Raw genomic sequence first — 72,089 nt, forward strand, 5'->3', positions numbered from 1 at the left:
GGATCACCCACCGGCCGGGTCCTTACCCCCGACATTGAAATATGAGATATTAAAAGTGGCAAGCTAGCAGATATCACAAGTGGATACATAGATGAACACAATATTTATAACAAACAATAATAATAGTTCCACTTAACCAACATGACAACAAAGACTTAAGCCACACACATGAATACCAAACTTCACCAACACTAAGCAATAAAAATTAGTACGATTACTAGAGGACGCTTCGGCCTAAAGGTGGCAACATTTGAGCTGAAGCGATGCCGCTTGAGGCCCTGTTTGGAGGAAGCGACGACCAAGGGCGGATCCAGAAAAAAAATAATACTGGGAGCTAAACAAACTAAGCCAGCATAGATCGAAACATGTTACAGGCTGCTGTTGCATCACAGAAACCCACATATGCCGCCTTGCCCTTGCGGCCGCCCTTACTGGCCATAGGCCACTGCGCCGCTGGCCGCCTGCGGGCTGCGGCCTGCCCGCCTTGTGCCCTTGGTGAAGTCGGGGCTCGTGGCTCGCCGCCTCCCTGACGGCTCAGCGGCGCTGGATAGCCGCCTCGCGACCTGGCCTACCTCGGCGCCTCCCGTCCCGGCCCTGCCCTCCCACTTGTGCTGTGCGGCTCGTGGCCTCGCCGGACGCCACCGCGCTGCCTGCTTGCCACACGCGGCACGCGGCACGCCAGTGTCGCCGCCGGCCGCCGACCGCCTCCCGTCGCTCGTCAGCCGCTGCCCACCCACGCCAGCCGCCCGCCGCCTAGGGTTAGGGATTTAGGATTGGGGAATGAAATCAAATCGGAGAATGGGGAATTGGGGATACCGGTTGGAGTAGTGGCCGAGTGGGCCAGCTTGGGCCAAAATTGCTTGGAGTGGGCTGGGCCAAAATGAAAAGAGTGAGCTCCCCACCTCCCCCTGTGTGGTGGTCGACCTCGTGGGCTGCTCTTTCCTCTGCATTTCTAGCCCAAATCGTGAAATAGTCTTCTTGAACCTCCAGTATTCCTTCTCCAACCGATCTAACAGACCTCCAGCCCCCACATCCCTTGGAAATTTTTAGTGGGGGCTTAGGGGGGATCTTCACTGTCTCGGGGGTGGTAGTGGGGTCTGAAGACACACCCTGTCCCCATAATAAATTGTAACGGACTCAAAATTTCAGGGAAAAATTTTTGCGAATTATTTTTAAGTCATGCTCGTCTCGATTCTTGCATTGGAGTGATATTGCTTTTAATCTTTTCTTTTATTTTGGACTTAAACTTTAATTGCAAAGTTAATCACTCTTTTAAATTTTATAAAACCTTTCCATTTATTTTTTGTAATCTCTAACTTTGGCTCTAAATTATATTTCCTTTGAATCCATTCCCGAACACCTCCAACAAATACCCTTTCAATTCCCGTTCAACCATCTCTAGAGCACATGAAATATCAATCTCTCTAGAGTTAATGCCTTTTTATTTTAGAGTTTACCACACTACCACCAATTCCGTTCTTATAAAAATTCCTATACATATATACTTCCAAATCCAATTTATCCTCCCACAAATATTTCCCCTTTGAAATCCTGTTCCTTCAAATTATCCATTCAAGATTCCAAAGTCTACTATTTAGTTGGGCCAATATTTCCCCGATTGACCCGACTCTCTGTTATATCCCATTAACCATTTTTATCTTTGGGACTAAACCAGTATAACTCCCTTCTTGTTGGAATTTATTTTGGATCACACCTCTATCTAAACCTATCCCCAAAAACCTTTATTTCCTCTCCATCGATCCAAAATATTCTAGGGTCAAGTTCCTATTTTGATCGAGCCGCCTGTTTGATTCCTATGGCTTGATTTCCTCCTCGGCACAAGAACTATACTATCACAAATAATTGAGTGATTGCTCTTGTGCTAAGAAACTTATTTCCAATCCCTTCTATTCAAAGTCCAACTTCCTTTAGCCACAAATATTTCATCAAGAATCCATACCACATATTTTGGAGGCTAAAATCTTAGTTATTTACCTCCATCTATTTTTGACGTCATCCCAAAATTTATCCAAAGTTAGAAGATCAATTATTTGTGTTCCTTTTCCTCCCATTTGATTATTTCAATCTTACATTTTAAATATTAAAGAAAATCTTTTGTGACAATTTTTATTTGGTTCTTATTGAATTCTATAAAATTGGAGCATTTTGATCCTTATTGAATTCTTTTAAAATTGGAGCATCTTTATTTTTATCCTTTTAAAATTTATATCTCTAATTAATTAGGTTACATTTCTATTTCAAAAACTTTCAAATCCTTTTCGTAATCTAAAAGCTTTATTTTAAATTTCTTTCTCAAGTTCAAAAAGTCCTCAAATTTTATCTCCTCAAGTTTCATCTCCTTGAATCCTATTTCAAATCTATTTATAAATTGCAAAAGGCTCCTATTTATTTTGGGCCGAAAACCTTTCATTCGGCCCAATCGGCACAAGTCTATTTTGCCTCCCTCCCCTTTACTGTGGGCGCCGCCGCCGCCTTGCCGAAATCGGCGCGCCGCTGCCCAGCCAATCGCCGCCGCCACTGCGCCCGACCAATCCGCCGCCGCCACTTCACCCAACCAATCCGCCGCCGCCACTTCACCGCGCCAATCCGCCACCGCCACGCGTCGTCGAAAGCCGTCGCCGAACAATGAAACCGCCATCGTCGGCCAATCCGACGAGGCCACCCGGCGCCGCTTCTCTGCATTTAAATCGAAGCACGCCGTGCCGTCGTCGGTTTCTCTTCTATCCACCGCCTCTCGCCGCCTATAAAAGGACGACGAGGTTCCCTCTTCCTCCCCACACAAACCGAGCTCCTCAAGCTCTCTCTTTCTCTCTCCATGTCCGGCCATCATTGCCATCGGCCGATCTCCCTCACCGGAGCTTCGCAAGCCAAACCCTCGCCACCAGCTCCGCCTCGTCGAGGTGATTCCATTTTTTCTATTTCCCTTCTCCTTTAGCCACTGCCACAAGCACTACCGGCACCACCATAGCCGGCCGGAGCTGAGCTCTTGCTGCCGCCGTTCCGGCCATTCTATTTACTCCTTATGCCTTCCACCGACGTCCCCGGATGCGTAGCGAGCGGGAACACGCTTGTTCGCCGCCGTCGAGGCCGTTCAACCACCGAAGCACCGGCGCCCTGTCCCTCTTCCTCTCTGTTGTTGCTCGGGAGAAGAAACAGAAGGAAGGAGAGAAGAACGGGAGGAAGAAGAAGAGACATATTACAAGTGGGCCCCGCTGCACAGTAAACTTCCTCTTTTATTTTATTTCAATCTTTAGACAACCATACCTTTCCAACCACAAATCCAATTCCAGTGAACCTTTGATCTAAATTCATCTAATTTCAAGCCCTCCCTTTTGATACCAAATTTCCTATTTAAAATTTTGTTTAAATACCCTTTTAATTTAAACCTATTTGATTTATCTTAAATCCCTTTAAATTGAAATTTCTTGTTTTATTTAAAAAACTTTTTTAAATTAAATTATATTTTAATTTCTTTTCTTATTTATTTAATTACTAAATATCATTTTTTTATTTATTTAATTACCTTTTCTTTATTTCTTTAAAATACCATTTTAAATTTTATTTCTTTAATCTATTTTTAAAAACTCTATTTGAATTCAAATTTCTTTAAACCATTCTTTTACAATCCTTAGCCACCAAAAAGCCGCCGTGAAAACTTTACACCTTCTATGGAGACGTTCGCGTGGTCTCAAACTCCGACGTCAAACCGTTGGTCGTAAAACCCGGCATAACCTAATCCCAAGGTTAAAGTGTTGCTCTTCGCACCCCACGCCACGACATGTGCAGTGCTCGAAGCCTCAGTACTCTCACGACCTCCACAACACACCGCACACTAGTTCTTGAGCTATGTGCGACCCTAGCCGCTCTACTGTCACTCACGGCTGTAGAGTAACACTGTTCCGCTCAACACAAATCTCCTAACTCACAAGCCGTTGTGCTACTTAACTGTAGCATCGACTAGACGAGCCGATATTTAGCCGTTATGCTGCCCATCTTTAGCATCGGCTAACCAATTCAAATATCTATCCGTCGTGCTACTTTACTCTAGCACCGACTACAAAACCAAATCCACCAAATAAACCCCACCTATCCAAAGTTATCCTTCCTTTGATTTTATTCGATTTCCAACCTTTAGAAACCAAAACCTCTCTTTTATTTTCCAAACTAAAATCTATTTTGAACTATTCCTTTTTCCTCTCGCTTCGCTCCAATTTTATTATTCCTTGGTTTTATCGTTTCTTTGTAGCATTTATCTTATAGGTTTTATTTGCTATCTTTTTCGTATTCGTACGTTAGACTGTACAGTAAGTTTTATCAGCATCCAAGGAACTGACGTGGACTCAGATGGCTACGCTGAAGCCGCGGGAAATCTCGAGGCGCAAGGCAAGACATAACTAAAATTTTGATCATATAGAAAACTTGATATAATCTTCATATTTAAATTTGATGCATAATATCTTACTCTTTTAACATCTCATGGGTAGATGTTAAATGCTTTTAAGCATGATTACATGATATTATTGAAAGATACATTTGAGATCATTTTATGTGGTTTATTATTCAAACATCTTTACAAACTTAGGAATCCGGTTAAAATGGGTATTTTTGAATGTTATATATAATGAAGTTTGTTGGTGTGGAGAGTTTGGAAAGTTTTGGGTGGTTTAACCAGATTATAATTACCCCCTTATACCATGGGAAATGACATAGTTGCGTCCATCCACACGACCAAGTAATTGGACTTAGCCTAGTACATTGCCCCACTATATGAAAGACTGTTGGGTGGCTCTATGAGTGGTTGGGGTGAACTTGCGTTAGGAGTTAGGGGGCAGTGTTTCACAACAGTGGGATTCATGAAAGTGTGACGATATAGATACTGTCACGCCCAGAATTTCTATCCAAAATTCCAAACGCTTACATGTGTGTGAACCCTCGTCCAGGAATCAGCCGAGGCACACAATAACAAATTGTTAATAGAGTACAATTATTACTCTAATTAATAAGCGGATAAAATGTCATTACAGAGGTAGATAGTCCCTCTCAATCAATAAAGATCTAAGCAGCGGAAAAAAAATAAACGGCGCAGACGACTCCACTCCACAGGCAGCTTGACCAGGGCTACACCTAATCCTCCACACCATCAGCATCACTGTAGAATTCCTCCTCTGATGAATGATTGCAAGGTGAGTATATGACATACTCAGCAAGCCACGCAGCAAATATGCAAGTGCACAGGATAACAAAGGATGGCATAGGAGGGTTTCATTTGCATAAACAGCATTTAATAAACATTTCAGAATTTAATAAAATAGTTAAGTAATAATTAAACAGTATTAATCCAACGCTATACAACATACCCTGTTGCATAGGCCCAACCATTCTGAACAACCAATCCCAGCTGCACAGTTCTATCTCCAAACCAGGAATATACCATTCCAAACCAGGAGCTAATCAAATTATTACCAGTCATAGTATCTTTTATTATGGTGAGAAGTGTGAAACTAATCACGAAAGACATTGTTAGACCCGCCCATAACCGCGGGCACGGCTATTCGAATAGTTTTACTCTGGCCAGAGGTGTACCACTGTACCCACAAGACACAGCCCCACGACATGTCACCATGCGCCTCAATACCACCACGGTACCTCGGAAAGGAGCTGTGACAGTACCCCTCGCACAACACAATCCACCACAGCGCACCGTTCCTGGATCATAATCACCCCCTTATAAACAAGGCATGGACTCCCCAGCGACCCCCGTGGGCTTATCTCCGCCACTTCTCAGTCTGGTGCCCCGCAATGAACCATGCTATACAAAAGGTAAAGCCGTTGCCCACGCTGGCTTGTGGTTGGCACGGTTAATGTTTCACAACCGAAACTCGTGAACCGGTCCTTAATTGTCATGAGCACGACTATCAAAACCATGTGCTCACAACCCACCATTATCAGGTTTTAGTTGGCAAATTAATTAACCAATCATGATTAACCATCATGAGTTATCATTAAGCCATCATTAAATAATAGTGAATCATAAGTTATCCCAATAGTGTGCTAAAGTTTCTAAGCATGGCTAAGCAATCACATCTAATATTTAGCTGAACCAATATATAAAGCTCAACTAGTCAATTTATAATAACCCAAGGTATCAAGGAATAAAGTAATCAAGAACAAAAGGGCTATAACAAACAATAGGTTAATTCCACCCAATGACATTCGAAAATAATTGCAATAGTTGAATAGAAACAATAGCTTTAAACGGGATTAACATGCTCAAAGGGTTGTTTGGAATCTGTGTGACTTGCCTTGCTGGCCTTGGAACTCTTCAAATTCTTCTCCTGCGAAAACGGACTCTCCGGAAACGTCGGAATCTAAACAGAAAAGAGCAAAACACCAAAACAGCACATAAACAAGCATGAACAGTACATGTGGATATTTTTAACATGTAGATCTCAATTTTAGAAAAAATTAGAGACTTGAACCAACTAAATCCGAGCTAAGATGAATTAGTTATGAATTTTTAAAGATTAAATCGGATTAAAACACTTATATGGATTTTAATTGAATTATGACGCAATAATGAATTATTTTTGAAAAGGAAAAGAAGATTTATTGCGTCAGCGGCTAGGGTTAGCGGTGGACCGGGTGCACGGCGACGGTTCACGGAAACGAACGGCCGAGATCGATCCATCCAAAACGGACGGCCAAGATCCCTCGGTCCACGACCAGACCACGGCGGACGGCATCGAGGACGTCGGCGATGATGTCACCACCGGCGGCGACCGAACCGCGCGAGCTCGCCGGCGAACCACGGCACGACAGCGCGAACGGAAAGCCTCTACGGGTTGCGGGCGGCACGGCGAACTCACCGGCGACCAAAGCGATGGCAGACGATGACCGGACGACGTCGGCGACGAGGAAGAAGCGGCGGCAACCTTTGGCTTGACGACGGCGACGGAGTTCCGGCGGTCGACAGCGACGACGGAGGGGCGGACGAGGACGGCGACGCGACGGCGACCACGACGGCGGCCTTCCCGAGTGACGGCGACGTCCGGAGCGTCGGCGACGCACGGCTGGAGCGACGGCGGCGACGGCGGCTCTGAGCTACACGGTGCTAGGGCTCTACCGGCGACGAGAGGCGAAGGCGAGGGTGGCGACGGGTAGCGGAGACACCGAGGGTCCTTTTATAGGGGCAAGAACACGGCGACGAAGGCCCACGGCGGCCGGCGACGAGAAGGAAAGTCTAGGGTTCAGAGGAGAGAGACCGATCCGATTCGAGATCGAATCCACGGATTTCCAAAGCGATTTAGACGATGATTCCAAAAGGGAAAAGGTAGAGTGGATCACGGGGATCCTTTCCCCTCAATCAAATTCACCGGAACGGAAAGGGGCGGCCGGATTTGTAATGGCGGTGGCGGCGCGGCGCAGCTAGGGTTTTGTCGGGAGGAAGACGACGACCCTGACAGGCGGACCCCACCTGTCAGCGAGCGGGAGCGCGCGCGAGCGGCGGCTGTGGACTGGGCCGGCTTGGGCCGAGGAGGAGAGAGAGGGTTTTGGGCCGACTTTCGGCCCAAAGCCAAAAGAGACTTTTAAAAACCTTTTTCCAATTTAAATTATTCATGAAATGCAATTCCATTTATTAAAAATACTTCCTTAGCTCAAATAAATCCCAGAAAAAATCTAGGAATTATAGAATCAAGCAAAGTATTTAATGAAATTTTATCTGGCCCCATTTTGTATTGGAATTTATTATTTAAAATTAGATCTTCTCTTCTAGGCTTTTAAAATCATTTCTAATAATTCCAATTAAACAACAATTTATATATTTAGGATTTTTAGGGTGTGACAGATACCTTGTCTTAGGCCTGGCAAGAGTTCGACCACTATGATGAACCAAGACCCCACTGTGCAGTAACTAGTAGTAAGTGGGACCTTCGAATGGCTTTGTTGTTCTCAGCCCAGCTAGCTATGGGCATCGTGCGGGTAAAGCTGGACAGTCTCTGCAGAGGTGAATTAAATCATTCGAATGTGCCGTACTCCCTGTTCTGGAGTTGTGTCATCAGGGTGATTCCTACTCCTGAAGTATAAGTAGTTTTAAAATTTAAATGTTGAGGATAATGATGATTTATGGTTTTTATTATTCCTTTACTTTATTACTGTTTATTTATTCATATCAATTCACCTTTAATTATTTATAATATGTCTTGCTGAGTACATAAGTACTCACCCTTGCATAATTTGACATATAGAGGAAATGTGCTAACAAGGAGATCAGAAGGAAGCGAGATCTACGACAACGACGAGTTTTTCTAGGCTAGTCTACACTCGAGCTTTTGCCTATGGAGTTCTTCGAAATTCTTTGGAATTTATTAATTGTAGTTCTAGTAGTTGAAGAAGTTTAGGAGTTTAGTACTTTGGATTTTCTTGTATTTCAAATAAGGATATTTTAGTTTGGATCTTTTCACCCTTTAACAGTTGTATAATTAGTTTGTATGAACAAACCTGTGTAAATAATCGAAAGCTGTTCTGTATATCAATATGTGCGTGATCGAAATCCTGGACGATCACGAGTGGATTTTTGGGGCACCAAGCCTAAATTGGGTGTCCCCACATAAATCCGCCTCTGGCTCTGCTAGAGCGCGGAACCCCGGTGTGGATGGGGTGGTGCCTCGTGGAGGACGGGAGCGCATGGAACGCAGGGAGCTCAAGGTCTCGAGCATGTGGTGATGTGTCTAGGTGGCGGTGGATGTCTCACTAGTTGCATGCAGTGGTCGTGGCATTGCGAACTGTGACGGCGGCCTGCAGGGGCATTGGTGGTTGATGAGGAACTAGGGTTATTTGAATGCTGCAATCGCAACACCACATCTCCTCTGACTATCAACCATGCTGAAACCCGATTGACCTCGCCGAAAAGGCTAATCCCTGCATGCGAATCGAAGAACACAAGCAAGAACTAGGTAGATTGCAACTCAATTTGCAGATGAATGATTAAGATCTCAAAGTTGGGGTTTCACAAACTAAACTAGTGGCGAAACTGCAATAGCAGAAATATTCTAAACAAAACTCGACTCTAAATTGTGACAGACACTAAATAAATATGATTGTGGACGTCCTAGGGTTAGCCCTAGGCCACACACCCCTTGGCCTAGCCCATAACACAATTACAAGGCCCAAAACCCAAATCAGAGTTAGACTAGATGAAGTACGTGACTTGTTTTGCAGATTCCTGATAGATTGGTAGGAATTTTGATGTGGGACCAAAACCATGTGAAAGTAGACTCCATAAGCTTTTCAACAAGTACTCATGGGCCTTAAGATTTCTTCTAGATTAGCAGCTAGGTCCGTTTGAAGTTTATGATGTCAAGAGGTCTGAATCTGAATCTAAAATAAGTTCAAATCCAAATCTAAAACATGTAAAAGTTCATCTCTTGTCTTCTATGGATCAAAAAGTAACATGGTGATGTAGGAGTAGACTTCGGGAAGGTCTTAGTTTGGACCCCAATCAACTTCTTTGATAATCGAAGAACTTCGTGAGCCCGTCTCCTTTCTTTCACCCATGCAAGTATTTCTGCAAACGAGAAGATACAGAACTCATGGTTCAATAACGTTTGTTCAAACATATAATGAGTAAACATAATATAGAACATATGCAACTTTAGCTTGTTGATGTGTAACATAAGCATGATTATATCCGAGTTAGTGATATCCTCATCAGTGGCGATCCCTATAGGCGCATCGGCTAGCACCCTAGCAACACGGCCCAGTGGCCACCAACAAATCTAAGAGAGAGAGAGGGAGAGCCTGAGAGGGGAGAAGTGGATAAGTTGACCACTTGACCTAGGGTTTCAAGGATGCTTATATATCGACATGCGAGTTGGGCCTCTAAATGGGCTATTTCTTTCTACATTAAAGAGAATATGTATGTGCATACATAAATACATTTGCTTGGAGCTCCATGGGGATTCAGGGCCGGGGGAGCTGTAGGATGGCCCCACCCCGGTCCACATGACTGAGCTGTTTTTGGCCGTTTATGGCCCCATGGGGGATGATTTTACTCCATTAGCAGACCCTAATGGAGGAATTCCCCGTCGTAGAATGGGGACCAGGGCCCCATTGTCATCCCTAGGTATATCAAATCTTTAACCCATTTTGTATAAAATTATTTGAATATAGATCGAATATGAATCGGGCATATAAACTTTCGACATAAAGTTGAAGTGTATACGGTTTTGGTTATAAAGTTTGCCTAAAGTTTATACCTTTGTACGTATGTATAAATTTGAAAAAAAAAAGAAACCTGTACATGTGGTCCTTTTGGCTGCTTAAAAAAGGATAAAAAAGAAAAAGAGAAATTTGGATTTGGGCTTCTCACATTTAGTAAAAGCCCAAAACAAAAGGAGGCCCACATGTCATACTAAAAATGAAAAGATAGAACGAAATTGCTAGACATCCAGTGTAAGAGTTTTTTTTTTTCTTTTAGAGATCTTGCAAATTCTTTGACCATTGGATTTTTGTTGGGTTTCGTGCTAGGGACCTCCCAAGAAAAATTCAAGCAAGTGCGTGAGGAGGCAGTAACCTCACAATCTCAACGTAGCACTGCAGCTTTGTTGACGGCTGTTAAGTACCAAATTAATGCCGTCAATACCTGTATAAAACCATAAATGTAAAACATCCAACATAGTGGTAGGGTTTATTTATAACAATTTCCATGAGTGTTGGTATACATTTGTATGCAGGTGACAAACTACCTAAGTTGAGAAGAAATATACATGAAGGAGGAGAATCAAACCCGTATCCGAACTTATGGAGATTTGGACCCAGAAACCCAATTAAACACCTCCAAATGGGCCTTCCATCCATACCAATAGAATGAGGGGCGCAACATGAGTGTCCAGGTCGAAAATCGGGGCCAACGGATCAGGGTTCTGACAGAGGCCGCTGGCCTAGGCCCAAGTTCAGTTCGGTGGATAACGATCTCCCAATGACGGTTGTGAGCGTTATACCTAAAGAAACCGTCATGGACCCTTGTCAAGAGGAGAGAAGAGATATTCTTTGGATGCTTAAGCATCAACATATTCCCAAGACACCTCTAGGACTATAAATACCCCTCTCCCCTCCCTCATTCACACACACTCCAAGCTTGAGTTGAATTATAAGATGCTCTATTGTACTTTATTGTATACTAAATTAGGGAGAGGGTAGAGTAGAAGAAGTCGGAGGAGTTTCGGTGTTGTCGGTAATTCTCTTCTTTTTTCCTTTACTTTGTTTATTGCTCTAGTTATAATAGAAATATCATTTGAGTAATTTAGTTTTGCTCGATGAGAATTATTTATTGGTTAGTTTCTAATCAGCATACGGGATCATCGTTCGCTATAATCAACTAAAATATAGTGATTTACTTTAGTGTGTAGCTAACATTAAAGTAAGTAATTAATATTCTTAGACATGGTGTTTAGGTAGTTAATTTCCGGTGTTTGCTCCATATTCCACAGTTGGTGTGAGATGGGTGTAGAGGTGGTGACAGCCCTCACTATCACTGAAGTACTCCTCGTCCAGGTGCGCAGTAAAGCGATATCTGGGAGCAGCGAGCTGGCCAGTGCCCGAAGTATTGTGTTAGGATCAAAATTAAGCTTTCTGTAGACACTGTTTCTCACCGGTGAATCCTCTCTATCTTTTGCCTATCTTTAACTTCGTGTCGTTGGATGAACCTGACCAGGAGTTGACACACACGTTCCTTGCAGAAATCGATACATGAGAATACTCTCGGGTGAAGTGCTATGTTGGCGGGTGTTAAATGTCGATTCTATACCGCCAACATCTGCATAAAGATCAGATAATAAAACATCCAACATAGTGATAGGTGCTTAACCTCACATATTCCACAAGTGTTGGTGTATATTTGTATGCAGATGATAAACCCCGGTGTTGGGAGGAAAATCAGACTAAAGTGAGGAGAATTATGCATCCATACAAGGAGGGGTTGTGAACTTCATCGAAACATCAGCGAATCAACCCAAAACTCCGAGAAATAGATAGAGGAGAGCCCAGGGAGTCCACCGACTGAAGGCCAGGCCAGGAGGGCCCAGCCCAGGTTCGGCCGAACCGCCTGGTTCGGCCGAACCCCCCTGATCACCGTTGATCCTGGGGTTTGGCGTGGACGCTCCAGATGCTCTCCCAATGACGGTTGCAGGGCAGCTCGGATATTTCCCCTTCGCCAACCGTCATACCTACCCCTATATAAGAACATCATCTCACTCACTTCAACACACACTTCCAAGCTTGAGCTGAATTATAAGAGGCTCTATTGTACTATATTGTATACTAGAATAGGAAGAGAGTAGAGTAGAAGGAGTCGGAAGAATTCCGGAGTTGTCGGTAATCTTCTCTTATTTCTTTTATTCTGTTTATTACTCTAAATTCAATATAATATTCTTCTTGAGTAATTTAGATTTATTTTGTGAGAATTATCTCTTGGTTAGTTCCTAATTAGCATACGGGATTATTGTTCACTATAATCAACTAAAATATAGTGATTACTTTGGTGAGTTATAAACACTAAAGTAGATATTAATTGCTTAGACGTGGTGTTTAGGTAATTATTATCCAGTAATTGCTACGTATCCCACAGTACGTTGAGGTGGGTGTAGAGGTGGTGACAGCTCTCGAGATCACTGAAGTCCTCCCTGTCCGGGTACGTAGTAGAGCGACATCTGGGAACAGCGGGTTGCCAGTGCCTGAAGTATTGTGTTAGGATTAAAATTAAGCTTTTCCTAGACACTGTTTCTCACTAGGAAATCTTCTCTATCCTAGCCTATCATTAGCCTGGTGTCCTTGGATGAACCGGAGGAAGCTCTGATCACACACGTTCCCTTGGATTCGATACCCTTAGAATACTCCGTAGGGGAAGTGCTACATCGGTATATCCGTGCGCTTGCGGATTTTATCTATAACTGTATCAAATACCAACAAGCATTTCTGGCGTCGTTGCCGGGGAACGGTTGCTGATCATTTCCGAACCTAGTTCATCCTGATATCCTTTTTCATTTTTTTTATTCTACCTTCACCCCTGCTATCCTAGAGAAGTATTCCTGTCAACTCTACTCGACCATGGAGCAACCTCTGTTTGAGCTGTCTGCTCCTCGGGGCGAATTCTATGAGCCACCTCCTTCATCGGAGCCCATTTATACAACTGGCTATGAAATTCGTCCCGAACTAATTAGTATGGTTAGGGAAAATCCTTTTTCTGGCTTTGATCTAGAAAATCCCTACCATCATCTGCGAGACTTTGAACAAGTCTGCTCATGCCTTAAGATTCATGGCATGAGACAAGAAACCGTGCGGTGGAAATTGTCTCCGTTCTCTCTTCAAGAGATAGCAAAGCAATGGTACGCCTCGACCGTTGGATGTGTAAACGGTAGCTGGGAAAAGCTGCGAGACCGATTATGTCTTGCCTTCTTCCCAGTTACTCGTATTACTGCCCTTCGAGTAGAAATTCTCAGTTTTAAGCAGATCGAAAACGAATCAATCGGTGCAGCGTGGTCCAGATTCACTAATTTAGTGCAGTCCGGACCAACTCTGTCCTTACCTGAGTATGTGCTTCTCCAACATTTCCATACGGGTTTGGATAAGGAGTCTGCATTCTATCTGGACATAACCGCTGGAGGATCGTTCATGCATTAAACGTCATCAGAAGGAAAAATGATTTTGGATCAAATTCTAGAAAACACTTCCTTCATGACGCAGCCCAATGAACCCCAGCCGGAGGCATCCGTGTCCAAGATAGAGGAACCTCTAACGATCGAGCCACTTGCTGAACCATCTACTTCTGCTAGCTCGATTGATGAGAAGGTTCCTGAGCAGCCGTCCATCGAGAACGAAGAAATTCAGACTACGGATTGTGCCACAATTATGTTCAGGGAAGGTTTTGATGAAGACTACGGCAATACCCTGAACTATTTTAGCAAGAGGAAACCACCCGTTCCTTTGTCACCTCCCGATCCTATGGAACTTGGGTTCCTGCGAGAAACTGTCCGGGAGCTGACATCCATAATGAGCGACGAATGGCTAAAGGAGGTAGAGCTTTCATCCGAAGTAATTCGGATAAATACCGCTCCCCGAATCATTCCTTGCCATCTAGAAGGGAACGATGTCGGTATTCTCTACAGTCCAACTGTCGGGGCCAACCTCGTCTCTGAGTCTTTTGCATTCGCTTATTTGAGTGATAAGGCAGTGACCCCGACAAACAAATTCTTCAAGCATCCGAACGGAAATATCATCGAAGGATTTGGGATTGTACAAGGCGTGCCTGTCTGTTTTGCAGACAGGGAGGCGATCTTGGATTTCCACGTCTGTGGAATCCAAGACTTTGATATCCTAATCGGGCTGCCCATTGAGCAACTTCTCATCAACACACCCCGATTAGGTTGCCTCAAAATAACATTGGGAGAGAATGAATTCTCAATACCATTCTCGCGGGCAAGGATCACCTTGACCGACCCTCTCCCAGAAATTGAGTCAGCGAAAGAGGTTACCGCAGTTCCTCCTCATGAGTCTCCCGAGGCCCTTCTGGAAGATGAGGTCCCCAACTTCATCAAGGAAGAAGCAGCTCCCAGTGAGACTCTCGACCTGCCAATCATGGAACCACCACCTCGACCTCCGCTTGAGCTTAAACCTCTACCTCCAGGCCTACGATATGCCTTCCTACACAATGACAGAGAAACCCCTATCATAATCAGTGACAAGCTCTCTGAAGACGAGACTCAACGTCTTCTCACCGTGTTAGAGAAGCATTGTTCTGTTCTTGGCTACTCGCTTCAGGACCTTAGGGGGATTAATCCCGTGCTTTGCACTCATCGTATTCCTATTGACCCCGAGAGTACCCCTCTAGGGAACCTCAACAACGGCTCAATAATGCAATGTGAGAGGTTGTAAAGAAAGAGGTCTTGAAACTCTTGCATGCTGGGATTATCTATCCCGTACCATACAGCGAGTGGGTTAGCTCAGTCCAGGTTGTGCCGAAGAAGGGAGGAATAACGGTCGTTGCAAATGCTCAGAATGAACTAATTCTGCAACGAACCGTAACCGAATGGAGGATGTGTATCGATTACAGGAAACTCAACAAGGCTACAAAAAAAAGGATCATTTCCCGCTGCCCTTCATTGATGAAATGTTGGAACAGCTGGAAAATCATTCCTTCTTCTGTTTCCTTGATGGGTACTCCGGATATCATCAAATTCTCATCCATCTGGAGGACCAGAGTAAGACTACGTTCACATGTCCATATGGCACCTATGCGTATCGTAGGATGTCCTTTGGACTATGCAATGCTCCTGCATATTTCAGAAGGTGTATGATGTCTATTTTCTCGGACATGATCGAGGATATCATGGAAGTCTTCATGGATGACTTCTCGGTCTATGGAAAGACTTTCAATCATTGTCTGCAGAATTTAGACAAAGTCTTACAACGATGCCAAGAAAAGGACCTGGTGCTTAACTGGGAAAAGTGCAATTTCATGGTCCGTGAAGGGATAGTTCTTGGGAATCGAGTGTCCGAACGAGGAATCAAAGTTGATCATGCTAAAATTGATGTGATAGATCAGCTTCCTCCTCCCTTGAACATCAAAGGAATCCGCAGCTTCTTGGGTCACGCCGGCTTTTATAGAAGGTTCATCAAGGACTTCTCTACAATCGCCAGACCTCTGACCAATTTGCTAGCCAAGGATGCGCTCTTTGAGTTCGATAACATGTGCCTAAAATCTTTTGAAATTCTCAAAAAGGCACTCGTTTCTGCTCCAATCACTCAACCTCCTGATTGGACTCTACCCTTCGAGATTATGTGTGATGCAAGCGATTTCGCTGTTGGTGTGGTCTTGGGCCAAACCAAGGATAAAAAGCATCATGCAATCTGTTACGCTAGTAAAACTCTAACCGGAGCCCAGTTGAATTATGCAACTACTGAAAAAGAGCTGCTCGCGGTTGTTTTTGCTATCGATAAGTTTAGATCTTACTTAGTAGGAGCCAAAGTGATAATTTATAATGATCATGCTGCTTTGAAATACCTGCTCACTAAGAAAGATGCTAAACTTCGTCTCTTAAGATGGATTTTGCTACTCCAAGAATTTGACTTAGAGATTAAAAATAAAAAGGAAGTAGAAAATTCTGTAGCAGATCATTTGTCCAGGCTGCAGATCACTAACATGCTGGAACAGCCGATCAATGATTTCTTAAGAGATGACATGCTGATGACGGTTAGCGACTCCAACCTATGGTATGCCAACATAGTGAACTACATGGTATCCAAGTACGTACCACTAGGGGAAAATCAACGAAAACTGAAGTATGAAAGTCGCCGTCACATGTGGGATGAGCCATACCTATATCGGGTCTGCTCCGATGGCCTACTACGAAGATGTGTGCCAACTGAAGAAGGACTAAAGATCATAGAACGATGTCATGCCTCACCCTATGGTGGCAATTACGGTGCATTCCGCACCCAGGCCAAGATTTGGCAAAGTGGTTTCTTCTGGCCAACAATGTGCGAAGACTCAAGAAAATTCGTCAGAAGATACACCAGCTGCCAGAGGCAAGGAGGAATCACTGCTCGCGATGCAATGCCCCACACATACAATTATCTCTTGATTAGTTCCTAATTAGCATACGGGATTATTGTTCACTATAATCAACTAAAATATAGTGATTACTTTGGTGATTTATAAACACTAAAGTAGATATTAATTGCTTAGACATGGTATTTAGGTAATTATTATCCAGTAATTGCTGCGTATCCCACAGTACGTTGAGGTGGGTGTAGAGGTGGTGACAGCCCTCGAGATCACTTAAGTCCTCACTGTCCGGGTACGTAGTAGAGCGACATCTGGAAACAGCGGGTTGCCACTGAAGTATTGCGTTAGGATTAAAATTAAGCTTTCCCTAGACACTATTTCTCACTAGTAAATCCTCTCTATCCTGGCCTATCATTAACATGGTGTCCTTGGATGAACCGGAGCAAGCTCTGATTACACACGTTCCCTTGGATTCGATACCCTTGGAATACTCCGTAGAGGAAGTGCTACATCGGTATATTCGTGCGCTTACGGATTTATCTGTAACTGTATCAAATACCAACATGCTACATCGTTATTTTTTGTGCGCTTGCGAATTTTATCTGTGATGTTAAGAAATACCAACAAGCCACACCACTTGACCAAGTATATGTTGCGAATTTTAAAGCCAACGACATATTTACACTACTGTTACCACTGGTGGAGAAACCCACAATAGTTCCGGTTGGCAACCCCTTTAATTCCGAGTTACAAAGTGTAACCCTGAATTCGGGACTAAAGATTGACAACTTTAGTCCAGTTGAAATAACCAGGACTAAACACTAGAAATATTTTTAGTCTCGGTTTCTTAAGCAACCGGAACTATTGTGAATTTTAGCCAACCTATGAAAGATCAGTTCTCCAGTAGTGTACATTACAATTACACTATAGTTATACCGCAGTTACATTAAAATTACGTCACAGTTGCACTGCATTACACCATAATTACAATGCAATTTTTAGTGGATATAGGTGTAAATTTTGTTATTTTGATATATATACGTTAATCTGAATCGTATGTGGCTAGCTTGGAAGACTTTAAAATCTAAAAGATTTTCTATGAAAATGTGTTGAATGATCTGTAGATAATCCTAAGATAGAAATGATCGTGGGCCAAAAACGACATATGTTCGCGAATTAGTTGATCCAATGCATGGGAATAATTAACATTTTGCTACTCCAAAGGGGCGAGTGGCCAAATATTTGCTACTTTGTGAGAAAAAGTGTAATGAGCAAAAAGACGCTGTGAAGAGTGGAAAGAAGTATAGGAAATACCCTTCCCTTGCATTGCCGTATACTTCGGGCAATCGTCATAGAGCAGTAGAAGCGGACCTCCCGGTCCTGGATGTGTATTGTCTTCAATCAACCCCATCATCAAGCATATCAAGTTGTCCTGAGTTCAAATCTTCGTAGAAGCGAATTTCATATTAGATTGTTTGAGGAGCTAAATTTTTAATTTAAAATATTGTATATATTCGGTTGGATTTAGAGGCCGGTCAAAAAAAAATACCCTTCTCTGAAAGAAAATCATCAAGCGTGGGGTACTTTGATGTGACGTTTTATAGTAGAACAGGTCTATATTCAGATTCATTTGTATTAGAAAATATCACATCTCGTCTTAGATACGTTTATTTTAAGATGAAATAGGACATCATCTTTTCGCTTATGCTTACGCATATCAACCAAAATTTAAATTTTCAACCTTAAATTTGAAGCTGATTTTGAGGTTTTTTCGTCAAAGTTTTTTTTTCAACATGTGCTTTTAGATTGCTAAAAACACGTATATAAAAATTTTATTCACATATCATTTTCCATTTGCAAATATGCCATACATCTTCGATCGCCTTTTGAAACAGTACTACGTAAAAACCAGGCGTCGACTCGATCCTCCCCATCAAGTCTAGGTCTTTGGTTTCCATTCAATCAATCGATCGAAACCAATTAATGGATTACAGGGATGGCGTGCCTAACTGAACAGAGACATTGTAACCAAGCCGCGTCCAATATCCACGACTGTCTCCGCGGTCGGGGTCACATACATACAAACCAGCGAATTGAATTACGTACTAGCTCAGCGAGAAAAAAATCCAGTACATTTTGAACCAAAGGAGACATATTAAATCTTGCACAATCTATCAATTTTCTTCCGTTAATTATTCTGCTAGATTATCAGTCATTGTGTAATTAATGAGTATGTTGCACTTGTGGCTGCAAAAGAAAGTAATCTGCTGGGGTTTGTTGAATTGTGGATGATATCATTGCGAAACTTTTCTATTGCCGCATGGATGGGTAAATGTAATTATGGCCTGCCCACGGTCATCTTGACGCTTGACGCCACTGGTATTTGGAGCTGAAAATTACTTTTACAGTCAATTTCCTTTACACTATAAGTTACTTACATTTACACTAATAATTTTAAGCCTTATAGTACCATATAAATATTACAAAAAAATTAAAAAAAATCAAAACTTACAATATAATTATTCTAGACAAGATTATCTCTAGTTGGTGATGTGGCCTCACCATAAGGTTAGTTTTGTAATCAATAATATAGGAGAAGAGAATGATTTGAAGAGTTTTCTTAAACGACATTATCTCAGTGTATGTGAATTGTATATGCACATAGAACTAGCTAATCGATTGACTGATATGGACGTGGAAAGATTACATAGACAGCATCTGTCTGAACCATTTTACATGCCCTTAATTAATTAGCCTGCTAGATTCTTAGGGAGTCCTATGTTTTGAGAACAATGCCGAGCTCGACTAGCACGGAGCTGCCAGGAGCATCTAAACGAGAAAATTGCATATCTACCATCATATAAAAATGGCTTTGCTAAAATGCCATTACTCAAATAGGCTTTGCTGGAATACCATCCTCAGCTGAGTGTGGTATGACACTTTCCCATTTTCATCCTTTTTGGCTAAAAATGATTTTGCTATGTTTTAATTTTTTTTTTTTGCTGAAACTGCCCTTGGATTTTTTTTTTCATCTCTGTCCAAACCATACCACTCTTTTGTTCGCAAGTTTTTTCACTCGCTCGCCCCCTAAAGCGCCACCGGGGAATAGGGAGAGGCAGCGCGGCAGCGGCGATGTCTGTGAGGGGAGCGGCAGTGTTCGGGGGGGGGGGGGGGGGGGGGTGGCGGGGAGAGAGGCGGCGCAGCTGGCAGCACGGTGGGGGAAAGAGGAGAGGCGACGCGGCGGTGGTTGGCTCGGCAGCTAGCTAGCGGTGGCGGCAGTGGTGGGTGGCACTCGCGTCACCGCTTCACCTCTTTTCCTCACGCCTCTGTCCTCCTCAAGCAACCAAGTCTCGAAGCAGCCAGAGGTGCAGAGATTCAACATGTTGACCTAGGGGCATAGACGTCCGAGAAAAAGTGTAATTGAGGAAAACTAATTTTAAAATGCAAAAAACCACGAAAATGTCATTGTAGTGAATACCCACAACTTAGGAATGGTATTCCAGCGAAACCCATTTGAGTGATGATATTCTAGCGAAGCCACTTTTATGCGATGGTATAAATACAATTTTCTCCATGCAAACACGTTGGCCTAAGTTCGAATAGCTCTTCCAACTCATGTTTTCTCACTATTTTATTATCAATAATAGATGCTAAGTTTTTTTCCCTAATTTCCTATTGACTCGAGGTGTTGGTCTTCTTTAGTACTCCCAGTTCATATCTTTCCCATTTTCCATTGACTCCGTGTGTGTTGCATTAAATCATACGTAGACCTATCGCTTTTGCGGCGACTTGACCTGTAGTCTCGCGGCCGTACGTGTCAATTGCTGGAAAAGCAACATCACTCTATAGCCTCGCAAGCGTGTCATTTGGGCATAATTGTCTCTATATATGAGATCTAGGAAGCAGCAGCCTGCAGGCTCTACCGCTCTCTTCAGTGATACTACATCCCTGGGGAAATCAGCAAGAAACCTGGAGAGCATGTGGTCAAGCAGCCTGCTATCTTACTTGTTCACGCTTGTCACTGGTCTACTGCCTCTACTTGTGTACTCACAGACAGCTTCATTAGGTGCGTCCAATGTTTTCATCTAATCTATACTTCCTTTCACACAGGTGCGTCCAATGTTTTCATCTAATTTATACTTCCTCTATTTCACACCATAAGACGTTTTGGTTTTTTAATTTGATTGGTGCATGGATCTAAGTATGCATTTCATATGTTCTGAACTCATATAAATGTTAGTGAATCTAGATAAGGGACAAAGAGGCTAAAACTATTCGTAATAGAGAAAATTCCCTACATACCCCTGAAAAGTTTCACAATCTCTTTTATTCCCCCTAAATTTTACCTCATCCCCTACATGCCCTTGAGTTTTTATTTTAATCTCCTCTGTCCATATTCCGTTAGTTGACCGTGAGTTGACTGCTATTATTTTTCTAAAATGACCATATCGCCCATTTCCCATTCTTACAGTTACATGCTATCTACTCTACTTCATAATTCACAATGTGAAAAATTATAACTCATGATAAAATCAAATGGGACATAATTATTTATTGAAAAGAAAATTTAAATTGTTGAACAATTTTTTTTGGACAAAATCCATATAAGAGTTTTAGCTAGAAATTGTGAACCAAAAACATTTATTTGTTGGGTTCAAATTTTGATGAAAACAATGTACAAATATCATAAAATTTAACTTAAAATTTATTTAAAAATTTTTGATTTATTTTTACAATTTGTTGTCAAATAATTATATGCCCTTTGTTTATTTACAAATAGATCTTTTTTCATATAAGAATTGTGTTTTTACCATTAAATTAGCACATAAGTATAAGAGAGGGGTAATATAGTCCATTTCAAAAACATTTAACGGTCAACTCACGATCAACTAATGGAATGGGCATAGAAGAGATCAAAACGAAAACTCAGGGGTGTATAAGGGATGAGGCAAAATTCAGGGGTAAATAAGGGATTGGATGAATTCTCAAGGGTACATAGTTGATTTTCTCTTTGTAATAAGGGGTATATAGGAGTAGCTTCAGAGATGAATTTTAAGCCTTTCAGGGGTATGTGCACTGATTTCTTACATACAGTATAAATAGAAAAATAGTTAAAAAAAGTTTTTGTAGAAGTTAGGAAACATCAAACATGGATTGTTCGGTTAGATATCCCCATATAAATATTTTTTCTATTTACTCATGGAACAAAACTAATAAATACAGCTACAAATGTAACGGCACTTTTCGCAGATTTAGTTGTTATTTTAGCTTTTTTCATGTGTAGATTGAATGACCTTTTGCAATAGAGGCACATATATGACATAACAATAGAAATGTTTGTAACCATTTAAACCATATGCGAGAGAGGGAATGTGTCCTCGAGGACTTAAAATCGTCTTCCATACTCTTTTCGTTTTTATACATCCACCATGTCATACACCATATTTTGTCATGTAATATTAATACCCTAAACATATAAGATAGCTGATAAAATTTACCTTTGTAGTTTCTGCTATACCCATGATCCCTTCACAAAACATTGACGATATACCCAAGCATGATAGTATGATACCTTCACGAAACCTCTGACATAAATACCAAATCACCACAAAACTTTAGTGATACCACCAAGAAACATCGGTGCCATCTTCATGATACCCTCAAGGTATCATAATACTTCGAGGCATCATACCTCTGTGATACTGCTGAGACATCATACCAGCAGCAGTGTATTGTGTCGTGGTTTCTCCCAAATATACTTCCCAGGAAATACTTTTAAATTTTCCTCCTTTAAATTTGAGACTTCAGTACAAGGCCATAAATTGCATCCATATTTATGCAGTAAGATCAGTACCATCTCCTTTAGAGTAAGATCTGCTATAAATTCCTCCATATTTACGCAAAAAAAAAAAAGAAATCCATACTGTAAGCCCCTTGCAAAGCACAGAATTATTCTAATTACAATATACATCTCATAGCATGGAACCATTTTCAGATTCAGACAAACTTACCGTATCATTTCCATTTTGCCAAGTTAAACACCCGATAAATTTTTCATATTTTAGGTGCCAAAACGTTTTATGGGAAGGATTATTCTTTCATGACTATAATTATAATTCTATTGGCTAACCTCCTAATTAACATGTGGAGTGCAAATGGCTCAGCTGACTCCCTCCCCTTGTAGATGAAGGATTTATAAGCATCGATTGTGGACTTTCCAGTGGCTCCAGGTACCTGGATGAGAAAACAGGTCTCAATTATACATCAGATGATGGGTATATATACACAGGAGAGAACAACAACATCTCTACAGAATACAATGGACAGGAATTGTTCAAGACAGGCCTGAATCTCAGAAGTTTCTCCACTGGAGGTCGAAACTGCTACACCTTATCTCCTGCAACAACTGGCCAGAAGTATCTTGTAAGAGCAACATTTATGCATGGGAACTACGATGGCAAGGGGAATGATCTTGTCAGCTCGCCACTGACTTTTGATGTCTATCTGGGGCTTCATTTCTGGGACCGGGTCAGTATTAATAATACAGCAAAAACTTACATCGCTGAGGTGATCGTTGTTGCCGAGGTAAACTCGATATCAGTTTGCTTGATGGACATTGGCAATGGGACTTCGTTCATATCATCACTGGAGATGAGGCAGATGAAGAGTTCATTGTATCCAGTAGCCATGACAAACCAATCCATTGCACTGCAGGAACGATATAGCATGGGGGTAAGCAATCTATTAAGGTAAAAATCAAGTTCAGACCCTAGAGAGACCCCCCCCCTCTCGATATTTGTGTTACATAATACTGTGCTAATTTGAACCTAATCTTACAGAAGAAAAATTGAAAGTTTTTCTCCAGTGTAATTTTTTTAGAAATTTTCCTTGTGTAAAATCTTCTCGAATATTTAATTGATTTTTAATATGATCCGACAATAGCTTTTGTATTCCTTTTCTAATATTCTATAAGTATTTTCTCTTTTCTAATTCTGTTTTGAATTCCCTAACTGTCAACCAGTATTGACTAATTAAAGAAGAATAGTATTATTGAAAAAGGACACTAACAAAGTAGTGACATATGTGAAAAATTGCCAACAACAAAAAAAGTAATGGCATACATGGGAATTCAACATTCATTAGTGGCAAATACAAAATTTGCTGATGCATCCTACATTTATTACATCTGGGTAGAAAATTGATATCAATTACGACTACAATAGACCAAAAGTATATATTCCTACAAAAAAAGAGCATGACAGTTATATATGCATTTGGAAAATGAAAAAAAATTGAATTATCACCTTTCAAGGTATCCGGATGATCCCTATGATCGATTGTGGTGGCCATGGCAAGGTAGCTCTGGATTGCTCAATATATCCACAAATGAGACAATCAAACGCTACCCAGGTGAAACATTTGAGGTGCCAGCGAGAGTCCTCCAAACCGCTGTTACCTCACCTGCCACCTCCATCCCTCTCAACTTCTCATGGACTGCTCCTACCAGCTGGCCGGCTGAAGTAGCAGTTCCTGCGTACTTCCTCAACCTGCACTACACTGATTTTCAGCAGAAGCTGCGCGAGTTTAATTTATACTATAATGGCTTCTTGTGGAAGGGAAACATCACACCGGCCCATCTGTTAGCAGACTATCAATCTGCAACTGCTCAATACACCGCAGACAATGGTTTCTACAACGTCTGCCTTGTTGCTACAAAGGCTTCTGTGCTTCCTCCCATCCTCGGCGCCTTTGAGATATATTACCTCGTTCAACATGATGGCACTGTGACTCCTTCAGAAGATGGTATGCCCATTCATATCACTAATCTCCTCTGGTTTCCAAGTACCACATAGTGCTACATCTATTTTTGTTACTTGACGCCTTTCAATTTTGCACTCCTTGAGATGAGACTTTGAGCAATATATTTAATAAGATGGCATCAAGATTTCGATGACATTACTTTAGTGAAAGCATTGCTAGTGACAAATCTAGTAATGTAATTCTCATAAAACAAATCTTCATAGTGCCGAATGTATCAGTGGTCAAACTTTAGAAAGACTGATAACGCAGATTCTAGGGCATCAAGTAAGACACAACAGTGGTAGTAGGTGGCTTGTGAAGACCAAAATATTTTTTGCAGAGAAACAAACAATAATCCCAAAGACAGAAAGCAGAAAAAAAATCCATCCCTGATAAAACAAATCATATATGACTCCTTAGATAAAGGTAACTTTCACTACCTGTTGCCTTGATCACATAATTTCTTTAATCAGCTCCGTCCTTTTGAGTGGTTGAAGTTTGTTATAATCCCTCAAACAGAAAGCCGAATTGCAACCGCACTTTGCTGCAAGAACTTTTCTTAAAGAAATGATTTAACATGATTGTATCTATCGTTCTACTGCAGTATTTAACTAAACAAATGTAACACACACATATGATCATTTTATTGTCCTTTCTAGAGCTGACTGCTCGTATCGAACATATATGTACTTCAAACCTGTGACTTACACACTGACAATCATGCTGAAATACAAATATAGAAATCTATATGTACTGCTTTTGATGATACTTTTCTAAAATGTTTTGTCCATTTAGGCTATCTTTTCCTCTTCTCCTTATATACTTTGTAATGCCTAAGCTTGTCTTTAGTGGATATAAGATTTGAAAGGGTGACAAAGCTCATAGACACCGAATCTAACAGTTCTGCGAATTTAAGATGACGCTGGAGCTTCCCTCTACAACTTCTTCGCATTCAGCTTTAGTCAAAGTTATATTATCTGAGAAAAACTACATACTGACCCAAAATGCTATAACTAACATAACATGTGTATCAAGATCAAGTTACAAAATTCATGACTACACTGGATACTAAAGGCTATCAAATTAACTTTTTTTTTACGTTTACTCGGGTGATGTTTTATTCTATTTCATTTTATGTTCTTTAGTTAATGCTATGATGACTATCAAATCTGAGTATCAAGTTAAGAAGAACTGGATGGGTGACCCATGTGTACCAGAAACCTATGCATGGATTGGTTTGACATGTCAGAGTGACGGAGTCATATCAAGAGTAGTATCTATGTAAGTATGCAGATAATATTTGATTATATTTTGGATTTTGCAGGATAGGTAAACAAGCCATGTTGGAGATAGCTCTTAATCTCCAGTAGTATTTTTATTTTGTTCAGGCATTGCAAAATTAACGAAATGCAACTTGTTTTCCCAGAGACTTGTCCCACAGTGATTTACATGGTGCAATATCTGATGATTTTTCTATGCTGAAATCACTCCAACACTTGTAAGTATAACTGTACCAATATGTGTTAGGTCAGTTCTTCACATTCACACAGTCCACGTAACAGTACCTGGAAGTGCTAAGTTTGACTATATTTATTTCAGGAATCTGTCATACAATGATTTAAATGGATCAGTGCCTGATTCTTTAATAAACTTATCGGCCCTCCGTGTTCTGTAAGTATTACCATCTAGAAGTTTAGGAACAACGCAGTTATTCAAATTAATGAAAACGATTTGCCTCCAATGCATTTGCAGAGATTTAACAGGGAATCATGATATCAGTACTATTCCAGAAGCTCTATGCACAAAAGACTCACTTATTTTGAGGTTTGGATCTCTTCAGCTATTTAATTTTGCTCCACAACTCATATTAAAAAAATGTACCAAAGAGTATCAACACAGCTCTAGTTTTTTTTTTTTTTTTGTGTGTGTGTGTGTGTAGTTCTGCATTGTACAGCATCTAAGGACTTTGGTTGGTGAAACATAAAAAATGTATTACTAGTTAAGTTCTATTGTTTGGAGCTGTGATAGCAGCAATGGCGCATCCACATAGGCCCTGTTTGTTTCAGCTTAGGATTATTAGTAATAATATGAAACAAATGGATAGATTATTACGAGATTATTATAATCTATAAGCCAAATTAGTATAATCTGGTAATCTCCTCTAAACGTGTTTTTTCAGATTATTGGGTGGCTGACCCACTACCCTTAAAAATTTTATGCAAATTACCCACCACTGTCATCGAACCCAACAGATCGAGCACATCCGCTTCGTCTCTCCCTAGCCACGCGTGCATCCGCTTCCTCTCTCTTTAGTCGCATGTGAATCCTTCCCCAAGCCCCCACCCTATGCTTGAATCCTGCCCCAAGCCCCAACCCAATGGGCAAATCCTTCTCCAAGCCCCCACCCTGCGCCCCAGCTCCTTCTCCAAGCCGCGCGGCCGCCGTCTCATCCTCCTCCCACTCCGCAATAGCTGAGGGCATCCAAAATAACTGAGGGCATTATAGACATTAGCTTTTCAAACCCAACAATCCATGCCTCCAATAATCGAGAGAAACAAACAACTCATAGCAGCTTATAATCCAGCTTATAATAATCTGACACAATAATCTGGTTTACAATAATCTTAACTTCGAAACAAACAGGGCCATAGTTGATATTATTGTCCAATTCACTTTCAGCATATATTTTCCCTTGTTTTAGGTATGACACCACCAATGGAGATCCATGTAACAGAAAATCGCCAAAGAAGAGAAACATGGTTGTACTGGTTCTTGCCGTAGTGATCCCTGTGCTGATGGTGGTGCTTCTAGTACATACTTTGCTGGTGTTTTATTTCTGCAGAAAGCAAAGTAGGTTTCTTGTGTTGATTCTTCCATTTAAATTTGGTTTATTAATTACACATATAATGATTGTTAAGATGGTGGACTGGGAGATTTCGTGGGTGAAGATCACAAAGTCCCTTCTCTCATCCAACTAATTGGAAGCTCTCCTAGGAGCCCCGATGTTGATCCTGGATGGTAAAAGTCTACAAATTACTGCATTAATACAAAAAAAGAAAATATTCTAGAAACTCCAACAAACTAATCAGGTAAAAGAAAACATATAAACCATATATTTGTGTCTCTGAATTGTGAACAATCCAGCGATTGTGATTCTCTATAGGTTTTACCATGGCTTCAATATGCCTTATACATCTGCACACAAATATAAAACTACGACAGTTTTCAACAAAGGTAAACGACTATGTCCTAGTATCCAACATACAATCACAAAAGGGGTCACCAGAGATGGTTCATAACCATCATTAAAGATGATTTATTGGACCATCTTGATTTATGTCTATGATAGTAAGGGTTAAGATGGATAATGTTAGAATCATCTGTGAGAACCACTACCTATGACAAAGGAGTACCAAATATGGCTCTCGTTATGAACTGCATAAGACATTCTAAACTAGAACCACCTCCAGTAGTATGTTATATATGTCAAAACCACTTTAAGATGGGTACGCATCCTAAAAACCATTTTCTGAGACTGTCTTTTGCTGTAGGACCTGTAGGTTGATTTGGTTGCATAAGTTTTAGGGCAGATAGTTCCTAGAAAACATGACTGCATATACGCACCCTCTACGAAAGGACAAAGCAAATGTTGCAGCATATTTTGTTTGACCAAACATTTTTATTGTCAATGTACAGCTCCAGTTAGGCTGCTTGGATGTGTTGATGTTCCACATATTACAAGTAAAGAAGATTGTAACGACCATATAAATATATCTGATGGTCGTGAATTCACATACAAGGAGCTGATGGAAATAACAAATGATTTCTCTGTGTGCATTGGAGAAGGAGGGTTCGGACCTGTTTTTCACGGACGGATAAAAGATGGTACTCAGGTTGCTGTGAAGATCCATTCTCCAACATCAGAAATAGAAAAGGGAATGAGAGAGTTCCTAGCAGAGGTATTTTTCTGTACAATATAGTGTACATTAACTTAGCAAAATTGAAAACAGGCTCCAATTCACATACCATTTAAATTCCAATCCCTCTCCAAATTTGTCACATGCATAGACGCTATTTCTTGTGGTTTTGATTATATTTGGTAGTATTTCAATTATCATTTTTTAAGAAAATGGATTAAAACCTGGCCTCTACATCCAAACAGGATGTGCACAGCCAAGTATTTAGATCATCTGAGTACTTGTTTAATAAATTCATTAGCTTGAATGATTCTGGTAGTTGTAATAAATTTGGATCAAATTTGATAAGTACTTAAATCTAGTAGTACGAGTTAAGAGTACTCATAATTATAATGAATACTAACTTGACTTAAAAATAATTTAAGTCATTGGATTTTGAATACTTTAAAGATGTATAAAACAAAATAGAAAACATTAACATTCGCCATCTAGGGATATTTGCATGGTCAAGCTAAACATTAAAAGTTTTTAACACTAGTAATTTACGTCGGTTATAGATTATTAGATAAACTAAAACCGTGCTCTATAAAGCAATTATCGGGCCTTGCAAGTTTGTAACTGGGAGCATATGCTCTAGAAAGCCAAGTATTCCTAAGTGGTTATTATTATTGTGGAAATGGTACCGGTATGGTCGGGAAATTTCTGTACCGTTTTCACCCCTATCCATGACATAGGCCCTGTTTAAATCCCACCCAAAAAATTTTCACCCTGTCACATCAAACATTTGAGGCAAAATTTGTTACAGGGCACCCAAAATTTGTGTAATTTGCTGATAGACATCGTGAAAACGTGTTACGGCTGAAAGACACTAAAAAAATGGTAATTTGCTGGAGGACACTTTCAGCTCAATCGGAGAGAGAATTTTTCAAAAAGACAAGAATGACCCTAGGGTCAAAAGCTTTTTGAGCCGAGACTAAAGTGAAAATAAAATATGGTGTATACTAGTGATGTACTTTGGGCTATGGCAAATTTAGAGTTACATAATTTCCAAATTTTTACTCTAACACCATGTTTGAAGCATGTGGCTAGAGGGGCATTCTCGTCTTTTTTAGGAATCCATCTCTTCAATTGAGCCGAAAGTGTCCTCTAGCAAATTACCAGTTTTTTAGAATGTCTTTCAGCCATGACACGTTTTTTCGATGTCTATCAGCAAATTACACAAATTTTGAGTGTCCTGTAGCAAAATTTGCCAACGTTTGAACACATGCATGAAGTATTAAATATAGGCTAAAAAAATAACTAATTGCACATATTGCGACTAATTTGCGAGACGAATCTTTTAAGCCTAATTGCTCCATGATTTGACAATGTGGTGCTACAGTAAACATTTGCTAATGATAGATTAATTAGGCTTAATAAATTTGTCTCGCAGTTTACAGGCGGATTCTGTAATTTGTTTTGTTATTAGACTACCGTATATCCGATGTGACACGCCAAAACTTTACACCCCTGGATTTAAACACCCCCATACTCATATATGGTGCTAGAGCTAGCTACCTACAGTATAATTCTTGTTGGCCTTAGTTGTTCAGTAAATAAAGTTGGATTAACTGCTCATAAATAAAGATGTGTTACATGGCAAATTGGCAATATTGAATATTGTGTTGGGCTTGTATTGGCACATAAAAGTATCCATGTTTGTTCTGTACATGTTCTCTAACAAGGCCACTTTCCACATAAGATCTAGTACAAGTTGAGGTGGGCACACCACACCGCACTGCTTACCACTTTTTAAAACTTTGACTATAACAAGCGTTTTCAATAACTACTTGCCGAGTGTTAGAAACTAAGAAGGTCTAGAGACAGTGATTCCATCACATCCTCAACAAGATATCAGAACTGAACAAAGCACTATGACACATCCCCTTATTCTGAATATGTTTGATTCTATTTTATAGGTTGAAAGCTTGACAACCGTGCACCATAGGCATCTTGTGTTTCTGGTTGGCTACTGCACCGACAAGAATCATTTAGCTCTTATTTATGAGTACATGCCAAATGGAAGCCTTTACGATCATATACGAGGTTTGTTACATAAACTTCAGGTTGACTTTCTTATGCTATGTCCTTCCTGTACTCTCTCTCTCTCTCTCTCTCTCTCTCTCTCTGTGTGTGTGTGTGTGTGTGTGTGTGTGTGTGTGTGTGTGTGTGCGTGTGTACGTTATTTAGCAATGTTGCAACATTTCATGGATTTATGAAGCGTATGACCATTTTTTTCAGAAATTTAGAGATCCTAATCTTGAACCAGTATATACTTCTTGTTTCACAATGTTTGGCCATTTTTCCATAAATTTAGTAACCCTATAATCTATGTGTATGGTGGAAATGAGTTATTTTCCATAAATTTAGTAACAGCCTCTGCCATTTAGTATATTTACAAGCCTACACAAAGAAATTAAAATAATTGAGCTCACAGCAACTTGCAATTGCATTCTGAATTTGTGATATACATCTACTAATTTCTTTAGTGACCATGCAGGCAAGAAAGCAGTTATCCAGACATTGAGATGGTGTGATCGAGTAAGAATTACACTTGAAGCCGCACAAGGTTAATTTGAGAAAAACACCTGCCTCCCTGCATTTCATCATTTTTCCCCAGTACTATGTAACATACCAAGCTACACTCGACATGCAATTTTTACGTAGGTTTGGACTACTTGCACACGGGATGTGTACTACCAATAATTCACAGAGACCTGAAGTCACACAACATTCTTCTAGGACATGACATGGTTGCCAAGATCTCAGATTTCGGACTGTCCAAGTCTTATTTCAGTGTTGCACAAAGTCACATATCTGTCTCAGCTGCTGGAACTATAGGCTACATTGATCCAGAGTTTGTTCCTATACCCATTTTATTCCAAAACTAACTTGAATTTATTAAAAAGTTAAAGGATTTTTTTATAAAAAGATATCTTGCTGCATTTTGTACTTAGTTACAAAACAGATTAGCAGCTCTGATGAAACCAGCTAACTGGGAACATTGATTCAACTGTTTCAATCCAGGTATTGCCTTAGTGGCAGACTCACCACAAGTAGTGACGTCTTCAGCTTTGGAGTAGTATTGCTAGAGATTGTAACAGGCGAACCTCCAATTGTGCCAACCACCGTGCACATTTTGCAGCGTGTAAAGGAGAAGGTTACTACAGGAAATATTGACGCAATTGTTGACCCACGACTTGATGGTGACTATGATGTAAGTTCAATCTGGAAGGTTGTGGATATAGCGCTGCTGTGCACAAAGGAAGCATCTGATGAAAGGCCAACAATGAGTACAGTGGTTGCACAACTAAAGGATGCCTTGGCATTGGAAGAAGCCCGTAATGTGAGTATCAGCGATATTAGCCAAAAGGGTGCCAATCTTGGCTTGTCGTTCAACTCGATGCCATCAGCAAGATGAAAGAGCATGCTCAACAGCTCAAGTGGTTAAGTATGTCACAGAGTTAAACTTTCTTATTGAGTGTATTAACTATTGTAATAAGCATGGAGTTGTGTGTCTGCCCTCTAGAGTTACAATTACATTGCTACTTGATGAGTTGAGGAATGTATCAATGACTCGATGAGTTCCTATCCTGTGCTAATATATGACATTCTGGACCAGATCCAATCAAAGTTCTGAAATGTTGACTATCAACAAATTTTAAATATTTAATTTGATACATAAAGATGGTATGTGCAGATTTTTCTTGAAGTAATTTCATAATCTCAGACTAGATTTTACAAACTTATCTTAGTAAAATATAGTTATAGCCAAAGTCGTCGCACATCGAAGATCATAAACTATATACCGAGACCGAGTACCAAGGTTTTGCTTTGTTGGGTGATGTGTTAAGAGAACAATTTAGAATTAAATCAGCAAGCAAAGTAGTATCTCATTACCATGATTCCAGCTTCTGAAATGAGGAACTAACATCCCGCGAGTTCTTGCGTGACAACAGATCTGCACAAACTGGCAAGCAGATCCAACGCCAGGAACAAACAACCTGGAAGGAATTAGCCAGGATGAATAATCCTGCGTTCCAAGGAACAAGTACACGCCCACAAAGAACATTCATTACCCAAACATTTACCTCAAGAACGCTTGACCGTCGTGCGGATCGTATTACGGCGGTGGCTGCTCAAATCTCAAAGGGCGGCGCCGGCGATGGCGCGGTAGGAGCTCGTACGTGAGCGTGGCCGATCCAGGAAGTGGGTAGCATTCGGGGGGAGCAGTGCCGAAGGTGGAACTCGACCGAAGTCGCACACGCGTTGGCGGCAGCGGCGGCGGCGGCGGCGGCGGCAGGATAAGAGGTTGCGGCCGTCGAGCTCGTCGGACTTAAGCTGGGCCGACACTGTGTTGCAACTTGATATGTGGGCCAACATATAATGTTTGGGCCCTTTGGACAAATGCGTTGTCTAATGCAATGTAAATCATATTTGCTAGGAGCGGTTTCATAGAATTTTTTTCATTTTTAGATTTTTTTTAAAAAATATTTACAGAAATAATCTATTGGCCAAAAAAAATTACAAAAATAGACCCTGCCGCCCAGCTCTGGGGCGGCAAGCTGACGTGGCAAACGGGGGAGGGACGGGCGGTGATAGAGGGAGGGTGCCCCAATGCAAAAAAAAGCCAGTCGGGGCCGGCCATTTTGCAGGCGGCCCCTTGCCGCCCTCTGGCCGGGCGGCAGGCCTCACTGCCTATAAAAGGCCAGCCGCCCAGCCCCCAGCCCTCATTCCTCCCCCCTCAAATCCAGTGAAAAAAAAAAGAAAAAAGGGAGGAGAAGAGAAGAAGGGGCGAAGCCCTGCCAGATTCAGACGCCGATTTCAGGTAATATTCATAGATCTTATATGTGACTATTGAGTTAAATAGTGTGTATTTTTTAAAACTTTGTTTGAATAAATGCATTATATTTTTAGGGCTTTAGTTGTACTAATCTAGAAGTGCGTATTGTAGATATCGTTAACTACGTAGATCTGCTAGTTTGGAATCAATACTTTACCGTTGCATTGGCATACACAAGAAGATATTACGTTGTAGATGTTTATTGCATGAAAGAGTAATATGATCTAGTTATTTCATTGACAGATATGTCGAACAAACAAATATTCCAAGTTTACCATGGCCTAGGAAACGTCCGTTACAGGCCAACTAGGGTAGATCTGTCAGATTTTATTGTATTAGAAAGGGGAATTGATAGACCGGCTGAGAGGAGTGTACCTTCTATAAAAGGATGGTTAATGAGTGGCTTGAGAGTTGATCCACAGACAAGTGACATAACAATCAATGTTATAGTAAGTCGGGCAACTGAGGGTTTTTATTGGGAACTAATGCCAGTTCAAAACTCTTAAGTGTGGAGATGGTATGTGGAAAATGCATTGCAACGCAGGTGGCCTCAAGTTATGGTTCCGTTTGTTCACCCGAAGGATCCAGGTGTGCAGATGAACATGGATGATGGTGAGGGACCAATTGCTGAAGTAAATGAGACTTCTGTGGAGGAGGTCAACGCACGAGAGGACGGGGGCGTAGTAGCTCCAGTGGGCATTCAACCAGGTGGAGTGGCCGACGAGGGGGAGACTGTCGGTGCCATTGTGGATGAAATGGAGAGGGAGGATTCTAACAACGAGCGTGTAGAGGAAGGTGATTCGTCAGATGATGAGACGGATATTAATCCAACAGAATGGGCTAGTGAGGATTTTTCTGGGCTGGTCGTCTCTGAAGAGGATAGTGTGAGATGGGAGTATAAAGAAAATGAGGTTATTCAGGGAGCGATTTATAGTAGAGCAGAAGATATGAAGGAGGCGGTAAAACATTTTGCAGTGTCACTTCATAGAGAATTTTGGGTTGCCAAGTCTAACCGGTCGCAATATGAAGTTCGGTGTGTTAAGGAAAAAGATGGTTGTCCTTGGAGAGTGCACGCGTATAAGGGGAAATGGAAGGATTATTGGACAGTATCAATCATTACCAAGCATACATGTTTTCTACCTGGTGTTCAGAAATACCACAGGAACATTACATGTGCATTTGTTGCATCTGAGATGTATGCGCATGTCATCGATAATCTCACATATGAACCAAGGTCAATAATCCGACACATCGAAGAGACATACAAGTATACTATTAGCTATGCCAAGGCCTGGAGGGCCAAACAGAAAATAATAGAGATGAGATTTGGAACTTACGAAGCCTCGTATGACAATTTGCCACACCTGCTTGGTGTTATCGAGGAAAGAAATCCTGGGAGCTCTTACGCAGTGAAGAAATTCCCCTCAATTGAACATCCTGGCAAGAGTGTGCAGCAAAGGGTGTTCTTATCTCTACATACATGCAAGATGGCATTCGTGAACTGTCGTCCTGTTCTCTGCATTGATGGGACATTCTTGACAGGAAAGTATCGGGGCCAGATACTAACAGCAATAGGGGTAGATGGGAACAATCAGGTATTGCCCTTGGCATTTGCTTTTGTTGAGAGTGAGAATATCGACAGCTGGTATTGGTTCTTGAAATTGGTTAAAACAAAAGTTGTTGGTATGAGGCCAAATGTGTGCCTGATACATGATAGGCACGCTGGCATTCTGCGAGCGATAGAAGAGTTGAAGTTTGGGAGTATGGAACGAGGATACCCTGGTGAGTGGGAAGATGTACAGAGTAGGTGGTGCATGCGTCATATGGGAGCTAATTTCTTCAAGTAATTCAAGAACAAGGAGCTCATGAACATGTTTAAGAGGCTATGCAATCAGAACCAGGAGAAAAAATTCAATGAGCTTTGGAAGAGATTAGATGAGTTGACAGCCAAATGCAGTGATCAGCGTGCAGCGGCTCCATCGACCGCCGTTGCTGACCCTCCTCAAGCTCTTGGACCTCTCCCAACGGATAGTCCAACATTGGTTAGAAGAACTGGATTGGAGATTCGGAAATTTTCTCAGTGGATTCTGCATGAACCAAAAGATAAATGGGCCAAGGCGTATGACACAGGTGGTGCTAGATATGGAATAATGACAACAAATTTGGCAGAAGTTTACAACTGGGTGATGCGCGGTGTCCGTGGACTACCACTAGTTGGCATAGTGGAGTTCATTTTACATGGGACATGCAGGTATTTTAGGGATCGGTTCCAGGCAGTTCTTCCCTCTATGCCGAACAACAGCATTTTGTTTGGAACTTTCATGCAGAAAAAGCTAGAGGAGTTGCGTAAAAAGGCCATGAAACATCGAGCTCTAGTGCAAGGTACCCAATAGCACAGGTTTGAGATGCTATGTCAAGATGAGGCAGGCAGGGGTATCTACCGCAAGAGAGTGAAGCAGGAGTGTGTTCTCAAAGCCGACGGCACATGTCATTGCTCTTGTGCAAAGCCGAAGCTGCTCCACAGGCCATGCACCCATGTCATTGCTGCCGCAGCGGAGTGTGGCATACCAGATGCAGTATATGTGTCACAGTACTTCAGTAAGCTAGCAATATATTATACATGGAGCGGCGAGATTTATGGGTTCGGCATAGCTGGGGAGTTCACAGAGACTAACGATGAAGTACTCAATATTCCTGACCCATCGAAGCTCCGAGGCAAGGCTGGAAGGAGGAAGACTCATCGCATCTGCAACGATATGGACGAGTCGGAGGCTGGCAGGGTGAAGCGTTGCAGCAAATGCGATGAACGTGGGCACACCTACAAGCATTGTCCTAAAGACAAGGAGAAACCAAGTGCGGCGGAGGCAGGACTATCAGGATCAGTAGCAGATGGAGCTCGCCCTACGGGTGAAGGCACTACCTCCACTCGACCACGTCCTAGGCGTCATCGTGCCACGTCTGGCTACGTGGTGTAGTTATTGTGTTCTATGTTGGCATGTGGCTTTGCTTGTAATTTGTTTCGAACTTATCGATGTGTTTATGTTTCATCGTGTAATGTCAGACTTCGGCATGTCATGTCTTTAGGTCTCGTGATGTAATGTCAGACTAAGGCACCTAGTGTCTTTAGGTATGCTGATGTAATGTCGGACTTCGACACGTAATGTTATGTTATGTTATCGAACTCTACATATATGGTAAATTGCACGTCATTGTTATGTACCCTTAGTAACGTTTGCTATATTTAAATAGCCTGTACTCTTGTTGTACATAATTATTCTTATGATTTTATTACTATTTCATAATTTTACAAGTTATCTTTTGTTTTACATTACTACTTTTTGAATTTTTCTAACACGAAACACTATATTTTTCAGAGATGGCACGTCAGGATACACCTCAGTTGTTGGACCCGGCGATAGATCACCGACACCGGCCTCACCTTACTGCGGTGCAGGGGGCTCAGCTTGGGACGTTCTGGGCACGGATGTGCGGTGAGCTACTTACGGTTCACGACTCCTTTGTCGAGAGGTACGAACAGTGTTGTATTTTACATGGAACCTGTCGTGCAGACGACGTTGCTCGGGCAGACGCAGCTGTACAGCGGCCACCCGTACCGACTGGTCCCCGTCCAGCTGCGCACGTTCCTAGGCCGATTCCCCCTCCGCACGGAGGTAAGTATTTTTAATGATTTTTCTGTACATGCCTCGCACATATATGTGAGCCGTTTCACTTGCCGATTGCTTCAGTGTTTCGTGCACCGTTCAGCACCCCGCCTTCCTCGGCTAGGCCTTCTGTTGTGCCCCCCACAGGTACTTAAAAAAACAACATTACTTCGACAATCAATTTACATGCATTTTATGTCTTAGCTTACAAGGGTCCCATTGTCGATGTGTAGGTTTCGCCCAGTTCGCTATGACGCAGGCTGCCCACTTCTCCCAGGCTGCAGGGTCAGCGTCTCAGGCAGCTGCGTCGACCTCGCACTCAGCGCAGTTCTGGCAGTACACCGGGACTTCGTCACAAGCAGCCGGCACGTCGAGTCAGGGTCCACCACTGGACCATGCTGGGACCTCGCCAGACCACTTGGTGCCTTCCACCTTGCTCTTCGACATCACTGACTTCGACTTCGCTTCAGGCTCGACAGAGGACATCATCGACCCCTCACAGCTGGGAGGCGCACCGCCGGTGTAGACGCAGGACCAGGCGCAGGCCACTCCGCCGCCAGACACTCGTGCTACCCGTGCTGTGCCACCGGATCGTTTCACCTACTCCCAGGACCACGTGCGAGCATAGGCCCGGAGGACCAAGCGTGGTCGCGGTGCGGGGCAGGGCCAGTAGAGCAGTCTTCTCTTTGTTTATTTGCTTTACTTTCCAGTACTGTATGCTTGTGTAATGAATACGTTGTTGTTATATGTGCACGATACCTTTCGACGCATGCACGACTACTTTCTGCTGCACCAAGGAAGCCTCCTTTATTCGCGTGCGATACGAGTATTTGCCCGCCATTTGCCGCATACGACCAATGTAACTTTCGGCGCTGATCAGGCATGTAACTTTCGGTGCCAATCAGGCGTACCCACCATGCCCCGCCACGTTCACATGTCAAGGATATCACTCGATTTTTTGCGCCTATATAAGTCGCCTTAACGAGTGAGGCCTCACAATCTTTCAGAACTCAGTCACATTCAGTACTCTCTTCCCCACTTGCTTCATTACAAATCCTACCGGCTTTCGTCAATAGCTAGACGCAGGGGTGTTGAGGATCCGAACTGGCGTAGCGATCCTTGTGTATACCTACTACCACCTTGGTGCCAGCGTCCTCTCTGCCTATGCGGTGATCGATGCCAACTAATGGCTTCTAGGAATCCTGATATTCGAGGAAGGCGCTTTTTTAGGTGCCCTAACTATGACCGTGAGGTATTTTATTATCTGCATATGCTTATTCATTCCGTATGGGCAATCGTTTTATTCTTCGTAACACTACTCTATTCGGCAGACCCGCACTACGGCTTGCGCATACATCGAGTGGGTCGATACAGAAAATCCCGTTCTCGACCTAACCACTTGTTTACAAGAAGGTCGCTGGTATTTCGCATCCGAAAGTACTGAGCAATACTTACAGAGAAAAGCGGCTTATGAACGACAATGTCGTGAACAACAGAGCGACTAGCGGGTGCTAACTACGGCACTCCCTCCATGGGAAGCCCGTCCAAGATGCAGGTGTGGTGATCGTTGTCAGGTTCTTCATTCCATAAAGCCTACAACATTGGGTCGAAGGTTCTTTGTTTGTCCAAATATTCTTGACGACGATTTCATGGTAAGAATATTTTGATTACATGAATCCTTATTTTCTCACAACATTTACTAACTTTGCTCGCTTTACATCTATTCTTTCCTCTCAGGAACCACCAAGGAGATGTCAATACAGAGAATGGATAGACACCAGAAGGGTTCTAACTCCACCTAGCCGTGTTGTGCAGCTTGAACTACCAGAGCAATATAGGGTTACTAAAGCACGGTTTGAGAGAGGAGAGGGATCCTCACGTAGGGGTTAGCTATTATCGGACAACTTGGCATATTGAAATTTCTACTGTCATGCTTCCTTGTCCCATTACTACATCATCGTTGTGTTCAACTATTGCACTACCTCCCTCCTAGTTCGAATCTAATATCATCTATGTAACCGCAATGGAAATAGTTGTATCAAGTTCAAATTGTACTACTATTTCTTCATGTTACATAATTCTCCTTGTTTAAGTCTATATAATGTTTCTACGACCGAGAGCCTATATTAATTATCCGAGTACTAATACGTCGAATAAGCTACAAAATAATACCTTACGTAACATATGAAATAGCGAAACAACCAACTTCAATACATTTTTATAACAATATTAACAAGTTTTACCAATAAATACTTCTTTATTTATTATTAACATAACATAGAAAAATCATTTGGCAGTACTTTTTGCATCTGGGTCCCTTGCCGCCCTCTACTGGGCGGCAAGGGGCCTAAACGCAAAAAGTACGAGCGCAACCTCTTTATGGGCGGCCAAAATTGCAATTAGCCCCTTGCCACCCTCTGTATAGGCGGCAAGGGGCTAATTGCAATTTTGGCCGACGGCGGCAGATGGCGCGGTCGACCCGCCGTCTGCCACGTCAGCTTGCCGCCCACCTCTGGGGCGGCAGGGTCTATTTTTGTAATTTTTTTGGCCGATAGATTATTTCTGTAAATATTAAAAAAAATCTAAAAATGAAAAAAATTCCGGTTTCATAACTAGTAGTTTCACTTCCATAACCAATTCTTGAGGGTTCTGGTCCTATGATTCTCGTACTCTATAAATCATATATGTTGGTATAACCCATTGACAAATGCATTGTCTAATGCAATGTAAATAATATTTGCTAGGAGCGGTTTCATAACTAGTAGTTTCACTTCCATAACCAATTCTTGAGGGTTCTGGAACGTGTGTAACTTCTCCAATTGATGGTTTACGCAACAATGATGTTGCTTTATCCAACAACGATGATGGTTTGCATAATTAGTTGTTGAGTATGCGTAACTACTTCTTCAATACATGTATATGTTTTAACACTCTAGAGAAATGATCTTTTACACTGGTTGTAACCCCCTAGTATCGGTTGTAGCAACCGTGACCAACGAATCGAGACTAAAGATTTCTATCTTTAGTACCGCCCTAGTACCGGTTGTAGCAACCGTGACCAACGATCGAGACAAAAAAAATTCTATCTTCAGTACCAGTTAAATAACCGGTGGGGGATAGGGATTCGAATTCAAGACCTCTCACCTCAACCCTCACGCGCATAACCATCCCACCAACTGTACACATATGACTTGGATAGAGATGATTTCTTTCTGAACTAACCCTGGAGGCATCTTTAGTATTGGTTGGCAATACCAACCGGTTACTAACCAGGACTAAAAATATCTTTAGTTCTGGTTGGTGTTTACCTAGTACTTAAAACTAGATTTTTAGTCCGGATTAGTATTACTAACCGAAGCTAAAGATCCTTCATCATTTAGTCTTGGTTGGTGTTTTAGTATCTGTTGGTAACACTAACCGGAATTAAAGATGTTTTTGGGACTTAGACTTTTAGAACCGGTATTAAAAATATCTTTAATACCGACTCTTAATCTAACTGAGATTTTATGAGATATTTATGTTTTTGGTACCACGATAAAAGATCAATTCTTCAGTAGTGTAAGCTATAATAATACAAGTCAAGTACCGACTTTGTTGTGCTAGTGTGACTGCCATTATTTCTATTTTAGTTTTGACCAGCTCCCTGGTCATTATTTCATCTTCATTTCTTGGGTGTCTGTCTTTGGCCTTGGCATTCAGTGATCCTTTCTCTGGGGCTTCCTTCTAAAGCGTTGAACCAACTGTCAAATTGATGGCATGATGCAAGCAATCTATGGCCTCAGCCTTCAGTGGCCTCCCTCCTCTAGGCTTACTTCCCCCAAAGGGCATCAACGGGCATTGAAACAAGTATCACATGACAAAGTCTGGCTTGATGTGGGGTGGCTATTGACATCATGTTAATCATGATTGAGCATGCAATTTTTGTTGGCTAAGTTATTAATTTTGCAAAATGATAAACAATTCCTTTATGGCCAAGAAGAAGAACAATTGAACGCTGTCATGTAAAAATAAGATAAAAAACAATGGAAAACGATACAAACATTCTAATATACGCTACAAATTAAGTAAGCATTGTTATTCCACAAGAGGATGCAAGCTCATATACATATTGTTGTTTATAAAAATACGAAAAAAAAAATTGTACATAGCAAATGACACTTGAACATTTAAATACCATGTCTTAATATGACAAACACTTTACCAAAACACGCTGAATGGTTGTATACTTGCAGTTGTACCATTATCTAAAAAAAAATGCACTTGTACCGTTTCTTTACTCATCTTGCCGATGGACCAAATTTTAACAACACATCCATGGCATCACTAACTGAGCTTGTCGTGATGTCCCTGCTGTCACGGGCTTCCTCCAGTGCCAAGCTTTCCTTCAGCTGTAGAACCACGGTGGACATTGTTGGCCTTTGAGTAGCAACCTCTGATATGCAGAGCATTGCAGTATCAACCACCTTCCACATGGAGCTAATGCCGTACAAATCTTTGAGTCGTGCATCGGCAACCAAGCTGATATTACCAGAGGCAACTTTCTGTTTCACACGCTGAATGATGTGGCCACTGCCAGGTAGTATTGGAGGTTCACCGGTGGCTACCTCTAGTAGAACAACACCGAAGCTATAAACATCACTGCTCTCTGTCAGCCTTCCAGTATGATAGTACCTAAAAATGCATGTAGTGTATTAATAAAACTAAGGATAGCTTGAAGAGATTAAGATAAAAATGTGTTTGAAAACATGACAATCAATTTATGAGTTTTCTTTCAAACATGCTAAACTTATAAAATTAAATCAAGTTGTTTATGATTTACTCATTCAAATTGATGCAAATTAAATAAGTAAAATGTTAATGGGATGGACAGAAAAGCATACTCGGGGTCAATGTAACCCATTGTTCCAGCGGCATTACTGGTTGATATGTGAGTCTGTGTCTCGCTAATATAAGTTTTAGAAAGCCCAAAGTCTGCGATTTTAGCTTTTAGATTTTCACCCAAGAGTACATTATTGGTCTTCACATCCCCGTGAATTATTGGTAAGTTGCAACCTTTGTGCAGATACTCCAGACCTATATTTATAGTATACCAAATCACAAAACTCTATAATGAGAAAAAGAGTGGCACTAGCTCAAAAAGAAAACAAATAAAAAAAAGAGTGGCATGAGCTATAATATTCCTTAAGAGAAATAATTATCTTTGTGTTTTGTTTTAAGCATACCTTGTGCAGCATCAAGCACAACTCGCACACGGGTTACCCAGTAAAGGTATCACCAACACCAAATTTACCTTCATATAAGAACATTGACTGTAAAAATAGACCTTTACCAAGTATTTCAGTTCAAGTGTGGAATGAGCAAATTTATGCAAACTGCACAAACTAATCAAAATTGAACCATCAAATTGTCAAAATGCAATGAGTTCTTGTAAATATAGAGCCATTGGGTAAACACTGCCGAGAAGATAGTCGGACAGTGTTGGCTTTGTTGGGATGAGGGGAGAATCTAGGTTGCGGAGAACTTGACTAGAGTTTGATATTCTTCATTGCTTACCCAGATAGAGATACAAACACTGCACAATTATTTCATATATGCAATTTTAAAAACAGACGGAGGATGGTGACACTTTATTCTCAAGCAACACATAAGTTTGTAACAGACAAACCTCTTAGATGATCACAAAGATTGCCTCTAGCCATGTACTCATAAGCCAGTGCTAAGTGATCCTTTTCCCAGCAATAACCAACCAAAGAAACTAGATTTTTGTGATGCACCTTTGTCAAGCTCTGAACCTATGTCATGAGATACAAAATATACGGTCAATCTAATAATCTCTCTATTTGAATGTAGTCTTAGTTTGAATGAAAGTCACTAAGTTTACATTTACATGTGTGCCATCTAAAATTTGGAAATATATTCTTAACGTTTTTTTCCAAGTTGTGTGGAATCTACTATTGTTAATTTTTATTAATCAAATAGAGTTATTTATTTACAAGTATATTTAATTTTTCAGTAACTAAAATTTGATACCTCGGCTAAAAACTGATCAAGGCCATTCCCCGAGAATTCAGAGAGCATTTTGACAGCAACCTCGGTTTTGTTTTCTAAACAGCCGTAATAGACATTCCCAAAGCCTCCTCGTCCAATGAACTGTTGGAAGTTATTAGTAAACTTCTTTAGCTCCTCGTATGTGAATTGCCGACTTTCAGTTATTTGCAGAGGATCAAAAGGATTTGTTTTCCTTTCTGGCGAAGTCTTGATATCTGGTACTTGAGGAGGAACATACGTAGGAACTGGTTGTGCAAAAAGCCAGTTATATAACAGAAATAACTTAATAACCAAGATATTTCAGTAGAGCTTATAAGAGGAGAGGAGCATACGCACTATTGGGTTTTCTCTTCACTCTCCAGATCATATATGCAAGAACAAGTAGAGCCACTACCAGCACAGGCACCACTACTGAAATAGCTAAGATAGCCGTTCTGTTTCTTGATGGAGACGAACCTATTGTTTTGTTGCACATATTTCCATCAGATCCATAACTGTAATAATTATATAAAACCAACAGTTCAGGGTTTGTTTTAGCAACATACCTAGATCAAAATATTAATTAGCAAAAGTTAACAAGAGTACCCAAACCTGAAAACGAATTGTCCCGCATTGTTTTTACAGAGAGAGTCTGGAATGGGCCCATTCAGTTGGTTGCCTGATAAATTTCTGTGAAAAGTGACATGAAATTTAGACATTTGACAAAGTCCTTGCTCAGTAACAACAAGAAATATCTTTTCAAATTCTCTAGTCCCCATTAATGTCAAATGGAATTCCATATATAGCTAAACGAATGCGGATGGATTTGATGAAAATGTCGCTACTTACAAATTCTCGAGTGCAGTAAGCAATGTGAAGTTATTAGATATCACCCCAAAAAGGTTGCTGTTGGAGAGATCACTGCAAAAAAAAAAGTAATCCAACATAAGGCAAAAGGTGCCAACTATACACAATTGTAATGCATCTAGGACCTTCGGAATAATACTCACAGCGATATTATCCTCATAATGTTACCACTGGTGTTCCTGCATTTTATGCCGTCCCAAGCAAATTCAGGTGGAAAACATGGATCACCCATCCAGTTCTTCTTTACCCCATACTTGAGTTTAATAGCCATGATTGCATCAACTAGCATAGGAAAAGGAAGGTACAGAGTTGATTAAATGATTAAAAGGCACCATACTCTCAGGGTGCATTCTAACTGGGTGACTATAGATTATGGGCAGAGGAAAAAATTGATCATATGGATGAATCAAATATTATAAGGTGAAAATATAGCTAAAGAAAATTTTCTTGTAGTTGATGTAGAAAGTTTCTTCTTCTTTTTTTTTTTTTGAGAAATCGTACTTTCGAAAACATGGCATGAATAATCCATACCTCCATTAACTGTTAGAACTGCCCTAGTGTCTTATACTTTTGTTGAGACAAAAATGCTGATTCAAGAAAGAATTCTCAGTTCGATCGAAGCAGACAACAGTGGGAAATTGTCCACTCCCTCCCTTGATCTTTTTAAGCCCAATGGACACCAACATGTGGGAAGTGGGATCCACTAAGGGTGTGTTTAGTTCATGTCAAAATTGGAAGCTTGGTTGAAATTAGAACGATGTGATGGAAAAATTGGAAGTTTGTGTGTGTAGGAAAGTTTTGATGTGATGGAAAAGTTGGAAGTTTGAAGAAAAAGTTTGGAACTAAACTCGGCCTAAGGCACTGACCAAAGAGCCAACCTTACCGTTAATTTGATCGAATACTCGAATGCGCACAAGCCAGGCAGCGGCTAGGAGAAGGTGAGAAGTTGCAGGAGGCAAGTCCTGCGCAAGTAGTGTTCACGGGTTCATATCCTCTACCATAATAATACTATTATTATAGTAATTGGCATGTGGGGTAATAGAAGAGTGGGACCCATATATCAGTGACTATAATGATAGTAACGTTATGATAGAGAATCCTCACATAGTGTGCAGGAGAATAACTAACCAAGTCAATCTAAAAAAAAAAAACTAACCAAGTCAGGTGAGGGGTTCTGCTGCTCAAGCAGTGGTGCCCCTGCTTCCACCCGGTGATGCCATTTGGCTGCTGGCGATGTAGGCATTATTATTCATCACCTTCACTACTATGTTGGAAATTCATCCAGACCGTATGCACTAATTGATTTGTACAGACGATTCTCTAAAATGTCTGCTGATTAATTCAGGCGATTCTCTGTAAAGTAAGCTTGTGGAAACCTTTCTGTTATCCTTTAAAACTGTCCAAACTAAATTCATTTTAAATTCGATTGACGTAAATCAAAGTTCTCTTGGACCCTTACAATGCTTTTTTTTTTCATATTATGAGATCAATATTTCCTTGGAATATTTTCTTTAATATGATCATTCACTAATCTTAATATGCATATATACCACCACATTTAAACAATTCTAAAAATATTGATCTGACCATATTAAAGGAAATATTGTAAGCTTTGGTTCACCTCAATTGGACTTAAAATGAAATCTTTCAATTTTGATAGTTTGAGTATTTACACAGAAAATATTATGAGGAAAAATATTTCCGTAGGCAGACTTCCTAAAGATCTGTCTGCACTAATTGATTATTTACAAGCGGTTTCTTAAGCAAATCACCTTTAAAAATCATCCTATTCTCATAGAAAGTTTTCTTCAGGATCATCTCCAAAAATAATGATTTTCATATGCAGTTTTCTTGTCTCCACAGGCATTTTTTTAAAAAAACTGTATGCAGATATAGGTTTTCACATGTCGTCCATGACCATAAAGAAGCCTCAGCCATGGCGGCTTGAAATTTGAGCCGCCTATGGAAAGGAAAGCTTCTAGCCAGTGAAAAATATTAATATAGTAGTGCAAACTGCCATGTATGTTTTCCTTTTTCTTATAGGTGCTTTTCATAAACAGTCATGGCTCCTTTGGAAGGCAGGACTCTGAAAACATGCAAACATGAAAATGCATGAAGAGGATGTCATGTTCAACACAATCCTACAGGGTTCCAAAGCATACTAGAATTGGTGTGTTTGGATGGTTCGCGAGAAATCAAAACATGGGAATTCTAAAGAAAATTGTTTGTGCTAGAGAGAAACTAGAGGGAGAAAGGAAGAAAGTGCATTGGGCTTCTCAAAGGTAAAAAAATAAAGCATGAGGTATGAGCTTATGTTTATTTTCCTACAGGATGGGGGCATAGGAAATCAATCCATAGGAATTCTGAGATACCAGTTCCTTTGATCCAAATGGCCTCATAGGAAAAATTTTCTAAGGAATTCAATCCTCCACAAATCCTTCAAAAATCCAAAGGGCCCTCAACCTGTGTTAATTGTTGATCTAACAGTGACACTTCGGCAGAATGGCATTTTTAGTCTTCGTTACGAAACTAATGGCATTATAGTAATTTTAACAAAAGAAATGGCTGATTGAAAAATAGTGACATCTTCATCACCAAACTAACGGCATTATAGTAATTTTAAAAAATCAATAGCATATTGACAGATATGTCAATAGGTGAAACCCTTCTATAGCATACATGCGTTTAACCCATATTTTGGAGCAATGTTGGTATACATTTAGTGCGAGAGAGCGTAATTGAGTGAGCTTACAATCTTTGGAGAACGTTGTCGTGCCGTCGTAGGTGATGAGGAAGTAAATCTCGAAAGCATTGAGCATAGGGGGCAACGCAGAGTTGGCAGTGGCAGCAAGAGTAATATTATACTCACCAGCAATGGCCCTGAACAAGGGTGTGTACACGCTACTGGATAACAAGTAATGTGGGGTGTAATTGTACACTACCTGGTTGGCATCAGGGTAAGCATCAAACTCCCGGAGTTTGCTGCTCTGGAAGTCGGCAAAATGCAGGTACACCACATACTCTTTGGCCGTTGTGTCTTGCCAGCTTATGACGTTAAGCACCGTGCTGTTTCCGGATGGTGTGACGGCCGTTTGGAGAACACTCGAGGGCACCGCAAATGTGGTTCCAGTCTTAATGGTTGACATGGTTGAAAGGTTGGCCCATGCGGGGTCAGCATTCATTGGCCACCAGTACCGGTCATATGGGTCATCAGGATACCTATATTTAAGAAATTAAAACAAATCATATATACACAACGTTTTATCCATAGTGTTTAATTTAGAGATCGAACATCCTCCTCAATATATCTTGGTAATTATTTTGTTGTAGCAAATGCTCAAGATTCAGCCTCTAAAGACAACAAATTAAATGCTTTGTTTTCTCTGCATATATGTAGTTGAATTCGTATGTGTAGGTACTAAAATATTTTATCTTTATAGACTTTATTATTTTCTATAAGGAATTGAATTAGCATGGACATACGTACAGTCGTACACTGCACTCTTTCAATGTACATTATTCTTTATCAGAGTCTTACGGAGTACTTTTTACCTGTGTATTTCTTCTACTAGATATATCTAAGTGCCAATTTCAGTTAAGTTTGTATTTCCTGCACCACAGTCCACGGAAGCTACAGTACTAGAAAAATCATTTTTCCAGATGGCCAAAAATAGTTTTCTCAGGCGGGAAAGGGCCGCATATAAACAAAGGCATACGAAAATAGATGATTTTCACAGACGGCATCTCCATCTTCATAGGCGGTAGATCCACCAGCCTACGAAAATAATTTCGCGAAGAAAAAAAAAATTCGTCGCCACCACCCCTACCCGCCACCGCCGGCGGTGGCGGTGGACGGATCTGGGAGGAAGGGAGGGAGAGGGTTGGAGCACCGTTGCCGCCTCCCCTCCTCGTCACCAAGCCGCTGCTAGCCCTCCTCATCGCCGCCATTGCCAGACTGGTAGAGGAAGGAGCCGAGCCGCCACATCCGATCCCCTCCCCTCCCCTCATCTCCTCGTGTCGCCGCTACCTCCCCTTCCCGAGACCGGCCGGTGGCGGATCCAGAAGGCGTCGTCATCGTCGTCGCGATCTCCTCGTCGTTGAGTCGCCGCCGTCGCCAGGAGAGGGAGGAGCTGAGCCGCCACCTTCCCTCCCCTCCTCGTCACGGGCGATGCCTCCCCTCCTCGTCGTTGAGCTGCCGCCATCACCAGGAGAGGCAGGCCGTCACGCGACCCGTGTCTACCGGGAAGGAAGAGAGAGAGAGAAAGGGGGGGAGGAGGGAAATGATTGGTGGAGAGAGTAAGGATGGTGTAGAAGAAGATAAGGATGGGACTTACATATTTTTTCCGTAGGCATGATTTTTTGCAGGAGGACCACGTAAGGTGCCGCCTAAGAAAATCATATTTTTCCAAGCGGACATCTTAAGAATAAAGGTATTTTCGCAGGCGGACCACTTAAGGTGGACCTCTTAAGTGGTCCGCTTGGAAAAATATATTCATGCGGATGGCTAGCTCCACCCTGGTTTACAATGTCGCAGGCGACCATTTGGCTCTGAGGACCATATCTGCCTGGAAAAAATCCCACGTCTGCGAAAATGTTTTTTCTAGTAGTGCTACTAAAGTTAATCCTACATATTCTGAGAAAACCGGCTAATTAACAATCGTTAAAAAAAAGATAGAAAGTTGTCGTTAACTCCGAACATACCATATGAAATTGTTTGCCGCCATATTACGCCGTCGAAGCATGGCCAAGGACTGGTTGGCCATGACCGCCGGGTAGAGCGAATCCACGAGCGGCCTCAGCTCCACCGTGGACACGAACGGCGTGCCGCTGCCGGTGTTGACGAGGCACACGGGCGCCCAGCTCGCCCACGCCACGAACACCGCCTCGTGCACCTCGCCGCCGCTGCCGGTGCCGCCCTGCACGGTGGTCCAGCGGCTCAGCCCGAGGTACAGGTCGAACCTGAGCGCTGACGCCGCCGCCGACGACGAGGAGGAGGAGATGTTCTTGCCGTCGTAGTTGCCGTAGACAAACACCAGCCGGACCAGGTACTTGGACCCGGCGGCGGTGGGGAGCGTGTAGCAGTTCCGTACGCCGGAGGGGAAGCTCCTGAGCGTCTGGTCTGGGCGCTGGAAGCTGGGCGCGTACTCCGCCGCCACCTTGTGGTTCTCCCCGCCGTCGACGTACGGACCGTCGGGCACGTACAAGATCCTGTTGTCGTCCTGGTAGCTGCTGTTGGCCTCCAGGCCGCAGTCGATGCTCAGGTAACCTGCAAGGTAGGTTACACGCCGCAAGTTAAGGAAATAAGAAACTACTCCCTCCGTACCAGAATATAAGCATTTTTAAAGTTGGACACGGTTATTAAAAAAAAAGATAGATAGAATTGAATAGGGGAGGGTTGTGATTGGATGGGAAATGGAGGTATGCGAGAAATTTGAATGATAGAGGATTATGATTGGTTGAAAAGAGAATATTGGTGCAGAAGTTGTTATATTTTGGGATAAATCCTAGATGCTAGAAGTTGTTATATTTTGGGACGGAGGGAGTAAATGATACCCCTACATCCCAAATATAAGCATTAATTTTTAGAATTAGTGACAGGTTAAATATTTTTAACTTGGGCTATAAATAGAAATAGAATAAGAAAATAGCAATCATGTAAAATTAATGTTACTAAATTTATCATTGAACAAACTATCATAATATGCAACCTTTTTATTTAAAATATCTTATTTTTATAGATATTATTGCTCAAAGTAGCATCTCGTAGATCGTGTCAATGTGTAAAAATATTTATATTTTAGAATGAATGGAGTATATCTTTTTTAAGATAATACTTGTAAGGGCAGTGGCTCTATAATGGCGGAGCCACCGCCCGGTTAGCCCGGGCAGCACTCGGGCTCGCCGGTGAAAACTTCATTAAATTATAATATTGATGTGTAAATTGATAATGAATTTTTATAGCAAATACTCCTACTAGTATATTGAAATATGTTCGGGCTCAAAAATATCTCTGTCTTCGCCACTGGGTAAGGATATGCTTTGCAATTGCTTGGGGTAATAAGTGTTGTTCGCTATTTTATTGATTATCCATGTAAATAGATAGGGGTTGAGAATGAAGATCAACAAGAAACCAAGTGATGATTTTTAACTAACTACTTGATTCTTTTTATCGGTTCTTTCGGTTTATTCAGAAAACCAACCGATATTTTAAAAGAAGCTAGTGATACGGGTGAGTGGTGAATTTTGTCACCACTCGGCACCACCAACTCCTTCCTTCTTTTTGTCAAGAAAAAAAACAGTTCGGGGGGCAAAGGCCCACCAAACAGTTAAAAACTATATGTAGAAAAGAAATAGGAGATGGTATATACTGGTGTAAATTAAAAGGATTAATGCATGATAATATTACTTTTTAAAATAAAAATTCCGCTGCAAACGCTCCGAAAATATATATAAGCTTGTAAAAATAAAAGAAACCTTGCTGGCCGACGGCAGGAACGACCGCCGTTGCTAAGACGAGTACGGCGAAGAAAGCCAAGAACTGCATTGCATCGACCACCAGTACATATGTTGAGAGACTCGCGTATATTTATAGAGTACTAAGTACACGACCAGCCTTGGAAGGACTCCTGATGGAGTTGACATTGGTATCAATTTGCTTTATCAGAATAATAAGGAACAAACACAAGTGCATTGCTTCAAAAATGTATCCCAACTCAACACCGTACTTAGGTCAAACGAAGGTTTCGAATTTCGATGTGCTGGTCTTAGCATTGGCAGCGCAAAAAAATGGTTAAATAAAACGAATGTGTAGACTGCACTCATCCAAGAATAGCACATGTGCGCGGCTGTCAAAAAGAAACGATTCGAAAAGTATCAAATCCAGCTCCAAATCGGCAACACGGGGAAACAAATAGGTATTTCTGAAAGTCTACTCCATAATGCACTAGTGAAAAGCACACTAATTTGTCCCAACATGCAATCGTTCTCTGTACATAATTTATAATAGCTTGCTCACATGTTACGAAATCATTTCAACTTTCAACTTGACTTTTTGAATGTGCAGTACCGATCTGTCCGATCGATCTGGCAGGTTAAATACTATAATGGTTATGAATCGCAACGTTCAGTGCACTGATCTTTTACTCTCCCGTCCTAAAATATAAAAACTTTTATGCTATAGGATTTGTCCCAAAATATAATAATTTCTCCACCAACATTCTTTTCCCAACTAATCACAACCCTCCACTATTCACTTTTCCTACCTACCTCCACTACTCATCCAATCAAAACCCTCCAACACTCACTTCTACCTACTTTCTTAATAACCGTGTCCAATCCTAAAACTTCAGGCCTATTTGGTACAGCTCCAACTCCCAAATTTAGCTCCAGGAGTTGGGTCTGGAGTAGAGTTGTGGAGCTGCCTATACCCAGCTCTACAACTCTAGTTCATCTTGTGAGAGAGCTCCACCCAGCTCCACTCCCAGTTTTGGTGGAGCTGAAACAGTTTGGCTGAGCTCTAGCTCCAGGAGGGCTGGAGCTGGAGCTGTGCCAAATAGGCCCTTCTTATATTCTTGATGGACGGAGTACAATTTTTTCATGCTGGCATTGCTATTTCGGGCACACACATAGCTTGGTTAATTAATTTCAAGTAAGATGAAAATTCAACCGGGTTTCAACCGATTAGAGCAGGCTTGATTAGGTAAGTGACCTTGATATTTGATAGAATTAAAAACATTAATTTTAAAATAAAGTTATGAAAAATTCAAACTAATCCTCTCAATAATATGATCATGTTAATACTATGTGGCATTAAAATTTGCTTAATTCAGTTATGCGAATTTTGGAACTTAAAAATAACATAATGATCAAAGAAGTAAAATAATAATATTCCATTATATTTTGATGTCATTAGATATTAAGTTATTGATGTTATGGATATTATAGTATTATCTATTCATTATTTTATTTATCGACATTATAAATTTACAAAATTGTCTAGTTGATGGCATGGCAACTTGAGCTTGAACACTTCGATTGTTTTTATAGTATTTCCAATTGTATAGATTTGTTACATTATTGCCAACTGTATTGAAAATAGAGTTGCCGTAGTTTTCCCTAATTTTACACTTTTTTCTTTATTATTCCATATTCTGCCACCTTTTTTTTTATTTTTCACAAAACCACTTGGTTCGTTTTTTTTAAGGGATCAATTTTTTTTTAAAAAAGTTGATCAGTTTTTAACTGAATCAATCTAAACTTGCTCGAAATCAACTCATGGAGTTCAAATTATGATTTGCAAATTGCTCGAAATCGGGCGCCACTCCCAGCCTCCATTAGCACACATAAGTGTACCAGAGAGCTTTACGTGCAAGCTATATGCAATTAGAAAACAAGTCTACGTGCAATTACTAGATGAATGAACTAGGGTTGGTTAGGTTGGTTCAAGTCATTTTAGCCAACTTCAAACTATTTTTTCTCGTAAATTATTTCTTCAATCTACGAACCGATTAAACCATTAAATTTATTGCAATAAAATATTTACATTAAAATGACAATATTATATTTTGACAAAAAAATATTTAGCTTTTATTAATAGATTCCTTTTAAATGTTGCATGTAGTTTTATTTGGATATTTCAGTTAGTATTTTAGTGATGTTTGACTACTTAATTTGTAAATGTTGTACGTGGTGGTGTTCTTTGAATGTTTTAGCAAATATTTTATAATGTTTCAATAATTACAGTCTGATGCTCATACATGATATATAAATGTTTCAACAATATCAAGTTTTTATAAATATATTGTGTCTTTCATATGATTTTTTTTATGTTTCACCCATAATGACTCGATGTTTCGTCCAGTGGTTGATGGTGTTGCCATCAATATATTTTGAATGTTACATCTCTCTAAAATATTTTATGTAGTGAATTATATTATAATTGTCCAAACAATGTTGTGCTTTTTGCCAGTTAAAAACCTTTTATGGTGCCAAATATTTAGTTCATGGATCGTATACCCGGCTCAAAGTAGTTTATAAGAAAAATGTTAGTTTCAACACTAAACTAGAAATATCTACATCACTAAACTAGTTTCAATAAATCTAACATTGAATATAGTTTCATGGTATGTTAGTTTTGTGTTAAAAATGTTATTATGTTATTTCCACAAAGTTGGTCAAATTTAAAAGAAGTTTGACTAGAAAAAAAATCAAAGCATCTTATAATATAAAACAGAAGAAATAGTGGACAAGGGAAGCGCCACAGTAAATTGGTATCAAACAATGATGAGGGATTGAGGTTAATATGCTTGTACGATTGTTGAAATGATCCGGTACACATAAAAAAAGTTACTACTCAGATTTTTTTTCTTCAAAAAAATCAAATGATTGAGAAATAGCAAACACCAATGGTTGGGGCTATTACGTGGGTGGGCTCGCGCTACTACCCGCAAGCGATCGCCTTGAATTTCAAACCAACAAAAAACTAAGTTTAAAAACAGAAAAAAAAATACTAACCAAGGGAAAAGAAATCTAATGTACTCAGAAATACTTTTACATATAAATTTGCCTATGTACAAACTTTATATTAAAAATATATATGTTTCAAACTTTATGCACGTAAAATTTATATATATAAATATTTTGTATAAAAATATTTGAATATGGATCGAATATGAATCGGGCATATAAACTTTCGACTTATAAAGTTGAAGTGTATACAGTGTTGGTTATAAAGTTTAGGCAAAATTTGCTACAGAACACTCGAATTTTTTGTAATTTGCTGGTAGGCATCATAAAAATGTGTCACAGTGGAAAGACACTCTAAAAAATTGGTAATTTACTAGAGGATACTTTCGGCTCAATTGGAGAGAGAAATTCTTCAAGAAGACAAGAATGCTCCTAGGGTCAAAAGCTTTTGAGCTAAGATTGGAGCGACGATGGAATATAATATATGCTAATGATGTACTTAGGGTTATGGCAAATTTAGAGTTGCATAATTTCTGTTTTTTTTACTCTAACGTCATGATTGAAGCACGTGGTCTTAGGGGCCTTCTTGTCGTTCTTAAGAAATTCTCTTTCCAATTAAGCTGAAAGTGTCCTCCAGCAAATTACTAGTTTTTAGAGTGTCTTTCAGTTGCAACACGTGCTTTCGTTGTCTATTAGCAAATTGCACAAATTTTGGATATCCTGTAGCAAAATTTGCCTAAAGTTTATACCTTTGTGCGTATGTATAAATTTGAAACACAATTGAAAAAAAAATGAAACCTGTACATGTGCTCCTTTTGGCTACTTAAAAAAGGATAAAAGAGAAATTTGGATTTGTGCTTCTCACATTTAGTAAAAGCCCAAAACAAAAGAAGGCCCACATGTCAAACTAAAAAGGATGCTTCTGACACGGGAAAAGCACCTCACGGACAAAAGGATGCTTCTGCCACTTCTGTTGCCAAGCCGAGCACCGCCGTGTCCTCCAGCGTCACCGTCACCCCTTCTCCCTGCCGCTCGTCAGCCGTCGCGCCTAGAGGGGAAAGAGGAGAAGATAGACGAATAGGGTACAGTGGCGGACGCAGGATCTCAACGATGGGGGTATGAAGTTACAGACTACGGATTATGTACATAGTGCTAAGGAAACTAGTTCAACGTTAAAAATAAACTCAAACCACTAATGAACACTCAATCCAAGCGCAAGCGTGCATATATTAAGGCAAAGTATATCTCAATCCCATACATAACTTGCAGTGAATGTTTTGTAGTGAATAATGAACAAAAATAGTACATAAGACACAACTGACCAGTGCGATTGTATGGATGAACCACCCATAAAGATTTGATCCAATATAGAGGAAGAAAATACCGTTAAATGATACCCATCAGCAGCATATATTATACTTATAAGATAGTGTGCTATATAAAGAAAACATAAATGTAGTTATTCACAGTTGCAAAAAAAATAATTCAAGTATAGAGCCAATATTTCCAAGTTCAAAATACCTACTTGTTGTCCATGTTCTGAAAAATCAACACAAGTTGTTACTGCTTGACTCTACAAGCCTTTATTGATTGGAAATGACATATTATGTCTTCATCAGGAACTTGTTGAAAGATATCTCGTTTAAGAAATGTTACCAAGCAATCATTCAAGTATTCATTTCCCATTCTATTTCTTAGCTTGTTCTTGACATAATTCATTGTGGAGAATACTCTTTCAACACTTGTAGTTGCTACAGGAATGACTAGCACCAATTTCAGTAGCTCGTAGACAAGTGTGTAATTGATATGCTTATTTGTATCAACAAGCTGGACCGAAAGTTCAGCAATGGTGTTCACTTCTCTAAGCCTTTCATCTCTATGCATATCAATAATAAAGCAATCAAGCTGAATAGGTAGGTGCATGATGTCATTGGCTGAAAAGTCATTGGGATAGAATTGTGCAAGTTTAACCAACATTTCCTTGTCAAAAGAACCAAATGAATTAGTGCGATTGAATGAAGCCATGCAAACAAGTAAATCTGTGTCTACCTCATCAAATCTGTCATTTAGTTCTCTAAGTTGTCTATCAATAACACTCAAAAACATTTCAATTTTAAAGCGATGAAGATTCTGCACTTTATCAAAGAACCTTGGTGATCTTACAACCGGCTTGTATCCAGTGGCGGATCTTCTCTTGTGGCAAGGGATGGCGCCGGCCATACCTATGCCATGCCCAAAGTAGGTAGGGTATTTAAGCATATGGCCATGTCAGCCTTGATTACATATGCTAATTATGTGATTAGTTGGCTGTGTTTTATTTGGTATAAGCTTATTCGTCTAATTAACTGGAGGTAAAGACCTATAGTGGGACTGCCCTGTGTCTGCACAAATGAATGAATAGTCTAGCTAACAACAAAATGTTAATCGGTAAAAATCAAATGCTAAAGAATAGTGAATGTCTACTTGTTATGAATAAACACACCTAAAAAACAGGGGAACACTCGTGGAAATGTAGTTTTGTCGTAAAAGTTATACGACGAATTTAAGGGCATCAGTTGTAAAAACTGCATGAAAAATTTAAGATTATAATCATTGTTTGTTATTCGACGAATTTAAGGCGTCAGTTGTAAAAATTGCATCAGAAATTTAGGATTATAATCATCGTTAATAGCATATATTCTAATAAGTGCGAACATATTATAGTTTGTGTATAATAAAATGCTACTTTATTTTTAAAATATTCGTTCTGGTGTGATGATCCGCCAAAGCTAAATTTTTATGCTGGGTCCGCCACTGCTTGTATCTAGCATCCATATGAGGAACTTTGACTTCGTTCTTCATACAAAAAGAGGTGACTTCTTTTTAAAAATTCTCCTACCCATCGTCTTGCTGCAACATCTCCAATTGCATCTTTGTCAAAATAATGAGCTCAACCGCATTCACAATATCTTGCTCCCTCCTTTGCAAAGCTATGTTTAAGTCATCTGTGTATCCAAGAATAGTGTTCAATAAGTGTGCCATGAAAACAAACTCAAATGACACAAATGATCAAAATGCAATTTGAACTTTTATAGTTTCCGCGCTTTGTGAACGATCTTTTCCAACTTGTAATAGGACCTTCCGGATTGAGCGATACAAAATAAGAATATGTTGCACTGTTTTATAGTGAGATCTCCAATGTGTATCTCCTGGCCTACCTAAACCCATCTCTTGATTCAGACCCTGCCCACTTTCAATTTCACCAAATTCCAAAGCTTCTACAATCTCTTGAGCTTGAGCAACTCGAAGCATTTCATGTTTCTTACAAGAATCCCAATAGTAATCAACAAATATCCAAGTTGCTCAAAAAACCAAACACAATCACCATTCTCCCTAGCAACAGCCACAAGAGTTAACTATAGTTGATGTGAAAAACAATGAACATAATAAGCAGAAGGAGATTCATTCATAATCAGCTTCTTTAGACCATTAACCTCACCCTTCATGTTACTAGCCCCATCATATCCTTGACCATGAACTTTAGACAAGCTAAATGATTGTTGCATCTCTAAGTATCAAGGCTGTAGTATTCTCAACATGCACAACACCAGGAAAGCGCTCAACAACCCTCCCTTTCTTGTCAATATAACACAAGCAAAGTGCCAACTGCTCATTTTGATACACATCGCTAGACTCATCAGCAAGAATTAAAAAAAACTCATCCCCAAGATCTTCCATGAGAAGTTTAGTAGTTTCTCTAGCACAACATCCAATAAGTTATTTTTGTATCTTAGGGGATGTCATTTTACAATTCTTTGGAGCATTCTTTAGAACAACCTCGTTGACCTCTTTGAAATTTCTAGCCAACCAATTTAGAAGCTCAAGAAAATTTCCTCTATTGAGTGATTCTTCACTTTCATTATGCCCACGACAAGCCAACCCTTGCCGTAAAAGAAATCTCAAGCACTTAAGTGAGTAAGTTAAGCGGGCCTTATAAACAACCTTGTCATGTTTGCTTCTCTTCCTTAAATTCTCACCAATTGTTGTATTAGGTCTAATGATCGACATATCATATTTCTCTTGAGCTAGATTATGTGCACTACTAACAGAACCAACATGCTTATCAAATCTATCCAAATGGTTTCATTGTCTAAAGCCCTCATTCACATAACTATCCCCACCAACATAATTAGTTCTATCTTTGAACAAGTAGCAAACAAAACAGAATGCAACATCCTTTTCCTCGCTATATTCAAGCCAACTATACGGGATAGGGTTGCCTGTGTGGGCTATTGGGCCGCCAATTGAGATTGCTCCTACAAGTATTTTGGCCCAACTATCTGTATACATACTATATATATTTTTTTTTTACCAAAAAATTTGGGGTTCAACTGTACCCCCATGTCCCAGCGTGTGTTCGCCCCTCATAGGGCAGAGAGATGAAGAGAGGGGAGATAGGGGAAAGGGAGGAGGAAGAAGACTCCCGAGAGAGAGGAGAAAGAGGAGTGAGTGAGAATGACATGGTGGGGTCCATGTGGGCCCCACCATTTTTAATTTTTTTATTGTATCTGACATGTGGCTCATGGTTTTTATTATTTTCAGATAAAACTGGCACATAAGCACTACATCAATACCACGTGGGATAAAGACCGAGTCAAACTAGCCACGTAGGCGTCACGTTAGCTAAAACCACCGGTTTTAATAGTTGAGGGACCCGTTACATCTGGTTTTCTGGTTGTTTGACGAAAATCGAATTCATTGACAAATTAAGAGACCTTAAGTGAACTTATTCCAAAATGAAAAGATAGAACGAAATTGCTACACATCCGGCATAAGATTTTCTTTTTTTTTTTTTAGAGATCTTGCAAATTCTCTGACTGTTGGATTTTTGTTGACTGTCGTGCTAAGGACCTCCCAAGAAAAAATCAAGCAAGTGCGTGAGGAGGGAGTCGACCTCAAAATCTCAAGTATATGTTGCGGATTTTAAAACCAACGACATATTTACACTACAGTTACATTACAATTAGATCACAGTTGCACTGCAGTTACACCACAATTATAATGTAATTTTTAGTGGATGTAGGTGTAAATTTTGTTGTTTGATCTGAACTTTTTAGTGCTCATTATAGCTTCCGTTGCTGTTAACCCTAATTAATCAAGGTATGATTAACGTCATTTGTTAGACGTATTCTGATATATACATTGTAATCTGAATCGTATGTGGCTAGTTTGGATGGCTTGAAAATCTAAAAGATTTTCTATGAAAAATGTGTCAAATGATCCGTAGATAATCCCAAGATAGAAATGGTCATGGGCCAAAAACGACACGTGTTTATGAATTAGTTGATCCAATGCATGGGAATAATTAGCATTTTGCTACTCCAGAGGGGTGAGTGGCGAAATATTTGCTACTTTCTGAGAGGAAGTGTTACGAGAGCAATTAAAAGACGTCGGGAAGAGTGGAAAAATGTACAGTAAAATCCCCTTCCCTTGCAGGTGATGATCGCAGAGGAGTTGAGGTCAAATAACCATGGACACATACAGCATTGCCGTTAGGGATGGCAACGGGGCGGGGCGGGGGCGGGTTGGGCTGGAACGCCCCCGCCCCCGCTCCCCGACTTCTCCCCCCGACCCTGGCCCCGCAGAGGTGGTCGGGTGGAAAACGCCACCCGCCCCCGTCCCCGCAGGAGACCCGGCGGGTGAGCGGGGCCCCGCAATACCCAGCTGGGTGGACGCCGAGCTGGACGGTGACGAGGACGGCGAGGAGGACGGCGAGCTAGATGGTGACGAGGAAGGCGAGCTGGAAGACGACGAGGCGAACCGCCGCCGCCCGCGGATGGCTGCTGCCGCCGTCGATGCCGCCGCCTGCGCCCTGGCCGTTGGGGCCACCCGCGCCCTGGCCGCCGACGCCGCCACCGCCCGCACCTTGCCGTCGCCGCCGCCCTCGCCCGCGCCTGGCCGCCAACGCTGCCGCCCTCGCCTGTGCCTGGCTGCTGCCATCCACGCCTGGCCACCGACGCCGCCGCCCGCGCCTGGCTGCCGACGCCGCTAGCGACTTGGCCGCCGACGCCGTCGCTGGTTGTGGAGAGTGACGGCTGGGTCTTGGTGAGGAAAGGAGGATTGGTAGAGGGTGGGGAATTTAGGGTTTGGTTTATATATGATAGGTTAGGTGGGCTTTTTGGGCTTGCAATATGGTAGTATTAAAAGTCTAATATACACCCTCGGGGCTCCGCGGGTCACCCGCGGGTGGCTGTCCTCCCCTGCCCCCGTCCCCGCCCATGGCCGGGGCCCCGACCCCGACTCCCCGCGGGTCAAAATCAGCACCCGTCCCCGCCCCCGTAGAGGCGGGTCCCCTGCGGGTCCCCGGCCCCACGGGGGAAATTGCCACCCCTAATTGCCGTGCACTTCGGGCAGTCCTCACAGAGCAGTAGAGGTAGACCTCCTGGAGTCCTGGTGTTGGATGTGTAGTCTTCAATCAACCCCAAGAGTTGGGAACTTTCTGATATGACGTTTTCTAGTATAATTAATCTGAATAGATTTTTATCTAAATTCATTGTATTAGAAAATATCACATATCGTTCATTTGTCGCCTTTTGATCAATTAAGACATTTCTACGTAAAAACCAGGTCGTCGACTACTCGATCCTCCCCACCAGGTCAGTCTCTGGTTTCCATTCAATCAATCGATCGAAACCAATTAATGGATTACAGGGATGGCCTGCCTAACTGAACAGAAACATATTGCAAGCAAGCCGCGTCCATATCCACGACTATGCCTCGGTCACATACGTACAAACCAGCGAATTGAATTATGTATTAGCTCAGCGAGAAAAAAATCTTGCACAATCTATCAATTTTCTTCCGTTAATTAGTCGGCTAAATTATCAGTCATTGCGTAATTAATGAGTATGTTGCCCTTGTGAAGTTGTGACTGCAAAAGAAAGTAATCCGCTAGGATTTGTTGAATTGTGGATGCTATCGTTGTAAAACTTCTCTCTTGCCGCATGGACGGGTAAGTGTAATTAAGGCCTGCCCACGGTCGTCTTGACGCTTGACTCCACTGGTATTGGGAGCTGAAAATTACTTTTACAGTCAATTTCCTTTATCCTATAAGTTACTTACATTCACACTAATAATTCTAAGCTTATTATACTATAAATTACAAAACTAAAAAGGTAATCATAACTTATGACATAATTATTCCAGACAAGATTATCTCTAGTTGGTGATGTGGCCTCACCATAAAGGTTGGTTTTGAGAACAATTAATGCCTCACCGTATAGAGAAAATACCCAGAAATCTTCCTGCTAGAGATAATCTTAGGGAAATTCTTAGGGAGTCCAATGTTACTAGAACAATTCCGAGCTCCGCTAGCAGGGAGCTGCCAGGAGCATGCGAACACATTGGCCTAAGTTCGAATCCCTTCCAACTCAAGTTTTCTCACTATTTTATTACTCGTTTTGTTTTCTAATATATGACGCCATTAACTTTTCAAGATACATTTGATCATTTATTTTGTTCAAAAATTTATGTAATTATTATTTATTTTATTGTAATTTAATTTATCATCAACTATTCTTTTAAGCATGACTTAAAATTTCTATATTTTCACAAAAAAAATTTGAATAATACGAATGGTAAAATGTTTATCAAAAAGTCAACGACATCATATATTAAAAAAAAGGTACTATCTAGCAATAATAGATGCTACTAAGTTTCTTCCTAATACTCTAACATATTTTTTTTCCTAATTTCTATTGACTCCATGTGTTGGTCTCTTTAGTACTCCAGCTCATACACTCCCTCCATCCTCTAATATAAGGGATTTTGACATTTTGCTTGTACTGTTTGGCCACTCGTCTTATTTAAAAAGTTGTGCAAATATAAAAAACGAAAAGTTATGCTAAAAGTACTTTAGGTAATAAAGTAAGTCACAAATAAAATAAATAATAATTTCAATTTTTTTAATAAGATAAATGGTTCAATAGTGCAAGTACTTTAGGTTATATTAAAAGAGGGAGGGAGTATTTTTTTTTCCCAATTTCCACTGACTCCGGGTGTTGGTTTGAATCATAGGTAGACGGTAGACCTATCGCTTTTGCGGCGACTTGACCCCTGTAGCCTCGCGATCGTACGTGTCAACTGCTGGAAAAACAACAGCACTCGCAAGCGTGTCATTTGGGCATAGGTGTCTCTATATATATGCGATCAAGGATGCAGGCTCTACCGCTCTCTTCAGTGATACATCCCCTGGGGAAATCAGCAAGAAACCTGGAGAGCATGTGGTCAAGCAGCCTGCCATCTTACTTGTTCACGCTTGTCACTGGTCTACTGCCTCTACTTGTGCACTCACAGACAGCTTCATTAGGTGCGTCCAATGTTTTTGTCTAACTATTCCACATTATAGACGTTTTGTTTTTCAAATTGATTCATGCATAGAGAGGTTAAAATGACATGTAATATAGAATTCATATAAAGTTAGCGAATCTAGATAATGGATAGAGATGTTAATAAAACGACTTGTAATATGTGTCCAAACTTTATATAGATGTTAGTAAATCTAGATAAGAGATAGCTAGAGAGGTTAAAACGACGTATTATATAGAACAGAGGGAGTATATAGGAGTAGCTTCTTTAGAGATGAATTTTAAGCCTTTCAGGGGCATGTGGCACTGGTTTCTTACATACAGTATAAATAGAAAAATAGTTATAAAAAGTTTTTTGTAAAAGTTAGGAAACATGGATTATTCGGCTAGACATCTCCAAATAACTATTTTTCTATTTACTCATGGAACAAAAATAATAAATACAGCTACAAATGTAACGGCACTTTTCGTAGTCTTAGTTGTTATTTTAGCTTTTATCATGTGTAAATTGAATTTGACCTTTGCATATTTTTATAGAGGCACATATATGACATAACCATATAGAAATGTTTGTAACTATTTAAACCATATGCAAGAGATGAGGGAATGCGTCCTCGAGGACTTAAAATCGTCTCCCATACTCTTTTCGTTTTTATACATCCACAGTGTCATACACCATATTTTGTCATGTAATATTAATACCCTAAACATATAAGATGAGCTGATAAAATTTACCTTTCTAGTTTCTACTGTACCCATGATCCCTTCACAAAACATTGACGATACCCAAGCATGGTACCTTCAAAAAACTTTAGTAATACCACCAAGAAACATCGGTGCCATCTTCATGATACCCTCAAGGTATCATAATACTTCGAGGCATCATACCTCTGTGATACTGCTGAGACATCATACCAGCAGCAGAGTATTGTGTCGTGGTTTTTCCCTAATATACTTTCCAGGAAATACTTCTTAATTGCCCTCCTTTAAATTTGAGACTTCAGTACAAAGCCATGAGCCAATTACATATTTTGGGAACCATCTCCTTTAGAGTAACGTATGCAATGAATTTCCTCCATATTTAAAAAAAAATCCATACTGTAAGCCCCTTGCAAAGCACAGAATTATTCCAACTACAATATACATCTCATAGCATGGAACCATTTTCAGACTCAAACAAACCTACCGTATCATTTTCATTTTGCCAAGTTGTACCTGATAAATTTTCATATTTTTGGTGCCAATACGTTTTATGGGAAGGATTATTCTTCCATGACTATAATTATAATTCTATTGGCTAACCTGCGAATTAACATGTGGAGTGCAAATGGCTCAACTGACTCCCTCCCCTTGTAGATGAAGGATTTATAAGCATCGATTGTGGGCTTTCCAGTGGCTCCAGCTACCTGGATGAGAAAACAGGTCTCAATTATACATCAGATGATGGGTATATATACACAGGAGAGAACCACAACATCTCTGCAGAATACAATGGACAGGAATTATTCAAGACAGGCCTGAACCTCAGAAGTTTCCCCACTGGAGGTCGAAACTGCTACACCTTATCTCCTGCAACCTCTGGCCACAAGTATCTGGTAAGAGCAATGTTCATGCATGGGAACTACGATGGCAAGGGAAATGATCTTGTCAGCTCGCCACTGGTTTTCGATGTCTATATGGGGCTTCATTTCTGGGAACGGATCAGTGTTAATAACACAACCAAGACTTACATCGCTGAGATGATTATTGTTGCGGAGGTGAACTCAATATCAGTTTGCTTGATGGACATTGGCAATGGGACTCCCTTCATATCCTCACTGGAGATGAGGCAGATGAAGAGTTCATTGTATCCAGCAGCCATGACCAACCAGTCCATCGCACTACAGGAACGACATAGCATGGGGGCAAGCGGTCTACTAAGGTAACCCACCACATGCTGTTGCAGTTCTATCTGTACCTTCAGTTCATCTGGGTTCCTGTGTTGCTGCATTTCAAACACTTAAATGTGAATAATTCATGAATATTCCCCCCATTGCAAAATATAAGGTATTTTAGTTGTGTTTAGTTAAACTTCTTCAAGTTTTATCCAAGTTTATTGAAAAAGTATCAATATCTACAGCACCAAATTAATTTCATTAAATCAACCATTGAATACATTTTTACAATATATTTGTTTAGTCTTGGAAATGTTTCTACGTTCTTACATAAACATGGTCAAACGCTAGACATAGGATGAAACCAAAGAACCTTACATTTTAGAATGGAGGCAGTACTTTTAACAGAACAATGAAAATACAGAACAAGTCTATTTTGTAGTTCACAAGTTTAGACATAAATATAAGCACAAGTGATGTGGTGATTAAGTCATGGCACTGCAGATAGGAATTTGGAGAGGTCAGGATCTGAATTTATCGTTTACTTCCATCTCTTTAAATGTGTGTTGATACGACGAACTCGTGGGTGGGTGCATGCATAGTGTGTGTTTTCATGTGCGTATTGTTTATAACCAAATTAACTTTTCTAAGATCAACTAAAGTACAATTTGTCCACACAAACTAGGAGACAATTATAGCTTTCCACGCTGGCCAAAATTTATACGGATTCAGAATAGTACAATGTGAAAATAGATTGTTTTACATAATATTTTCAGTTACTACTTGCTAGTTTTTGAATTTTAAGGACATAACCCGAACCTGAAATTGCCTTTCAATTTATTTTATTTTTAAAAAAATTACTTTGGAAAGTTCTAGAGAAATTCTGTTGCACAAGTGTATCTACAACTCTCTTGAGAGTCCTCTTGCTCCAATACCCATTTCATCACACTGAACTTCCGTAAAAGAATTTTTCAATAATTTTTTTAAAGTAATTTGGTAATTGAAAATTCAAATGCAATTTCAGCCATCATGTATTGAACTTTAAATTTTAGTATTTGAACTTCAAATATTCTATTAAAAAGTAGGTTGCATGTATCATGTGTGGAATAAAGTTATTGTCCCATAAAATATTGTTGTGTTTTATACTTTGCTTTTCTTTAGGTTCTAAATCCTCCACAGACTAGCAATTTCTTTTAAGTATTGTGAATCCATTTACTAATTTCATGAAGGACTCTATAGCCTAGTGGTTGCAGTGCTCTAGTAGCACCAAGCAGCTCTTGGGTTTGAGTGCCCTTGGGAGCGAATTTTCAGAGTTGAATAAAAAAAAGTCACTCGCTAGCCTCAAAGTCAAAACACGTGTTAAGAAACAACCTATGGTAGTGAACCCTTGTGTATGGGACAGGGGTCTCAAAGCACGGGTAAGGCCCAAACCATGGGGAGTGGATCTATGTGGGGGCCAAGGTTCGTGGTCTTACTTGGTTAGCTTTTGCTGAGGTTTATTCTTAGCTTCAAAAGTCGTGGGGGATAGTCTTTCCCCCTCCGATCGAGTTCTTTTAGTTTACTAATTTTGAAATTGTATATACTTTTAGCATCCCAACACAACCACCATGTCACCCAAATCAATTATAAATTTAGAATGTTTGAAACTGAAGTGTATAATTTTCAAAGTTAAGGAAGTGTTGTTGACATTATTTAAAACAATAGGCCAAAAATTTTGTGGAAAAACATTATTATATTCCCAAGTAAAGCGTGATAGTATATACGCAATTGAAATATAATATAGAGTAAAATATATGATAAATTGTTACCTTTCAAGGTATCCGGATGATCCCTATGATCGATTGTGGTGGCCATGGGAAGATAACTCAGGATTGCTGAACATATCTACAAATGAGACAATCAAGCACTACTCATACGACAAATTTGAGGTGCCATCCAAAGTCCTCCAAACTGCCGCCACTACAGCCGCCACCTCCATCTCTCTCCACTTCTCATGGGCAGCTCCAACCAGCTGGCCTCCCACCGAGGCAGTGCCTGCATACTACCACAACATGCACTACACTGAATTCCTGAAGCTGCATGAGCATGAGTTCAATACATACTACAATGGCCACCTGTGGTCAACGTACGACAACCCAGTTATGCCACCCTATCTCTTAGCAGGATATAAGTATTCCACTTCTCAATCCACCACTGATGATGGTTTCTACAACATGTCCATCATCGCTACCAATACCTCTATTTTGCCTCCCATTCTCGGTGCCTTTGAGATATATTACCTCGTTCAACATGATGACACCATGACTTCTCCAGAAGATGGTAAGTGCAATTCATTCTCCTGATCTCCTTTGGTTTCTAACCACCACTCAATTTTTTCTCTCTTTCTCATTCCTTTTTTTTTGGAAGCCAAACCACTCTATAGCTTGTTTGTGAAGTCCGACAGATCACCTGTAGTAGAAGAAACAGAGAGGATAAAGATGGAAGGCTGAAAAAATAGCTTTCCTGATAATACCAACCGATTTGAAGTTATCCAGAAACAGTACCTTCACTACCAGACCCCTACTATATTTTTTTTTCAATATCAGTTCCCGCCATTGAGGGGGTTGTAGCTTGCAATAACTAGAGTTGAAACCATGCTTTGCTGTGAAGACACATTCATAAAAAAAATGATTGAATTGAAATTACTTAGCTTTTTTTGTTAAAGGAGGAAACACATGCATAGAATTATTTTCACTTTTAGATGTGATTGATTTTATACAATCAATGTGTTCATATAAATCATTGTTTGATTTAGCCATACTGAAATGGAAATCATAAAATCTGTATATATTGTACAATGTTATGGTTGACGAAGCAACTGAGAATAATTCGAGAGTAAGACTTTTATACTTCTATAGTTCTAGTCTTATCGTTCCGAAAGCCAAGTCTGAAAAAATAGAAAACAATGAAGAAACCCAAATCCAACTCTAAAGTAGTAAAATTAAGTTCTAAAATTCAAATACTGGATGCGACTTAGAAACCAACAAGCAGCCAATGACACATGATCGATGTGGACAAATGATTCATATATGCTAGATCCAACAGCTGTACAAATTTAAGATGATGTTGGAACTCTCCTGCTGTTTTCCAACAGATGTTATGCGCGCAGATTGATTGGGGTGCTCGATGGGAGGGCGAGGCTGCAGACCTCGCCACCCCAGAGCTTGGGAGACAAGAGATAGGCTGAAGTTCTTTCTTGATTTTTTTCCAATTGACTGCCATGCCTCTCATTATATAGATCCGGCTCCTAACAAACCTCCTAACAACCTTATCTAATCAAGCCTAACAACCTAACTGAATGCACGAGAGGGCCTAAGGGTGTGTTTGGTTGGGCTTTTCAACCTGCTTTTGCTTTTGCAAAAGCCAAAAGCCAACCAAAGGGCTCAAAAGCCACAGCTGCTTTTACCCAAAGCCAGATTTTGGTGTAGTACAAATCAAAAGCAGCCCTCCCCCATGCTTTCAGCTGCTTTTGGGGGAAAAAAATTACCCACCACTGCCATTACACAAAAACGATTCGCGTGTTCCTTTTCTTTTCTCCCATCGGCATCGCTCCTCCTCACTTTGCCGTCGCCGCCGCTCCTCCTCGCCCCGCCGCCGTCGCTCCTCCTCGCCGAGACGCCACCGCCGTCGCTCCTCCTCGCGGAGCCGCCGCCGCCCCTCTCGTCGCCTCCGCTCCTCCTTGCCCCGTCGCCGCCGCACCTCCTCGCCGAGATGCCGCCGCCGCCGCTCCTCCTCAACGAGCCGCCGTCGCCGCTGCCGCCGCCCCTCTCATCCAGCGTCGGCCCAGATCCGCCGACGAGGAGGTGAGGGAGGAGGAAGAGGAGTATGAAGGGGAGGAGGAGGAGATGGACGGCGAGGTGCCGGTGTCCCCGCCGCCCGCCGTTGAGGCCGACTCTGCCGCTACCCGAGGCCGACTCCACCGCCGCCCGCGTCTACCTCCCCTCCGGCGCCACCGCCGCCGCCACCTAGGCCGATGACGCTGCGCGCACTGCCGCTCCCCGCCGCCGCTCGAGGCCGACGACGCCACCGAGGCCGACTCCGCCGCCCAACCCGACGCCAGCGCTGCTCTTGCCCTTCCCCAACCGGCGCCGCCCGACGCCGCCCCCGCCCATTCCCAACCGACGCTGGCCAACCCGACGCCGACGCCGGCGCCGCTCCCGCCCTTCCCCGACCGGCACCTCCTCCTCCCGGCGCCGCCGCCCCTTCGTTTGCCGGCCGTGGAGGAGGCGCGTCCTCCTCGCCGAGCTGCCGCTGCTGCCGAGGCCGATGACGCCGCCGCCGCTGCCATCTTCATCTCTCTCCTTATTTTCTTTCGACGAGTGTATGACATGCGGGGCCCGCTTGTTAGCAGGACTAGTTATTTCAAAAGCCATAGCTGTTGAACCAAACGAGCTTTTTCAAATGCCACAGTCCATATTCCACAGCTACTTTTCAAAAAGCCACAGCCCACAGCTACTTTTTCAAAAGCCACAGCTCAACCAAACACACCCTAAGTTCCGCATATAACACAGACAATTACGAAATGCTGAGAGAAGGTTTCTTGGAGACTTGCAGTCCATCATCTCTGAAAATTTTGGATAAGAGACTATTTAAATATAAAAATTCATAGTTGACTGCATAAGAACTTACTTAATAAATTCTTTCCTGGCACTGAATGCTATCACATTCCCTTATCTCCCATCCAAATATCTGAAAAAAAGAAACGTCTATTGAACTGAATTGGCCATAACATATGAAGAAAGAGTATGACCGATGCATGCAGTGCAAATTAATCAGCTCTGTAACTTAAATTAGTGTAAGATTTACTAATGTAATTCCTTCTCCTGTTTCCTTTTTTTATTGTAACTAGTTGATGCTATGATGACTATTAAAACTGAATATCAAGTTAAGAAGAACTGGATGGGTGACCCATGTCTACCAGAAAACTACAGATGGACTGGGTTGAATTGTCAAAGCGATGGAGTCACGTCAGGAGTAATATCTCTGTAAGTGTGCGGGTATATTCACAAATGTTCTTTTTGTTTCCACTATCTAATTATAAAGATGGTTAATCAAACATAAGCCATATTTATTTGGATCTTGTTCTACCAGAGATTTGTCCCACAGTGATATGCAAGGTGCAGTATCTGATAAATTTTCTTTGCTGAAATCACTGCAGCACTTGTAAGTATAAATGTATCAATCTATGCTATGTTAGTAGTTAGCAACTTAGTATCACATTCAATGCAATAGTACATACAAGTGGGAAGTTTCACAAGATTTATTTCAGGAATTTGTCATACAACGATTTAAATGGATCAGTGCCTGACTCTTTAGTAAACCTACCATCCCTCCTTACTCTGTAAGTTTCATCCTCTAGCAGTTCATAAAGCAGGAAGTTATTCAAATTAATTGGAAAAAAATATTTTCCATTAATGCACATGCAGAGATTTATCAGGGAACCATCTTATCAGTACTATTCCTGAAGCCTTATGCACAAAACAATCACTTACATTGAGGTTTGAATTTCTTCTGCTCTTTAATTTTTCTTTCTAGCTGAAGTATATAAAAATTGGTCCAAAATGACAGGAAGTCAGGAATATATTGGAACTTCTAGTTGCATTTAAAATGTTCAGGGTCTAAAAAAAAGCTGTTTAGAGTGAAATGCAAACAGTGTACCATGTGCTGAATTCAATTGTTCAGGGTCTAAAAAAAAAGCTGTTTACAGCAGCCATGGAGCATCGTATTTTTCATGTCTCTATATCGATTTCCGTTGCAACAATATTTTCATTGTTTCAGGTATGACACCACGAATGGAGATCCATGTAATGAAAAATCTCCAAAGAAGAAAAAAACTGCTGTCCTATCTGTTGCCATAGTGGTCCCCGTCCTAATGGTGGCACTTCTAGTTTCTACTTTGCTGGTGTATTATTTCTGTAGAAAACAAGGTAGGTCTACTTTGCTGATTTTAAAAACTGGCTATAAGCCTATAACATTTGATCAGAAATAAATATTGACCAGTTATTTTCCTATTAATAGCATGTTTTCAGAATCAAATTTATAATTAGAATTCAAAATTTAGACAGCCCGCAAGTTATTACCACCATAGCTGGTGACAAACCAGAACCAACCATGAATGAAAATGGTTTTAAGGCTTTAAATACTCACTATTGAGTACACACATACAGATCATGATCTTACAATATATTTTCTTTGATGGAACATGTGATTTGATAAAACAAAGCTCCAAATACGCTACTTCAATGCACTGAAGTTCCAGATACTGCAAGCAAAGAAGAATGTGACGATCACATACACATATCCGAATCCGATGGCCGTGAATTCACATATAAGGAGCTCATGGAAATAACAAATAATTTCTCAGTATGCATTGGTGAAGGAGGGTTTGGGCCAGTCTTTCATGGCCGACTAAAAGAAGGTACTCAGGTTGCTGTCAAGATGCAGTCTCCAACATCAACAATAGGGAAAGGAACAACAGAGTTCTTGGCTGAGGTACTCATTAATTTCAGCCCGTACAATTAACATGAATTGTTCCCTCTCTGTACATTCTATAAAAATTATACAAATTTGTTTTCAAACAAATCATAGAACCCCAATATATAAGTCTGATGCTTTCCCATTACACCACAATAAATGTTTTTGGTTGAATAAATTTTGTTTTTACCATCCAAAAAAGTGCATTTATTTTGCACTACTGTTCGTAGTGCATTTTTTTTTGCCGTGGGCATTACCTAATTACCTCCCATCACTTAAGTTGTATTATTTGGCACTGTTCAGAACACTCAAATGAAAAGTGCCATTGTCTAATGAAAGGTAATAATTATGGTTAAAAAAACAAAACGTCATTGATGAACAATAGTGGCAAAACAAAAGTGCACATGTTGAGTTGGAAAAATAACTCTATAATGGCAGAAAACAAAATTTTCCCTTTGTGTTTACCATACCTCCCAGGTACAGTTTCTTTCCGATAATCCCAACCCCAAAATTGCATGCATCAAGGCTATTTATCATTGTTTTTCATAATCTTTCGTGCATGTTTAAATATTTCAAATACTTGTTTTGATAAATTCAATAATTAAGAAAATTTGGTAATTGCAATTCATGATTTGGCTGAAAGTCTCCTGGTACATAAATGTTATATTACAATTAAATACAAAAATCATTCATAATTAACACAAGTTATTCTTTGCACATTGAAAAAATCTGACAATAAGAATTTAGAAGGTTTTATCAATTATTGTATAAAATACAACATGCATAAGGAATAAAATACTAGCAAAGTGTTAGAAAGTTGAGGGACAGAAATTAACTCCATCACTTTACTCAACAGAAATTGCTATATTGTTAAATTTGTGTTCAGAAACATAACACTGGAGGTAATGTCTTTTTTTCTGTAGGTCAAGAGCTTAACAACTGTGCACCATAGGTATCTTGTTTTTCTGGTTGGCTACTGCAGTAACAAGAATCATTTAGCTCTTATTTATGAGTATATGCCAAATGGAAGCCTTTATGATCACATACGAGGTTTGTGAGATGCAACCTTCATGTTGGCCACTTGGCTTTATGGAAAATGTAGTTTTATAACAGTATATTTAATGGCAATTCAAGCGATGTAGATTTCATATATCCTAATGTAATAATTTACACAAACTGATGTTCACAATGATTAAGCATATGTGTTCGTAATAGAATAGAACAGGGGAGTAAACTACAATTATGTATTGATTTTTTTCAACATAGGATTATTTTGAAACATGTGTACTCAATGGATCTTTTTAAACAAAAAATTGTGTGATTTCAGAACTATCAGTAGAGAGTAAACAGTAAAATGAATTTTAGTGCTAGCTAGTTCTGCCATCCGGGTGAGGACAGAGCAAATTATGATCACGTGTAGTTAAAATACTCTTGGCCAAAATTTACTCTCAACAGTGAATGGCCAAGATTCATGGAATCTTCTTACCTTTTCATAGCTCAAAGGTGTAATTGGAAATAAGCTAGGACATAGAGTTGATACTCAACTTGTAATACACTAATTCGTGATATATATATACTGTTACTAACTTTTTAGTGGTCACTTAGGCAAAAATGCAATCATCCAAACACTGCGATGGTGTAATCGAGCAAGAATTGCTCTTGAAGCTGCACAAGGTTAGTTTGGATAGAACAGATTTTGTTTCACATGCCAAGCTGTTCTGAACATGCCATTTTGTGTGTAGGTTTGGACTACTTGCACACAGGCTGTGTGCTACCAATAGTACACAGTGACCTGAAGTCACATAATATTCTTCTTGGACATGACATGGTTGCGAAGATCTCAGATTTTGGATTGTCCAAGTCTTATCTTAATACTGCACAAAGTCACATATCCGTGACAGCTGCTGGAACACTAGGCTACATTGATCCAGAGTTTGTTCCTAGTTCCTATACCTACTCTATCCAATAATCACGTATAAATTATTAGGAAGAGAAAGAAATAACTTTCACTAAAAATGCACTGTTGCATTGTTTCATCCTGCAATTATGATGAAACTAGTATCAGCAGATATTAATTGGGTATTTGGTCGAAATTGTGTTTATCCAGGTACTGTCTCAGCGGCAGACTCACTATAAGTAGTGATGTCTTCAGCTT

At 40.6% G+C, this 72,089-nt stretch overlaps 2 protein-coding genes, 2 long non-coding RNA genes and 1 pseudogene across 14 annotated transcripts in view; 2 read left to right on the forward strand and 3 right to left on the reverse strand.

Moving 5' to 3' along the window:
• Positions 1-20,483: 20,483 nt before the first annotated feature.
• On the forward strand, positions 20,484-31,979 carry LOC127785285 (senescence-induced receptor-like serine/threonine-protein kinase). The gene is made up of 13 exons (XM_052312720.1): positions 20,484-20,648; positions 22,767-23,331; positions 23,895-24,385; positions 25,528-25,663; positions 25,809-25,880; positions 25,982-26,053; positions 26,135-26,206; positions 27,084-27,232; positions 28,079-28,341; positions 30,258-30,384; positions 30,839-30,907; positions 31,006-31,195; positions 31,366-31,979. Exons 1-13 carry the CDS (start codon positions 20,561-20,563, stop codon positions 31,757-31,759), a joined length of 2,688 nt encoding a protein of 895 aa, XP_052168680.1. The 5' UTR covers positions 20,484-20,560; the 3' UTR covers positions 31,760-31,979.
• Positions 21,374-32,678, reverse strand: LOC127785286 (uncharacterized). Of its 4 annotated transcripts, XR_008019692.1 has the most exons (7): positions 32,430-32,678; positions 32,239-32,342; positions 24,823-28,349; positions 23,887-24,134; positions 23,141-23,290; positions 22,275-22,988; positions 21,374-22,167 (listed from the first exon to the last, which is right to left on the reverse strand). It is a non-coding gene; the product is annotated as an uncharacterized LOC127785286 (long non-coding RNA). The 4 variants fall into 4 exon arrangements; XR_008019695.1 differs by lacking the exon at positions 21,374-22,167 and having other exon boundaries at positions 22,842-22,988; positions 24,823-24,926; XR_008019693.1 differs by lacking the exon at positions 21,374-22,167 and having other exon boundaries at positions 22,842-22,988; positions 24,823-24,935.
• Positions 32,679-41,014: 8,336 nt separating this feature from the next.
• On the reverse strand, positions 41,015-55,422 carry LOC127783720 (probable LRR receptor-like serine/threonine-protein kinase At1g51810; annotated as a pseudogene).
• Positions 55,423-61,440: 6,018 nt separating this feature from the next.
• The window catches only part of LOC127785284 (senescence-induced receptor-like serine/threonine-protein kinase), an 11,232-nt gene continuing 583 nt past the window's right edge, over positions 61,441-72,089 (forward strand). Inside the window, exons 1-13 of the mRNA XM_052312719.1 lie at positions 61,441-61,549; positions 62,904-63,468; positions 65,238-65,740; positions 68,310-68,445; positions 68,552-68,623; positions 68,730-68,801; positions 68,887-68,958; positions 69,239-69,387; positions 69,684-69,952; positions 70,858-70,984; positions 71,540-71,608; positions 71,677-71,866; positions 72,042-72,089. The exon at positions 72,042-72,089 is cut by the window's right edge and continues 583 nt beyond it. Coding sequence (XP_052168679.1) covers positions 61,462-61,549; positions 62,904-63,468; positions 65,238-65,740; positions 68,310-68,445; positions 68,552-68,623; positions 68,730-68,801; positions 68,887-68,958; positions 69,239-69,387; positions 69,684-69,952; positions 70,858-70,984; positions 71,540-71,608; positions 71,677-71,866; positions 72,042-72,089 — 2,360 coding nt within the window. The 5' untranslated portion in view covers positions 61,441-61,461. The remainder of the gene's footprint in view (positions 61,550-62,903; positions 63,469-65,237; positions 65,741-68,309; positions 68,446-68,551; positions 68,624-68,729; positions 68,802-68,886; positions 68,959-69,238; positions 69,388-69,683; positions 69,953-70,857; positions 70,985-71,539; positions 71,609-71,676; positions 71,867-72,041) is intronic.
• LOC127785287 (uncharacterized) overlaps positions 62,608-72,089 on the reverse strand; it is a 10,492-nt gene continuing 1,010 nt past the window's right edge. For 2 of the 8 annotated variants that reach the window (XR_008019697.1, XR_008019696.1), the window contains 4 exons: positions 68,090-68,149; positions 65,230-65,869; positions 63,071-63,531; positions 62,608-62,953 (listed from right to left, as the gene is read on the reverse strand). This is a non-coding gene — a long non-coding RNA (uncharacterized LOC127785287). Of the gene's footprint in view, positions 62,954-63,070; positions 63,532-65,229; positions 65,870-65,964; positions 66,063-68,089; positions 68,150-69,640; positions 69,720-72,089 lie in introns of those variants that run through there. The other 6 variants (XR_008019701.1, XR_008019698.1, XR_008019703.1 and 3 more) reach the window with 6 other exon arrangements.

This window comes from Oryza glaberrima, chromosome 9, assembly GCF_000147395.1.
Source record: "Oryza glaberrima chromosome 9, OglaRS2, whole genome shotgun sequence".
Lineage (NCBI taxonomy): Eukaryota > Viridiplantae > Streptophyta > Magnoliopsida > Poales > Poaceae > Oryza > Oryza glaberrima.

What these genes read in the sequence shown, in the direction of transcription:
- LOC127785285 (XM_052312720.1), top strand. Translation starts at nt 20,561, where the DNA reads ATGTGGTCAAGCAGCCTGCTATCTTACTTGTTCACGCTTGTCACTGGT. An exon ending in CTGAAATCACTCCAACACTT is followed by an intron (nt 25,881 to 25,981) that starts GTAAGTATAACT and finishes TATTTATTTCAG; the next exon opens with GAATCTGTCATACAATGATT. An exon ending in AAAGACTCACTTATTTTGAG is followed by an intron (nt 26,207 to 27,083) that starts GTTTGGATCTCT and finishes CCCTTGTTTTAG; the next exon opens with GTATGACACCACCAATGGAG.